At 35.6% G+C, this 72,089-nt stretch overlaps 2 protein-coding genes across 2 annotated transcripts; both read right to left on the reverse strand.

The window, feature by feature from the left end:
- Positions 1 to 3,971: 3,971 nt before the first annotated feature.
- LOC106075344 (FMRFamide peptide receptor frpr-18-like) lies at positions 3,972 to 33,934 on the reverse strand. The gene is made up of 5 exons (XM_056007785.1): positions 33,766 to 33,934; positions 19,790 to 20,137; positions 17,337 to 17,617; positions 15,877 to 16,023; positions 3,972 to 5,288 (listed from the first exon to the last, which is right to left on the reverse strand). Exons 2-5 carry the CDS (start codon positions 20,101 to 20,103, stop codon positions 4,894 to 4,896), a joined length of 1,137 nt encoding a protein of 378 aa, XP_055863760.1. The 5' UTR covers positions 20,104 to 20,137; positions 33,766 to 33,934; the 3' UTR covers positions 3,972 to 4,893.
- Positions 33,935 to 56,330: 22,396 nt separating this feature from the next.
- Positions 56,331 to 57,717, reverse strand: LOC106056042 (uncharacterized). The gene has a single exon (XM_013212608.2). The coding sequence runs from the start codon at positions 57,713 to 57,715 to the stop codon at positions 56,414 to 56,416; it is 1,302 nt and encodes a 433-aa protein (XP_013068062.2). The 5' UTR covers positions 57,716 to 57,717; the 3' UTR covers positions 56,331 to 56,413.
- Between the last annotated feature and the right edge of the window lie 14,372 nt (positions 57,718 to 72,089).

A 72,089-nucleotide genomic window follows, 5' to 3' on the forward strand; every position in this document is an offset into this window, starting at 1 on the left:
GGTCAAGAGACATGAAAGCCGGGGAAATAGGCTGATATTGCACATTAAAGATCCAACTGCGCTGTGTCGTGGTTGTAATTTTGGCCATGGCTCGTCTGCACGGACACCCAGGCAGTCTTTCAGTTAATATATTAAGTAATTATCAAGAGAACAAGTAATGACAATATGTTAACTTATACTAGTTAACAACGAGAGTTTAGGTAACACAGTTTTAATGATTCAATGACAGAATGTGGCATAAATGCTGGTTTAGACATAATAATAAATACTAAATCAGCGCGCCTAAGTTAGGTAAAATTATATAACATAGAACTAGTGAACAGGCAAGCACACCATAGTCACATGCAACAGTCCAAGCTGGGCTCACGATGCCCACAACCCAATGCCATGGAAAATGGCCAAATAGGGTTCATGCAACTACAGATCAGGCTTGACTTCACCAGAGTCCCAAGCCTGCGTCCCTAAACAAGATAAATATGCATTCCTTGTGACCGCTATTCACGTGATTATTATGACATCATTGACAACGAGGTTAGAGCTACGAGATAACGAAGAAATTATAATAACCTAATGTCGTACTTCAACAATAACAAAACCATGTTACATTCAAAGCTTTATTACACTAAATGACAAACATCTACACAAACAGTAGAGATCACAACACGAAATATGATCAGTACACAGTCTAACAAATGTAAACAAACACTAGGGGCGACAATCGAATAAAAAAAAAATTCACGACATTCACCGCACGTTTAAATTGTAAACATATAACACAACCACAGGGAGTCAAAACAAAATACAAAGATGAATAAAACATAAACATCTAAACACATCTGTAATACTGGTTAATAGCAAACTGTTTATCGAACACATTAGTCTGTTAAACCCTGTAGTTGGATTTTGATTTTCTTCCTCTTAGGTTGTATCGGCAGGTTGGATTGGTACTATCAGTACTATCAGTATCAGCACCAACAACGTTACTTGGTGACTCGATGGTCGGGGCTTCAACCGAGTCCACTTTCCCCGATAAGAATGACTTGGTTGATTGGTTAGCAGGTGGATTCAGAGAATAGTTCTCTGCGTTGTTTTCTGTTTCGCTCTGCAGTGAGGGTGTCGCATTCCCGAAAGAACTGTCTCTCAGCACAGGAGGTCTCACATTCTCAGTGAAACAGTCTTTTTCTTTGGGCGCCAACAATCTTAAAGAAACTGTTTTTTCTCGGCCCGTAGGTATTCTGATAAGATCGTTTTGAGGGTTGCTGCTCACAAGCTCTACTTCTTCTGTTAATGGGTCATACTTAGAGGATCTATTTTTTCTTTTTAACAACACGGGGCCAGGATATGTTAACCACGTTGGTAGGGATGTTCCAGACGTACTTCTGCGATAGAATCCAAAGGCTCTCTCGTGTGGAGTTTTATTCGTCGCCGTGCACAGAAGTGACCGAATAGAGTGCAACGCGTCTTGTAATACTAGTTCCCGATGAGACGTACTCAAGAAATCTTAAGAGCCGTTTTTGAGTTCTGACTTGAAGAGAGGTATTGTAAAAAAAAAAAATTCGCAATTTTCATATTCTAATCTTCAAGTTGAAACTTTTTTTTCCTTTCCTTTTTGTTACACATAAAATGTTGTTTCCCCTTTCAGACCTTGCGATCTATGGGGCAGATGATGTTAAGGTCATCAGTTTCTTTGGCTAACGTTTAAAATGCGGGGTGTCATGTGACCAGCATAGAGACCAACCGCCTTTACTTTCCCCTATTCAAGTAAGGTACCCAATTAGAGTTGGGTGGACATATCATTGTATAGTGCTTTGTATAATTACATTAGACCAGTGATGGGTGCGCGGTGGCCGAGGGGGTTAAGCGTGAAGACTGTGACTTTGAATTTCCGGATTTTTAAGGCGTCCTTGAGTCCACCCAACTCTATTGGGTACCTGACTTAAGTTGATCTGAAAGGGAAACTTAGCTTTACTATTGTAACACATAGGATGATGCTATGGCGTGAGTGATTACTTTTTCTTGAATGTCTCACTATCTCGATACACATATGTCAGCACCGTGACAACAGAGATGCACTCCCGTGTTGACAATGTTAACGAAAGAACTCTTCAGGTTGCGACAAGTGATATGTAGTAACGTTGTAAGCAATAACTATTCGTTGAACAATACAATATTTTATTCTATTCAATTTCAGTTTTATATATTAACATATAAATAAACAATACCTAAAATTTTAATTTAAAAAAAACATACATTTGTATATTGTAATTTCACAAATCATTAAAATATCGTCACAAAAAATCTTCATTTTTAACATAGTACAGCTACAAAAGTACAGCTACTTTGTAGCTGATAGGCAAGGCGGAATAAGGAATGTTTGGTTCGTGTGGCTGGCTCAATGCGACTTAAAGACATCTTAATGATTAATACTCTTCAAGGATGACCAATACCATGGGGTCAGTCTTAATTACATGAGATCTCGACGAAAAGGCCTCTGAGGTGCTATTTTAAATATTGCAGCTAGTTCGCGAACGAGATGAGAAAAATAAAAAGCAAAAATGAAACTTAAGAAACAAAACAACAACTCACATACACCGCAGTCTACACATTTTCAATGTCTTCCAACAAAAAATCCAACTTATCCAACCAGCTATAAGCTTTACTCTTGCATGGTAGTTCTAACAAGAGAAGTTATCCATTTCTCAGGTCAGTAATATAAGGGAACGTTTGGATATTACGTAACAACTAAGAGAGGAGGGATGATAGGGGTGTAACAAATTATTTGTTACCTGGGGGGGGGGGAATATTTGTTAGTAACAAAACAAAAGAGAAAAAAAAATGAAATAGCAGTGACAGAGATTCTTGACTTTCGCAGGTTCCACTTTCGAGGAAGGGCTATACCAGTAGCGGCCTTAGGAGGTGGCAAGTGGGGCACACGCCCTAGACCCCTGACCTGAGGGGGGGGGCCGTGATCGGAGATTCCATTGTCATCGTCAGCTTCAAAAACCAGATCAGTTCTCACAAACTAGGATATTACTTCGGGCTTAGAATTCAAAACGAGCTTATGGACCTGATGGGATCAGAAGTAAATGGGAAAGTTATTAATAAAATCAATCAAAGAGCAGCTGTCCCTTCTATTTGCGTTTTGTGGACGTATCAGATAGAGACGTTAAGGTGGAGAACACTTCATCGAATTTCTAGATGTTGAAAACGCAGCAGGAAATGTTGTGTCAGAGGCTCTTCTCGTCGTGCAGGAGAACCTTGGTCTGGACGTGGCCGATTGTTGTAGCCAGGGATATGGTGCGAACATGAAGGGAAAACACCATGGAGTTAAAGTCGCACATTAGTCACATTAACAGTCAAGCATTTTACACTCCGTGCGGCTGCCATAATCTGAAATGTATTTTAGGAGACATGGCTAAATTCAACTCTCAAGCAGTGATCACCACAAAGATAATTGTTTCTGACCCTATTGGCAATATGAACTTCAAGAAACAGAGAGTCTGACAAGAGTCAGACATAGAGTGAGACAGAGAGTCAAAGAATCAGATAAAGATTCAGACAAAGAATCAGGCACAAGAAATAAAAAAAAAAATTGATTGAGAGAGTAAAAACGAATCGACATTTTCACCAACAGCGTTAGAGGCGCGCGAGCCCCGTTAGCGTGATGAGGTACGATATATATAGGGCCTCGCATATGACACTCGCTCAGGGTCCATCACACTGTTAAGGCCGCCTCTGGGCTATACCACGGGTTTTCAAAAGTACTATTGCAAAAAATAAAAATACTCCGTTATTGTTTTTAACATCATGGGTATTCCACCGGTCTTCCGGCGGCTGTCTGATGTATATGTACAGTATTGAAGGGGGAGGGAAAGGGGGCTGTATACGTCATCAGAGCGCCGAAAAAGAGAAATAAAGAAGTCTTATGTAGAATTCAAAATTTCTTGTTATGTTACTGTACTGGTGGGGGGGGGGGTAATTGAAGTTTGTTCCAATTTGTTGCAAGAAAGAGGCGGGGGTTATTATTACTGACGTTACGCAATATCTAGACGTTTCCTAAGTAAGTAATTGTACAGACACCATCCATAAGGCTCTGCCAAGAGATGTGAACTGAGAATGCACTCCTTAACAGCTGGTCATTACAGCTTCATTCCGTCTGAGCGAGGGCGTGGTTATAGAATTCCCATTTCATTACAGCGTTTGATTGAATGGGAACAAATCAACTGAAAACTGCACCTCAAGAAGTTTTTTTCCAGGTGCTGCTATTGACCCAATATTTGATGGAAACTCTAGATGCCATTATTTTGTATCTCTTTGTTTCTCTGTGGTTCTATTTTGTTGCATGCTACACTTACAGTAGTAGAAAGCAAACTAATATTAGGAAGGCTTTTTTTTTATACTTTATCGGGTACTAAATATTATCTAACTACGAGGCTACGTTGTCAGTCAAGCGATATGTATATCATATAGATACCACATAGTACTTTAACAATGTGTACATACAAACTTTCTGTGGAAATTAAACTTTTAGTCACAAATGTTGTAAACAAAATCAAGTTAAATGTCTTTAGGAATATCAATGTTAATGTCTCAAGAAACATCAGGTTGTATCTGACAACAAGTCTAATTTCTCAAACATCAAGTTGCATTTCTCAAACATCAAGTTGAAATTTCTCAAACATCAAGATGACATTTCTCAAACATCAAGTTGAAATTTCTCAAACATCAAGATGAAATTTCTCAAACATCAAGATGAAATTTCTCAAACATCAAGTTGAAATTTCTCAAACATCAAGATGAAATTTCTCAAACATCAAGTTGAAATTTCTCAAACATCAAGTTGAATTTCTCAAATACCAAATTAAATGTCACAAACACCAAATTCGAAGGTCTCTAGATCAGCTCCTCTTGCTGCTGCTCTTGGCTCGTAGTTTTGCAAACACACTCTTCAAACTGACTGTCGAACGGAGCGCTGCTTACCTGACGCCCGCAGACACAAAAGCATTGGTAGCGTTGACAGATAAGCCTGAACGCCTTGCTGAACACAAAGAAGACGAAGAAGTTGACGGCGTAGTTCAGGTAATAAAGCATCTCAGAGCGGCGCTGCAGATCCAAGGAATACAGGAACGCCTGCAGGTCATCGCTGAAAAACCGGATGAAGATGGCGTACAGCCTACACACGTGACTCGGCGTGTGGATAAGCAGGAAAACTATGGATACTGCAAGGAGCATGATGCTTATGGGACCGTAAGGCGTCTGGCAGAAGAAGTGAATGTTACGATGCTGGCCTGAAATGGTAACAATAATGATCATTACGTTTTTATAGTTAGAGATCATAAGTCTAGAAAATTATTTAAGTCATTAAAAAAGTGTCTAATTCACAAGTTATTTTCTTAGGTTAAAAAAAAAAGAAAACTACGATCGAATCATTTTCTGCAATGCAGTGGCGTAGTTAGGGTGGGGGGAGGAGGGGGAAAATTTGAAAATCCCCCAGGACCACACTTGAGGGGGGCCCCAAATGAGTGCTTTTTTTTACATTAAAAATTAAATATTACGCAAAATGCAGTGGCCCCCAAAGAGGTCAAGCCCCCCCCCCCCAGGGCCCCCAAACGATTGAATATTTCTGGCTACACCCCTGCTGCAATGCAAGTTTAAGAGGAATCAAAATAAAGGGAGTTTGGAATTTCATTACAGCGAGTGGCTCCTTAGTTTTATAAGCAATTAGCTGATTTTGATATATATTTGTTTAAAGCACTATGAACGATAGAGCGAAATAACATTACACTAACATTTTTCTTTATTGACAGGTGTGTCACTAGTGACCCATCATAATAGTGATTGGTAATATGAAAAAATAAACCAATCTTTTGAAAATTTCTGAACTTTTAAAGAACATTCACAATCACACACACACACAAGCACACGCACACAGTCTCAGAAATAACGCAACTAGGGATACGATTTATATAATGGAAATAGAGTGGCGCTCTAACAACATGAGTTTTTTTTTTTTTAAGAATGATACAAACAGGGCCGGATTTAAGGGAAAGCAGGGGCGGTTAGAGCCCAGGGGGACTCAACAAGAAAGGGGTCGCCACAAAAGAGAAAAAAAAAATCCGAATTTCGACGGTTCAGAAACTTTCAAGGTTGTTTTTTTTTTAAGTGTACGATTGTAGCATGCTCGGAGTACGTAAATACATCTCCGGTCTTACGACAGGGCGTCTACCAAGAGCCTTACCCTCCTTAAACTCAAAAAAAATTATAATAGGAAAACTAAACATATGTATATTAAATATTTTTTAAGGAAAGTAAGATTAAATTTACAAGGATCAAACGTCGCCCCCCCCCTCCCCCAAATATAGCATGCTTTAATTTAAAAGTATTTTCATTCATAGGTGGATCTTTATTAAAGCTTTTCAAAGAATTGTAGGGGCCTCCACGTACTCCACATCGGCCCTGGATACAAAATCTGATTATGTATTTAAAACAGCCACAAATTTGTTCATAATTTTATGTGGTATGATTTGGAAAATCTGCAGAGAAACAAATAAAAAAAGAGAGAACATTATTGAAATAATTTGCTGGGTTTGAAAAAATAATAATCCTTAAATCTCCCAGACATTTTTAAGAAGATTTTATTTTGCATTAATAATCTCCCTTTGGCCCGTGCGGCAGAAGTGTTTATCAGGAGAAAAAAACACAACTCTCGCAGCTCATGAATGAAATTTTTAGGTCGGTGTTGTTGTGTTTGTTTATTTTCTTTTTCATTCTCCGACTGCATTCTAAGATTTCAAACGTCTTCCAGAAAACTCGTCTGGCTAAATCTCCCCCACACTTGTGCTCTTATCGAACTGATGGGACACGAACACACACACACGATCACACACACAGGCAATAGAATACAAGTCTATGACGAAGGAAGACCCGAGAAAGCGGTAAAAAAAAACACTTAAAAAATCTATCCATACGTGAATCTTTTGTTCGTGTTAAAAAGAAAAACGCTAGCAACGGAAATGATAATACAAAGGATTGAACAGAGCAGACGTGGTCGTTGATTATGGTTAGGTAACAAATCAATAGTGTTTTTTTTTTTTAAATTTATATTGTACTGAAACAAAACAAATGATAATAATGTAGCGAGCAGACGGTGGCGCGCGTGTATGTCAGTGAGCTTGTGTATATGTGTGTGTGTGTGACTGTTAGAAGTAACATATTGAATAATTGTGAGAGTTTGTGTGAATGTATATGATTGTGATATTGATTGGACCGTTGGGACAACCACACATGATCTGTCGAAAGTGTTTCTCCATTTTGTTTTGGTCTTTTCAATAGATATGCCTGTTCATTCATATATATATATATATATATATATATATATATATATATATATATATATATATATATATATATATATATATATAAATATATGCGGGCCCCCATTCGCAAAAATTTTTGTAATGCGGCCCTCGATAGGAAATGGTTGCCCACCCCTGATCTATCTGATTTGACTGTTCGCAAATATGCAAGCGTGTAGGTTTAAAACTTTCTTAGAAACGCCCACACAATATAAAAGTTAATGGTTATGTGTCAGGTACTAGAGAGAGAGATAAGCACTGGGGCGCTGCAGGGGTGCGTTCTTTCACCAGTTGGCCTAAGATGGACCATCGAAACCACTGAACAACAATCCTTAGCGCTAACCAAACGAACAGGCAGACATCGACACAAATGACATACAAATCCCAGGAACTGATATCCCCATCCACTTTGCACAACGATCATAGGCCTTTTCGCAGATAGCGAGAGACAGTACCATTTGACTACATCAGATCATAGGCGCTTGGCTTCCGAACCGGAAGGGAGGGTCCTGGGTTCGAATCTCGGTGAAGACTGGTATTTTAAATATCGGGATATTTAGGGCGCCTCTCAGTCCAATCCAGCTCTAATGGGTACCTGACATTAGTAGGGGAAAAGTAAAAGCGGTTGGTCGTTGTGCTGGCCACATGACACCATCATTAACAGATGACCTTTACATCATCTGCCCTATATATCTCATGGTCTGAATTGGGAACTCTTTTTTACTTACATCAGATGTGGACAAAGTGGTCAGCTCCTCCCCATTAAAACCAAAACAGAAATATTTTAAAACTCCTTTATTCCAGTTTTAGTCGGGGTGTCTCAAGGTCTTTCGACGTCACTGAAAAGTACACAGGAGCCCAAATTCATCAGGCGCTGGTCGTGTATGTATTTTTGTATGTATGAGAATATTGTTTGTGTTTACATCTATATTGTTTTTGTTATAGCAGTAATGGTGAGGTGAAAACTGTAGTCATTTGTTGAAGCAATAAAATTATCTAAACTATCTACCCACTATAGATAATGTATTTCTCAAAAAGCTATGCGGAAAAAATCACAAAGGAAAAAAAAATTGTGCACACAGTTAATTGTAAAATATAACAGTACACATAACAGTTTTAGTACTTTTTTTTATTTCTCTTCTCTAGTTTCTAATTACTTGAATTGAAACGTTTGAATATAAATGAAGAAGATCTTGGCCTTTTGTATAGACCAAAAAATGTTTTTAAGTGCTAAGAAACGGGGTCCCGGGGGGGGGGGCCTCCTTCGTTTTGCGTAATATTTAATATAAAAAAACCAAACAGTTTCAAACACTCGTTTGGGGCCCCCTTCTAGTGGGGGGGGGGGGCCAAGGGGATTTTAAAAATTCTCCCCTGTTGATGGTCTATTTTGTTGATGAGTATATATATGTTACTGGTGCATGCGAGTCCATATGACACAACAACAGAATGAATCAAGAATATACTTAATAACGCAGGCTGATAACTTCAACAATTTAATAAACAATAAAAAGGGCACAGTCCTCTGTCGTCGCTAGCCTAGCGTCGTCCTCTTAGGCGTCTTGTCCGTTATTCTTTTTGTTCATAATCCTACTCTGTTCTTACTCGTCACATTACTTAGGAAAAACCCGATTCACATCAACTTCTACGCATCTTGTGTCATTACATATTTCCTCCCCCCTTTATCAAAAAAAAAAAATTTTGTCAATTTTTTTTTCAGTCTAAAACACTATCCCTACTGTCATGTCTGTACAATATATATGGCCAAAATTTTGGGGAAAGACAAAACAAACATATATCTTGATCTTGATGGACATCATAATGTTTCCCATCTTCATCAGTTCCCTGGTAAAATTGTCCATGTTCCTATGTCACAAAGTTCACACTGTAGTTGAATGTTGACACCAAGAAAACAATACAGTTCCAATACAGTTATTAGTAAGAAAATATCTGGTATGCGGTGTTCTAATCATCACTCATTGACGATAAAATAGTATAGTACAGTGTAATAGTTTCACCAACCAATAGTACTAAGTCCATCAAGACATGTATACAGTCCCCATATGACGATGCCTTTGTCGATTCCACAGACATAAAACAAGAGTTTTTCAGAGTAAATACACATGTATATAGTCCACATACGAAGATGCCTTTGCTGACTCCATAGGCATAAATCAGAGTTTTTCAGAGTAAATACTGTCATTGGCTATATGTTCACGGCTGGTCGCCTCACATCACACCAAACCTTTCCTGTCAGACAAAATGTAATATTTGTGTCAAAACAGCTTTCCAAATTATTCTACTTAACTTTTTTTTTGGGTACCAATAAGTATATTTTCTCTCCACTTACCATTTCCAAACTGACCTAGCCTTTTACTAATGGATGATAATGATTATATAAAAAAAATAATGACTGTAGATGATCATACTTACTTTAATTTACACCTTTGACTTCAATTATTGAAATTTTATAATTATCTCCCTTGATTTAATAAAATTCCCAATTTATATTTTACTGAGTTATCTTCCTTTAAAGGAAATAAAATATATATAGTCCATATATAAACAACTTATTCATACCCATTGACTAAAACATATACATATATATACATGCATAAACAAATCAAAATGAATAATCATTATTTACAACAGTTTATCTCACTGTAACTCTTCAAAGTATTTCCCTTTCTCATCAACATGGGCTTATGAGTGCCATACTATAGCATACAAATAAATATCATAACATATACAACTTATTTACAATCTAAAAGAACTCAACATGTTCATGCACTATACAATTAAACCATTGCTAGTATATATATCTATATATACTTATAAGTAAACCATCAAGAATTTACTTTCTCCAACTATATTCTGCTTCTCCATTTCTTCTCTGGTAAGGTCCATATGACCTACAATTGTCCCTTGTACCCTGGTACTCATCAGAGTTACATCTTCTCTGAGGGTTCCCTCTATGATACTGTCTATCATAGGTATTGCTATCAAAATTTCTGCCATACTCATAATGGTCAGATCTTCTATCTGAATAGTCACAACTTCTGCATTGCCTGGCAATATGTCCCTTTCTTTGACATTTAAAACAAATAATGTTTCTTCTTACTTTACCATAAGAATTTCTTTGTCTCATTTTGTATTCATGTCTTCTATTCCCGCTATCTATCTCTCTTTGAGTCAGTTCCTTTAGTCCATGTATATTGCCTAAAAGCAAATCATGAGACAATCCTGGTATTGCTAAACCTTTACAATAACCAGTATAAAATGGTGTTTCTAAGAAAACTTTACAGGCTTGATAGCGCTTGATACTGCCATCTATCAACCTTACTTTTTTCTCATAGCCTAATAAACAATCTGGTTTAACTAAGTTACTCCTAATTCCAACTGTACTGCATCCAGAATCTTTGATAAACCTCATAGGTTTCCCATTGATAAAACCAGAGTGTACTCTCACTCTGCTGGTTTCATCTTCTGCAAAATTTATTTCTTCTACACCCCAACAATAGTTCATCTCTTCTACTTCTTCATTATCACTACTTTCTCTACTATCCCTATCATTGGTGAAATACACTCTACTTTTGTTATTTCTGTTTCTGTTCTCTTTAAACTCAACTTTCCTGCTCTGCTTTCTGTAATTATTCCTATTTTCTGATCTATTGTACTTCACTTGTTTACAGTGTGCTGCAATATGTCCTCTACCTTGACAATTAAAACAGATTATCTCTCTATAGTCACTATTATCTCTATTTCTATCATTTCTGCTTTCATGTCTATCTTTACTCTTAGTTTCTTTACTATATCCTACAAAATCAATGTGTTTCTTGTCTTTATTTGAAAATGAATTATTAGGATAAGCACTGCTGTAAGTTCTCATAATAATAACTATGTCCTCTAAAGTTTTTGGTTTTCTCTCTTTTATAAATGACTGTAACTGAGATTCACATTTGTTTGTAAAGTTATCTATCAAAAAAAAGTTTTTAAGTCCCTCATAGCTTTGATCTATTTGCTCAAATGACATCCATTTACTGAAATAATCTTTTTCAAGATTTACTGTTGTTTGAGGATCTATCTGACTACTAGGAAAATTTTCAAAATATTTTTTCCTAAATGTACTGGCATTATGACCATAGGCATTAAGAAGCTCTTTCTTTAATATATCATAACTATTCTGAATGGTATGATCATGGTTCTGACAAATAGTTAATGCTTGACCTTGAACAAAATCAAGTAAGATTTGAGACCATTCATTTTCTCTTATGTTACAACTGCTCATTTTGATCTCAAAACGCTTTAAATAGTCTGAAATACTGTCTTTATCTTCTTGAAAGGGCTGCATTTTCTTTCTAAGCCAATGATTAGTACTTTGATTATCCCTATTTTCATTCATGTTATTACCATTACTTGTATTATTACTATTGTTTATGTTTTCACTCTGAACAGTAGGCCTATCATTTGTGTTTTGTTTTTTCAATTCAGCATCTAACCTCAATTTCTCTAAATCATATTGTAATTTCCTATCTGCTTCTTCTTTTATTAATTGTGCATCTAGTTTATTCTTTTCCATTTCTATCTTATCTATTCTATCTCTCTCTATTGTCACCATTTGCTGTACATAGCTAGTTAGGTCCTTTCCTTTAAGTTCTAGCTGTTTAGCCTCAGCAATAATTTGCTGGCGAAAAGTCTCCATATAATCAAAGTTTGGAGCTGTTGCCATTATGCTTATTTTATTTTAAACAATGTCTCAATATAGTTTTGATATGGCCTCCCTATTGGCCTAAATATCACAATTTAGTTTTCACAAAAACTCACTTTCAAATACTTCTTGTAATATATATATATATATTTATATATTTAAATACCTTTGCTCAATGTTATATCAAGAAATATTACCTCAGTGGACTTACTCACAGCCACAATACTTGAATACAACTCAAAATTTTATATCACCTTAATTCAGTGAACTTACTTTAGGCCACATAAACAAATATCATATACCTTTATCAATACCTCAATACTTAATTCAATGGACTTACTTCTTGCCAATAAATACCCCTAGGACTATTCTAGTCACTAGTCTAGATTCAATACAACTTCAATACAACTTCAAATAGATAAATCAATATTATACCTCCAACAGTAAATCACAATCCAGTGATACTGACAAAAAATTTTATTCTGACCAATTAGACTGTGTTTAAACACATCTATAAAATAATGTCAACCGATTAATCGGGACAAAAGATCTATTTATAAATAATTACTCCTTAGACTCAGTTGTCCTCAGGATAAAATAGATCTAAGGCTCTCATAGGTATAACAATTTAGTTAATACCTGGAAACAATCTAGAATTTATAATCTAGATTAAACGTGGCTTACCTTATCTACTTAAGATAAAATTACTAATATATAATTAGAATAATGTAAAATAAACATAATAAGACACAAAAAAAATAAATCTATTCTAATGAGATGAGACTTTTTAGAGGAAGTATACACTGAAAGAGACAAATAAAGATAACTTCACTTGACTTCTAAAAAAAAATAAAATGTACGTGGATACGAACAAAACAAGACAATCTAAACAATCATCGAGACTTTATTAAATGGAGCAGGTCCACTTTCTAATGTGTCCTATAATGACGCCCTTATCAGGCAACCTGCTCTTAACAAAGATCTACTGTCCCTAATAGACTTAATTTAATAATAATGGAGAGAAAAAATAAACTTATCTTTAGTTAGATCCCCTTTGTTCAGTCCACGGAGCTACAACGGTCAGTTCCACACAAGTTCCCCACTGTCTTAGTCTTAGGCAAGGCAAGGTGTGCTCCCACAATGGCTATTCGACAGGCAGTACTGAGTTAGGCCAATCTCTCCTGGTGCTGCCACAGTATGGTACGAATCTCAGATAAAGTCCTCTGGTCAGGTTCCAAGGTTCCGGTTCCACTTGATGATCTGTTGGTATGGTGCTGGCTTCTGTCTTCAGGTCAGGAACATAAGTCAATACTGAGACAAGCTGGTGGTGCTGTCTCAAGAGAGGTAAAAAAAATGACTAAGTCCAACTCTCTCTTTTGATGAATATAAATTAGTCAACTTTACAAGTTGAATAGATGGTCACGCAGTGTGGTAGTAGGGTATACCATCACTCGTGTGTAGATTAGATTCCAAGCTCAGCAACACTGCAACAGTCAATTAATAGCTTGAAAAACAAACCTGACAAGGTGACTCGATCCAACGGTCAGCTTGTAGATACTAGATATGTAGACTCAGGTGACTTTCCGTACTCACAATAAACAGATAAACCTGACAAAATGAGGTATCTTCACTCTTGAGTAGTCTTGAGGTATATATATTTAGATAGAGGTATACTGACGACGGACTGCCCTAGATCACTTACACGGACGAAATAGTTCTGGATTCAGACACAATAGATATAGTCAATATAGATCTATATATAGATCCAGGTTCAATCTAAAAATATCTAACCTGGCTGACAAAGCTAGACGCTGGTAACGGTTTCGAATTTTCTCTAATAGAAAGTCTAGATCCACTGGAACAAAGATGCCAAAATCCAGCTGCAGTCCAGATAATTAGCACAGACGTAGGGTAGATCTAGTAGAAATAAACGAATGTTAATCCAGTACTTCTCCAGTGTACTTCGCCAAGTGTAGAATTGTAGATAGATATATCCAGAACATGAAGTTAACTAGATTGTAGATCAAAATGACGCCCTGGCCGTCGGGGGTCGCCACATCTGTTGATGGTCTATTTTGTTGATGAGTATATATATGTTACTGGTGCATGCGAGTCCATATGACACAACAACAGAATGAATCAAGAATATACTTAATAACGCAGGCTGATAACTTCAACAATTTAATAAACAATAAAAAGGGCACAGTCCTCTGTCGTCGCTAGCCTAGCGTCGTCCTCTTAGGCGTCTTGTCCGTTATTCTTTTTGTTCATAATCCTACTCTGTTCTTACTCGTCACATTACTTAGGAAAAACCCGATTCACATCAACTTCTACGCATCTTGTGTCATTACACCCCCCCATCCCCCTCTCCTCCCACCCTAGCTACGCCATTGTACCCAGGCCTCAGTGGCCCTGGATATTCTATTTCTGACTCCAGATCTTGTTTATATAGTAACTGAGAACAAATAAATGAGCGACTTTGAAAATAGAACGTCTTTCATCAATTCCCTAATCGAATGGAAACAATATTCTGGGTCTTACAGCTACTCCTACAACATCAGAGAATTCTGTTGGCAAAAATGTTGTATCGCTTAATATCACTCCGTTGTAACATAAGCGTCGCTTTGTATACTTTTCAAGTAAAAAATTTACAAAATGACACGAAAAAAAAATATTTAAAAATTAAGTTACATGATTCAGAGTTAAAAAGAAACAAATTGGAAAAGTAATTGTATGATCAAAAGCTTGAACCAAAATAGAATATTGCAAATGTTTTCTTCACCTACAAAATAAAAACATTTGTTTTCCCAAGACTCTTCAATTATAAATAAAATATTAGAAGATGATTTAACACCAAAGTTATAAATAAAGATAAATAAGGAAACTGACACGTTTTGGATTGCCTGTTTTACTGAAGTACAGTGCCGGATAAAGATTGATTGATGCCTCTCACTTTCCGTGACACGTCCGGATATAATAAATCGTCTTTTGCCATGAAACTTTTGTTACAAAATAACGGTCCGGACATCCGGACACTAAAGTCACGAGATATTAAAACGGATGGTAAATAGACAGTTGGACTTCAAGTAAATTATCAGACTCTCAACGTCCGAAGCGTGCACAAGTGTTTGGACACACGGAACTAACTTAAGGCCTTCCACTACCCTCCTCACCCCACCACACACACACACACAAACTATTTAAAACCCTAACGAAAAGAAAATGGCTTTCTCAACAAAGAATATGGACTATACAAAAAAAATGCAATGAAAAAAAAAGGGGGGAGGGTGCATCGAGACAGCGTCTATTTTATTCAATGCGTGAATTTAAAATGAGCAGGATTCGGATAAATGGACATCTTACAACCAAGTTAGATCATGCCCTGGTGCCAGGGAAGTGTCACTACGACGTTGGCACAAGGACATTGGCATAATCACACTGACACAGGGCAACTGGCGTAAAGATACTGAAACATTGACACTAGCAACACACCAATAGCAACACGCCACTAGCAACATCCCACTAGCAACTCGCCACTGGCTACATGCCACTAGCAAAAGATACTTGCAAGACAATGACACAAGAGTATTGAAACAAACATGATGACACACGTATAGTGGCACAAACACCCTGACCGAGTGACAGAAAGACGAAAGCAAGGAGGTACTGACACAAAAAGGTAGCTCAAAGATTCTAACACAGACAAGAGAACAAATATACTGACAAAGGCAAGAAAACAAACATACTGACAAAGAAAAGAGAACAAAGCTACTGACACAGACAACCCAAACCAGAACACTACAATTTCAACCTGACCTAAACTTCGGCGTCTTCGAATCTTGATAAATGTTTGTACAATCGTCTGCATGATCCTGAACATGAAAAGGAAGACCAGGACAGATGGGAGAACCAAGGTTAAGGCCGTGTCAAAGTAGGTCAATCCCTCTGTGATTTGAGAGTATTCTGAAAGTTAAAATAACAACAAAAGTTACAACCTCAATTATTAAACTTAAATGTTAACACTATTTGAACAAGCATTTTGATCTTTCGTTTCGTTGCTTGTATCGCCAAAACCATTTTTTCTATTTGTTATCCGTCAATGAAACGGCACTCAATGTAATTCCGCCTACGTCAAATAGAAACTTATAGCAAGTGAATTCATGTACTTCTTTACCTTGCTTCAACCATGTAATAGACCCATAGGGGACACCACTTACTACCTTCACCTTTATAGTTTCCAGACAGTAGCTGACCTTTCTATCTTTCAATGAAACGGCACTCCCTTACACAAAAAACCACTAACTTCTTTGGCCCTTGAATTCCAAAAGCGCTTAAAGATAACGCACTTCTGGTTAGTTGTCCTGGACTGTTTAAAAATCTGTATTTATATTATTCATTGGAACAGCCAGCATTACAATGACATCCCAACATTTTTAACATCCTTCCATAGAAAACCCTTCTCCCCAACCATGGATTTGTGGGCTTTGAACTGGCCTAACAAATGGCGAATTATTTGTTAGTTTGACCAACCCTTTCTTTTTCTTTTTAGCATCCCTTAAGTGAAAGACCAGTAGTGCACAGCTCTAAACATGGCACATACTTCTATGGATCATCAGGTGAAAGCCTAAATGACATACGAAGTGTAGTTGTATCAATTAGTTTGGATCAGTCATGTAATTACGTTTGTAATAGATATAGATTAATAATAATAAATCTATGCGATTAGAAATATTTTTACCGAATTGTTTTTATTTAGCGTAATTTCATTCATTTAGCTTTCTCAATACGCTATGATCCTATCACTTGTCTGGACCAGTTGGGAAGTGGTAGGAGGGAGAAAGAAAGGGGTATCTGGGTGGCCGCTTTTTAAATGTATTTATATAAAATAAAGTCAGCGTCCTGAAGTGGAGCTGGAGGGCTAAGGCCTCCTCAGGCCAACACGCTAACCACTGAGCCAGGGAACTGCTTATGAAATTAGTTTTTATAGTTGTTGTTTTTTGGTCTACAAACAATAAGGGAAACTAATTCAACTTATACCACTTTATCATTCAAGGAAAATTTCTTTCCCTTGTTCGAGATACAAAACAAAATAATTGATTACCAATAGTTAATTAACGAATTGGTTGTTTTAGTTTTATTCTTGTGTTGGCATGTTAAAAAAATAAGTGTGCACAATTTCAGCTTGATCCGAGGAGAAATAACGTGTACAAACATTTTACCAGACAGACAAACAGTGAATTGATATAAGCTTTGTAAAAAAGAATCTCATTGGTTACCTCCGACCTCAGTGCAGACCGAGACGTTAGATATGAGTACCACGTGACTCGTCCACACCGGAAAGTGGTAACAGAGCGTAGAGAGCACGAGAAGCAGCAGGATGACGAGCTGGGCTCTTCTGGCGGTGCAGAACTTGGTCACTAGCTGAGGGTGGCAGATGCAGACGTAGTTTTCAAACGTCACCATGACGACCATCCAGACGGACATGAAGGCAGACACGTAGGTGACGAGAACTAGAATCTGGCAGACGCCGTGATAGTTGAACCACTTGACGCCTACCCTAAGGAAAAAAACACAGAAGTAGACCTACATTATAAACTGTTAAAACACACACACACACACACACACACCGAGTTCTGCTCGAGATTCATAAACTCAGTATAATGATGATTTTTACAGTATAATGATGATTTTTAAAACTAGCAAAATAAAAAATCTTAAAAAAAAAAAAAAAAGCTTATTTGAGGGAAAGAACTCCGCCCTTACAGCTATATCTCTCAATAATATAGTAGTTACTTTCCTTATTCGATATCAAACAAACTAACTAATTGTAAAATGTTTTACATGTTTCGGATGTTCCTTCAGAGTTGAAGATAATTACTTCCTAGTCCAAACCTCCCGCAGGACGACGGGGGATGGGAGCGGGCAGGGTTTGAACCCTGGACCATCGATAAATCTGAACGACAGTCCAGCGCGCAAACCGCACGACCAGGCAGCCATCCTTAATACTTACCAATACTTAATTGACTAATGTTTTACTTTTTAAATTGATTCATGTTTTATTAGTTCCAAAAAATAAATTTTTAAAGTTTCACCTTGATCCGAAAACGGGTGTGGGAGAAATCGCGTGTTCAGTTATCTACTGGGACGAAAACCTACATATTTAGCGTATCTATGAATACTGAATGATTAATTTCAAAAGATGGTATAAAACAAAATAAGTAATTACCAACTATGAATAGATTAGTTGTTTTTTTTTTTAATTGATCTTTGATCCTGTTTATGCCAATGGATAATTAAGCAAAGTTTCCACTTGATCCCAGAATGAGTATGGAAGAAATAACATGGACACACTTTTTACCAGACAGACAGAAAGACAGAGTGAGTTGATAGAAGCTTTGTAAAAAAAAGGTCAGCACTTATCCTAACAGAGTAAGACGTTGTTTTTTTTTTTTTTTTGAAATATCCGAGAACCTTAAAGCTTTTAAAGCTCTTTAATGGCATGACCGGAGGAAACGGTACGATGTAAGAGGGGGGGGGGGAGGGAGAGGGAGGGGGCCGAAACCAGTCAGCCTGTTTCGGAGTTTTGTTTTTGCCTGTTTCGGAGTTTTGTTTTTCCTTTGTTTTTTTTCTTATCATTATGTTCTTTGACAAATTAAAATGATGCTATGTATGTTTCCTCGTCTTGAGTATTTTCGTGAGAAATTTTAAACATTTAACGTTCTGTTATCGATTCTTATATCCGGTTTATATTAGTTAAGAACAAAAAATACAGTAACGTAAACAAAGAAAAAAAACAATATTAAGAAATGTGAAGGTCATGTAAGTTATCATAAAAAAAAGTAAAAAAAAAAAAGAAATTGATTAAGATTGGCAGAAATTTTTGAATAAATAGGAAAACTAAATAATATCAAGGACGCTATTTTGAAAGATGTCTGTCGCCAGCACTATATTTCTTTTATTTACTACAATATTAGAGAAATAGATTGTAGAGAACACTTAAAATTATCTCATACCTTTTAAAATGTGTGGCTTTTAAACACTTTCTGTAATAATATCTACAATAAACTCACCTGGTTCCGTCTTCGCACCTCTTTACCTCTTCCATTCACACGAATCAATCCTCAGCACCGGATTTAGATTTGATAAGGCCCTAAGCCACCTAACCCTAATACTAACCTAAGCTATTTGAAATAGTGGGACCTTGTAATAAACATAAGGCAAGATTTCCTTTGCTATTTCTTTCAAAGGATTGACAATATCCCTTGAACTAGTTTTGAGAGGATCCCAAGCAAGGGACCTAAGCTATAGCTTATTTTGCCTATAGGTAAATCCAGCACTGGAGACGCAGTGGCTGAGTGGCAAAGCGCTTCGCTTCCGAATCCAGGGTTCCGGGTTGGAATCCTGGCGAAGACTTGGATTTCGAATTTCGGGATTTTAGGGCGCCTCTGAGTCCAACCAGCTCTAATGGGTACATGACATTAGTTGGGAAAAAGTAAAGGCGGTTGGTCGTTGTGCTGGCCACATGACACCCTGCTCGTTAAGCGTGGGCCACAGAAACAGATGACTTTTACATCATCTGCCCCATAGATCGCAAAGTCTGAAAGATGTACTTTACTCTTACTTTAAATCCTGCACAACCAAATCCTACCCAAAATTTCACCAGACACTCGACACACAAGCAAACACAGTACATACCAAGTAATACCATAAAAACTATTACCACACTTACCTGTCCAGCCAGACGACAAACAGAGAGGTCAAGAAAAAAGCATCAGTCACACTTTTGAACAGCAGGTAGTTGACGCAAGACTTCTGCTTCATTGATTTGATCATGAATATCCCAAAGGAAGAGACATTTCCCAGAAATCCAAGAACACACAGAGAGGGAATAAAATATTTTTGTACTCGTGCCAGAGTCTCAAACATAGACTCTCTCAGAGAGTACAAATCCTGATACCCAGAGTATGATGTCTCGTTTCCATCTGCATTGGATAAGTTCAAATAGTCAATGCTCTCGTAGATCTTGATTTCTTCAATCTGCATTGTAATTAGTGGATATTTGTTACAAGTTTCAGATCTGAAAGAAAAATTGGAAAATACTCATTAATGTTATGCTGGGCTAGGCTTGGTTACCTTGGCTACCTGTCAGCAAGGGGTAAAGTAAACGAGTAAAATTCCCCTTTCAGAACTTGTGATCTATAGGGAAGATGAATGTTAAGATCATCTATTTCTTTGGCCAACGTTTAACGAACAGGGTGTCATGTGACCAGCACAACAACCAACCGTTTTACTTCCCCAACTAAAGTCAGGTACCCATTAGAGTTGTGTGGACTCAGGGGCGCCCTAAAAATCCAGAAACTCAAAAACCCAGTCAGAGACGGCCTTATCAGAGCACAGGGTCTTGGTCGAGTATCATATGCGGGCCCCTAACCACAACACGCTAACGGGCTCGTCCGCCTCTAACGCCGTAGGCCTTATTTTTTGCTACTGAACATAGTTTCTTAAGTAGGGACCGTACTAGTGGTCTTTTATTAATTACACAATGTGTTGTAATTGTTCTGCTTGAAAGATTTCTCCTTTTAAGGTTAATAAACGTAACTATGATTCAGAAACATTTTGCATGAAAAATGAACAAACTAGATAACAATAGTTTCTGCTAAGCTGGAGTCGGAAAGTAATTAATAATTACGGAGAACAAGAATTCTTGCAATACCAAATAATTGTTTAGACCGTCACAGACTTATTCAGTTACGGAACTTTTCTGGCATGTCGCTTTGAACTAATAATAATTTTATGTATCTTTTACCCAATGAGCGGTCCGAACCCAAATTGATATTTTTTGAACAGCAAGGTGAGTGTCACGAATGATTGTGTGTATGTATGCATAATCTATTTTTACATTTGCGCGAATGACCGGAAGTGTGTTAGTTAGTTGTCAGAGAGAGTCCAGCGTGTGATATGCCGTAAAGATGATTCAAGTTTCTGTGTTTTATCGAGTGTGACTTGTTTATTTGGAACCAGGGACACCTAAACGTATCGAGACCTAACGTAGTTTCTAGCGAATTATCAGTAGATATAATAGAGTAGCTGTAAGACATTTGCGATAGGAGCTACAGTTGTCCTTTGGCGTTCGCAGATCTGTCTTCGCGGAAGGGCTATACCACTGGTACCACTCCCGAGTTTTTGTTTGTTTGTTTGTTTCTTTGTACCTCTTCTTGTTTGTTTGTTTTTAACACGGATTTTCCCACGGCCCAACGATGTATATGCACAGTAGCCTGATGGGAAAAAATACGTCATCGCCAATCTCTCTGGATGCTGATTAGCCGAAATAACCGTATAGCACATTAACTGGTAAAAACAATACCAATCGTTATAATAAGGTCTCAAGTCACATCAAAAACATTTATCATGTAAAGGTTATTAAGATAATAAAAAAATGTCATTTAGGAGATTAAAGTGTTCTTAGATGTCTTGTGATAGTGTACATATATGGAATTAAATACAGCGGAAATTTTAATTTGGCGGCAGGTCTTGGAACGTATCCCCCCCCCCTCGAAAGTCAAGAAAAACTTTATTTCTTTATTAATGTTCATTTTAAAAAAATCAATTTTTCAAAAGTTTTATTTATGTTGGAACACTATAAATGACAGCGTAGCCACAGGAAATATTGCATTCCTCACTAATCGTTAGACTAGAAAACTAGCCTTATTATTATTATTATTATTATAAATGACCTATGGCTCTTTCTTGTAAAAATAACCATAGCCATGTAACTGGTTCAAACTTTTTCACTACGCGTTTTCCTATTCAAATCCGATTGAGTGTTATTAATTTACGAAAAAAAAAGATATTAATCGGTGGCTTCCGGCTACTTATTTTTATTGATGCCAAGATGAGCTGTTAAACAATATGAAAGTTCGTAGAGTCGACAGATCATAAGATGCTGTCTGTACCGAAACTGAACGGTATTTGAAACCAAAAATGTCATGCTTCAAGCTTGAATTGAAATTTTGTATCATATAGATGCCGAGAAGGTTTCAAAATATTAAGTCTTAGTTAATGAGAACTGTTCGTGATTGCGAAGCTGAAAGTGACAAGGAAATCTACGAACGCGGGGCCCCCCATCACGCGGGAGGACTGGAGCGGTGGCCCCACTTGCCACGCCCTAGGGTCGCTACTGATACCAGCCTTCACCAAGATTCGAACCCAGGACCTCTAGATTCGGAATCCAAGCGCCTAACCACACAGCAACCGCGCAACCAGGTCCGCCGCTACCTATTGCGCAATGTGAGCATTGCACGCAGGCGGCCGACTTGAGGGGGCGGCCAAATCATGAGTCCAAGGTGACTTTAAAAAAAAAAAAAAGTTAAATTAAAAAAAAATTACTAAAATATTTTAAATAAATTTTAATTATTCCATTATCCTTTAAAAATATAAACGATATTCGTACACGAAAAATTGTTTTGGAAACTAGAACAAAAAATAAAGCAATGTGCGAGGGATTGCCATGTTTTTTTTTTCATAGGCGCCTACTCATTTCTGGTCTTGAATTTTCGCGGGTTGTTTGAAATATTTGTTTTGAGTCGATCCGCCCTCCCTGTAAGTAAATCTATTACTGGTAATTAAAAAGACAATTTTAAAAACATTTTCACTGGGGGGGGGGCGCTATTTCCTTTCATGTGGAGGGGGGCTGAGGGCGCAACGTCCTGACAAAAAGGGGTGTTATGGAGTTTGTTTTTCCTAAGCGGCGGCGAGAAGAGGTTAAGCGATTGATCGGTGGTTCTGCAGTAACAATGATGAACTTAACATACTTATTGCAAAAGTGAGACTTAAGAAATGGACTTTATATTCAGTTTTTGTTCACCAAGAAGTTTGTTCAAGTTATTTAAAGTTTATTTATTTATTAAAAAAAATTAAAAAAACGCCTACATCGGTTTAGTTCTACTAGCTGTCTGGAGCTACAAGCCAACATTTGACAAAAAATGTAAAGAATGTTCAGACCTCTTGCGGACTTGAACGGAAACCTACCGCATCTTCAATTCTATCTCAAGGAAGAACTTTTTTTAACGCTTAAAATTGATGTAGACAAAACAATTTCCGAAAAAAAAAAAAACAAAGTTGTAGTGAACTGTCATGACGGCACTTTGGTTTCTATTCAAAGTGTTTAATTAAATGAAAAATAAAACCTAAAAATTGTGACTAATTCTTTTTTGTTACATTCTTAAAACTTACGGACCTCACTGTGGAAGCCAACGTCGCTCCTCTGGGTTTCAGCTTCTATAGGGGGCTCGAACGAAAATGTTGTTATCTAGGGAGTCGCCACCCGGGAATGTGAGAAACACTGCCTTACTATGGTATTGTTTAATTGGCTTGTACTTTGGATCATTTACTTTGTATTAAACTCAAGAAAAATATTCAGCGCTGAGTTGCTTCATTTGTTCGATAAATTAGTAGGCAACTCTGAATCCGTGAATATCAGATGATTGTGGATACAATGCACATCTCTCCAAATTACAAACGTGATAATTTTTATAAAAGTGTATGGAACGTTGAAAAAACTCCACTGTCCGTGGCTTTTGCATGTCGAGCTTTTTTTTTCGGATTATGCTTTAACTTTAACAAGCAAGTTAACATCCACGTTCATAGAACACTGTTGAGCAGTCAAGGTTATTGAGAAATTGTATATAGATCATGATCATTTACACCGTTCATTGTTATATACCCGCCGCAGCTCATTAATTATAAATTCACCGTCACAAATATAGAAGCACAAGCGAGTAGTCGGAACGAGATCAGTTTTGAATGTTGATCACAAAGAACCGAGAGATTTCAGAACGAGATCAGTTTTGAATGTTGATCACAAAGAACCGAGAGATTTCAGAACGAGATCAGTTTTGAATGTTGATCACAAAGAACCGAGAGATTTCAGAACGAGATCAGTTTTGAATGTTGATCACAAAGAACCGAGAGATTTCAGAACGAGATCAGTTTTGAATGTTGATCACAAAGAACCGAGAGATTTCAGAACGAGATCAGTTTTGAATGTTGATCACAAAGAACCAAGAGATTTCAGAACGAGATCAGTTTTGAATGTTGATTACAAAGAACCAAGAGATTTCAGAACGAGATCAGTTTTGAATGTTGATCACAAAGAACCGAGAGATTTCAGAACGAGATCAGTTTTGAATGTTGATCACAAAGAACCAAGAGATTTCAGAACGAGATCAGTTTTGAATGTTGATCACAAAGAACCGAGAGATTTCAGAACGAGATCAGTTTTGAATGTTGATCACAAAGAACCGAGAGATTTCAGAACGAGATCAGTTTTGAATGTTGATCACAAAGAACCGAGAGATTTCAGAACGAGATCAGTTTTGAATGTTGATCACAAAGAACCGAGAGATTTCAGAACGAGATCAGTTTTGAATGTTGATCACAAAGAACCGAGAGATTTCAGAACGAGATCAGTTTTGAATGTTGATCACAAAGAACCGAGAGATTTCAGAACGAGATCAGTTTTGAATGTTGATCACAAAGAACCGAGAGATTTCAGAACGAGATCAGTTTTGAATGTTGATCACAAAGAACCGAGAGATTTCAGAACGAGATCAGTTTTGAATGTTGATCACAAAGAACCGAGAGATTTCAGAACGAGATCAGTTTTGAATGTTGATCACAAAGAACCGAGAGATTTCAGAACGAGATCAGTTTTGAATGTTGATTACAAAGAACCAAGAGATCTCAGAACGAGATCAGTTTTGAATGTTGATCACAAAGAACCGAGAGATCTCAGAACGAGATCAGTTTTGAATGTTGATCACAAAGAACCAAGAGATCTCAGAACGAGATCAGTTTTGAATGTTGATCACAAAGAACCAAGAGATCTCAGACGTCTAAAAACACGTAAATGTGAAATGGTTCCTAGTCAATCATTCATTGTTGTACTTGAGGCCTTGAAGAATACAACAACTGTGCGAATATGAAAGAAAAAAAATTTAATGATCTACAAAAAAAATGAATTTAAATCAAAAGGAACATTTGGAACAGTGTCCAGCTCAGTCTTAAAATAATTTTTTATTTTTTTTTATATCTAGAAAAAAAAGAAAAAGGGGGGGGGGGCGGCATTTTTTCATTTCGCACGCAGGCGGCCACATCCCTCGCGGCGGCCCTGCGGCGCACCCACAAGAAAGAGGTATCGAGTTCAAACACCGATGTAGACTATATCTGGTTAATTCGATACTTGTATTTCATGAGCATCTAAAGGAGAAACTTCCCAGATCCAGATACCCCCTCCCCCACCCACATGTCCTCTGGATTAATCATGAACTTCTGTATTACTCATGTTTGTAATCGTGCTAGTACCTGTAATCGTGCTAGTACTTGTAATCGTGCTAGTACTTGTAATCGTGTTTGTATTCATATTGCACTCTATTGTTTGTGACCCATCTGGTACTGTGCTAGTGTGTGTGTGTGTATTACATACCAGTCGTGTTGTATTGGACTAAAGGCTTGTGTATACGGTTATGAGTTGATTCAGTGTAGTTCCTCCACAAAAGAATTAGATTAAAGCGCACTGGGATGTTGGAGGAGTATTGAAGACGTGTTATAGTCACGAAATAACAGGGCCGGATTTAGGCTTTAAAAGGCCCTAAGCTATTTGAGATAGGAGAGACCTTTATATGTTCAGATATTATGTATCAGTACTAAATATGAATTTCGGATAATCAGAGGGTTAAAGTAATATGCTATTAACAAGTGATATATTTCTTGAACAACTCATTAAAAGTTTTCTGCAGTCAATCGCTTCACTACCACCAAGATTTAGAGAATTTTTTTAGTTTACTAAAAATCTATTTTGCACACATTTGTAGTTTAGGTGTCTAAAATCTTAGCCAGACTTTACCCATCTTTAGAAATATTAGAAAACGTTCAATATAGATCGGCGGTTCTCATTCTTTTTAGCTCCGCGACCCCCTAATACTATTTTTACTAGGCGACCCCCAAACATAATTTTTTTTCACTCATAGACCTAGGTAAATGTGATTTCGCTAATTTTATAAAATTGTTAACAAAATGTATATTTCTCTGATATCCATGATGTTCATTCCATTGTTAGGAACGGAACATAGCAAAAAGCTATATTTAGTGTTAAAATAAATTTGTGCTTAATTGTAAAAAAATAAAAGTGTATATAGTGTATATTTTATGACTTTCATTTATTTACTTTTCTATTGCGTGTTTTTTTTTCATATTGCACACATAATTGACATTTTTAAAAGTCTTGCTAAGCAAAAACGTACAGTCTTCGATACAGTCAACTATATCGCTACAAAAAATGTTGCAACAGTATTTTTAAGCACGCCAAAGTTAGTGCGAAGGTTAAACTTGTTTTTATTTCATTACTAGACTTAATTTACCCGCGGCCCGCGGGTCTTAATTTGCGTATCACTTTCGATATAGTCACTGAGAGTGCTTTGTAAACAATTAAACGAAATAATAATTTTATAAGTAAAGAGAATGCGTGAATGTAAAAATAGTATGAATGGAGCTATCTAAGAGAAGTTCTTATCATCTTAAAGTTGAATTCGAGTTTTAGACCTAGGAGAGATGTGTATCATTTCGCGTAATGTCTAATGAAAGAATGTTCTTCAGGAATTCTAAATTCGCAGATATAAGGAACGAATTTATGTAAAAATGCATTTAAAACACAAATTTGAAGGTTAATTTTATTAAAAAATGAAATCAATAGACTATATTTTGTATTTTCATGTGTCAAAGTAAAAAACTATCTGCGCAAAGTGCAGTTTTTAAAATTAGATATAGTTCTAGATCCTTTCTATCTTTTCATGTAAATATGGTAAACATAGCCTCATCATCATCATCATTAAACTCCATTACAGTGAGGGCTTGAGAGGCTCAAATCCTCTCTTGCAAACGCCCTGGACAGAAACCCTGCTGTCTTGCGTAGTAAACATAGCCTAGATCGATGTAGTTATAATGCTTTCATAGAGTTGGTCAACTTTTTTTTTTGAGGGTCTTAAGTTTGTTTTAGGGCTACACTACATACACTACGATCCAAGTTAATACCCAAGGAACCTTTCTGCCTAGTTGTATCAAGATTGGTCAAACGGTTTTGATTTCTTTTCGGCACATACATACATACATACATACATACATACATACATACATACATACATACATACATACATACATACATACATACATACATACATACATACATACATACATATATACATACATACATACATACATACATACATACATACATACATACATACATACATACATACATACATACATACATACAAACATACAAACATACATATATACACATACCTACATACATACATACAAACATACACATACATACATACATACATACATACAAACATACAAACATACATATATACACATACCTACATACATACATACAAACATACAAACATACACATACATACATACATGCATACATCCATATATGCATACATACGCCTTACTTTCTACTTTATAATATAGATATTAGGAGTTCACAAATGTATGCATCAAGTTTGCTTCTGTATTTATGCTTGATAACAAACAGGCAGGAAAACGTTTCGCAAAGACGGTGTTGGAAGTAGAAGTGGAAGTCACGAGAAATCTCAAAATAGAACAGAAGCAATGCCAACAATTGATCCAGAATTGTGTAACTGATATTGAAGAGAAATTACATTTAGTCGAATGGCTGTTAAAGTAATGATCGTGGCAGTGTCTTTATTGCTAATCTATGTCGATGAATCAAGCATTGAGTTACAATGAATTCTTATGGTGACTCATTCTGTACCAAAACATTGAAATCCAGACCGATATCCAAGCATACTTAGAGCAGCACCATAAATATTTTTCCAAGAGGTGTTTTAAACTAACCAGCTTTGTGAATTACACCACTTGCAGTAGAGGTCGTTTCAAGAGGTTTGCATAGAAAGTCATCTTTAAAATCGCTATTGTGTGTGTAAATATTTATATCCCAAGCAAACCATTAATTGCGAAGAATTTACAAGTCTCTGGAATCATCAAGCTGGAAGCTAAATATTGGAAAAGGAGAAGACATTTCCCTGAGTTACCTGTTTGCTAATATCAGAAGACTTGTCAACTATTTTCCTGTGAACAGTCTCATTAGATATGGAAATTGCACTAAATGTATCAACTATTTTCCTGTGAACAGTCTCATTAGATATGGAAATTGCACTAAATTTATCAACGAATTCGGCTCCAATCATAACTCGAGCAATGTCTTTAGCCGCAGACAACTCCGGGTGTGAGGTTTCATAGCTCTGGCAATTTTAAGAGCCACAAATAGAAAGTTTCAAGGATTGCTGTTTTAATTATGGTACTTGCCACCCGAGTCAAATTAGAAATAGGCCCTACACGAATCCGTCAACCTTGAAAATTAAAACACTGAATGTCTTTATCGTCAAAGCTCGGACATTTGTTACAAATTAAATTTCGGAGTATTTAAATTCCTGCTATTGAGCTTTTGAAGTAAAGCCATACATACAAAATCGCCATTTTATTTTATTTATTAATGCTTTATTTTTCGACGTATCTGTGTTCATGAGTTGTTCATAATGAATTCATTCCTTCACTAACTATAATACGATGGCGAATTGAAATTTGCTTCACAGCGCGTTTAAATCTTCACCATTGAAACTTTTGATCCCGCAATGGTTATTATTATAGCTTTTATATAGCGCTACTTTCATGCTTATCTTATCTTATATAATACAGACGTTACTTCAAAAAAGAAAATGATTACGTCCTACGCGTCATGCATTTAGTCATGCATATTAACCAATGACTTAAATTCTGCCAAGTCACTGGTTTTCCTGGCTAGCTCAGGCAACCCATTCCATGCTCTAATAGCACTAGGGAAGAAGGAGTATTAGTACAAATTAGTCCTAGCATATGGGACGAGGAATGTGCCTTTATCTTTGTGTCTTTCAGAGTATTTTATTAAATTTTGTTTTTGTATTTGAAGATTATGGTTCAGTGTTTTATGTATGATTGCTACTTTACTTTTGAGCCTTCTGTCCTGAAGGCTTTCTAAATTTAGTGATTTTACTAAAGGTGTTACTCTAGTCAAATGTCAATATTCGTTTGTTATGAATCTCACTGCTCTATTTTGTGTCTGTTCCAGTTTCTTAATGTTTTCTTGAGTTGAGGGGTCCCAAACGGAGGATGCATATTCTATTATTGGCCTAAATAACATTTTAGTTTTATGTTCTTATTTGATTTATAGAAATTTCTTTTAATAAATCCTAATGCTTTGTTTGATTTTTTTGTAGTTTCATCAATATGTGGATTCCATGATAGTTTTTCATTTATTATAACACCTAGGTATTTTGCGTTTTTAGTCTGTGTTAATGGTTTGCCATGAATAAGATAAGTGGAATTAATTTGTTTTAGTTTTTTTTTGTTACTCTTAACAACTGACATTTTTCTGGGTGGAAAGACATGCTCCAATTTGATTTCCATTTCTGTAATTCATCTAATTCTCTTTGTAAAATATCTGTGTCTTGTGTTGTTTTTATTGTTCTATATATTATGCAATCGTCTGCAAATAATCTGACTTTTGTTCCTGAACTAATGCAATTTGGTAAATCATTTATGTAAATTATAGCCTGCTCAGAGCGCTTTTGGTCCAATCTCTTTTGTGGACCAGTGGGGGGGAGGGGGTATCTAGGAGTTGGTTTTCCGTGCTGCCTTTAGGCGCTCAGTATGGTTTACGACGCATTTGATGGACAGTAATATCAATAAAATCTATGGCCATATTACAAGATCTTCGGGGCTCGCAAAGACTTCCTTCAGGGAACAGTACCAGGAAAAAGGAGAAGAGGCAGACAGAGAAAGTGATGGGAGGACAACATAAGAGAATGGACGGGCCTGCCATTGAAAGAGGTTCTAAACAAGGCAAAAGACAGGGAGGAATGGAAAAAGACGGTCGACGAGTCTTGCTTGGTGCCCCAACGGTCCAACAGACTAAGAGATAGATAAAGGTAAAACTATCAATAGCCGAAACAATTACTCCGTAACAACGGAGATGTCGTCTTTAATGGCAATTATAAAAATAAAGTAAAAAAAACAGAGCGAAGACAAAATATAAAGATTCTTGAATCTGGCAATATGCCCGTGTTTTTAGATCTATATTTGTCACCTCCACTTTTATTGTATTGATGATTGACGATAATTGTATAATTTGTTTGATAATAATATAAATCGAGTAATGTTTCCAAACTGTTACAAATGTAAACGTATATCAACCATGGTCATTAAAAGTCAACATCCAGTGGTCACCATAGGTCAAAGCTATGTAGGTCTCTAGGCCAATTATTCTAAGTTTCAATTTTCCTATTTCAAACTTCAAGATTTTGTGGTAGTCAAACACATTAGATGTGTACGAGTACATTATAAAAGTATGTTTGGCCTTTCTCAATAATAACAATTAAACAAGATGAAGAAGGGAGTTCGTGTAACAAGAACTTGTAGGCTGACCTAGCGAGTCCGATTAAATCACTTATTGCGTAATACTCAATATTTTAGACAACCAAGTTCTTTATAGCATGAAAATGTCGTCTGAGTCAGTCTAGTAGTAAGATGTTATTACTACACGAGAAGGAAGAGAGAGTAGAATAGAGAACATCTGTTAATATCCAACGAACAACAACAAAAAAACAACTTTAGATAAAACAACAACAACGAAAGTCTGCTCTGGTGGCATTGGAGTTGGCTCGACTAGAGGTGGACATAGCTGCCTCTCAGTGAGGATCATTGACAGTGATTGAGGGGGGGGGGAGTCTGGTTAAGAAATCTACTGGTCATGAAAGTGCTCCAAGAAGCACACGGAAACAGTGATGGTTTTTATAGTCAAACAATCTATTACCAAGAATTTACAAAATACTGGTCGCAACTGGGTTTGAGCGATAAAAGTAAACGCCCTCAACGGAATTCTGCTCTGGTGGCATTGGAGTTTGACAGACTAGAGATGGACATACCTGCCCCATAGTGAGGGTCATTGACAGTGAGGGTGGGGGACGAGTTACAAAGTGTACTGGTCATGCCTGGTTATGCCTGCGCTAGATGATGCAAAATATGTAGGTTGATGCTGTATTCCTCATTAATCTCTGGACACGAAGACAAGCCTTATTAATTTTTAGTAAAAGAATAATTGTGCAAAATTTCAGCTTGATCCGAGATTAGGTGTGCGAGAATTAACGTGTACATTCTTTTTACCAGACAGACAAACAGACAGGCTGATAGATTGACAGACAGAGAGACAGAGTGAGTTGATATAAGCTTTGTAAAAATAAAACAAAAGAGAATAGCCAAAAATATATACTTTGTTTATGGCTTTTATACTAGTTGTCCAAAAATCTCGAGAATTATTATTTGTAAGGTAGCGTTTTTACAGCTTCAAACTATATTATCTATTTTATCCCTTGAGAATAAAAGTATCAGTATATTATTATGTTTTGGATAAATTAAAGACACACAGACAGAAATGACTCACGGTATCAAGAAATAATTAGCCTGGGAAGTCACGTGTTTTGTTTGTGTGTACTCACTTTAAAAGGAAATGATCTCTTGTGGGCAGACGATAATGGATGAAAAATACAAGTTGAATTGCATCTCATATTTCCAATTATTTTCTCTTCTTTGTTTCTTTTCTTTCTCTACCACTCTTTCTTTCTTTCCTTTTCTTTCTCTATCACTCTTTCTTTCTTTCCTTTTCTTTCTCTATCACTCTTTCTTTCTTTCCTTTTCTTTCTCTATCACTCTTTCGCACTCTATCACTATTTCTCTCTCTCCTCTTCTCTCTCTATCACTCTTTTTCTCTCTCCTTTTCATTCTTTCTCACTCTTTCTCTCTCTCTCTCTCTCTCAATCTTTCTCTCTCTACTTCAACAAGGTCCAGTGTTCGAATTCTGGTGAAGACAGTAATTTTTAATTTCTGGATCTTCAGGGCGCCTATAAATGCACTCAGCTCTAGTGGGTACCTGACATTTGATGGGGAAAAGTAAAGTCGATTGGTCGTTGTGCTGGCCACTTGACACCCTCGTTAACCGTGGTCCACAGAAACAGATGACCTTTACATAAAACAGTTGACCTTTACATCAAATAGATGACCTTTACATCATCTGCACCATAAAATCGCAGTCTAAAAGGGGAACTTTACTTTTTTTTTGCTCAGGGATAAGCATATGTATCAACAACAACGAATCGCAAACATCTCTCTGAAATACCTAACATTATACATTACTATTTATTTATAAAACAGCTTGAGTCAACGACAATGCAGAATTTGCAGTTTTTTTTTTTTTTTAAAGTATACAACAATATGTTTAAAAAATGAGATGCAAACATGAACTTTCCTTTTTAAAAAATTGTATAGTGGCATATGCCATTGATTCAAATGTATACAAGATTTTATTTCGGCACGTAACGAAGTGTAACAAATTTATCTAGCTCACCAAGTCAAAAAGGTTTCCGACCCCTGTCGTAGTACATTGATTTTAAGCTGTGCTGCTTTTTTTATTTCAAGTGAATTATTACCCAAGCCCCTCGGGTCATTAAAAGTCAACATAGGCCAATTATTCTAAGTTTCAATTTTCCTATTTCAAACTTCAAGATTGTGTGGTAGTTAAACAAATTAAATGTGTACGAGCACATTATAAGAGTATGTTTGGCCTTTCGCAATATTAACAATTAAACAAGATGAAGAAGGGAGTTCGTGTAACATGAACTTGTAGGCTGACCTAGCGAGTCCGATTAAATCACTTATTGCGTAATACTCAATATTTTAGACAACCAAGTTCTTTATAACATGGAAATGTCGTCCGAGTCAGTCTAGTAATAAGATGTTATTACTACACGAGAAGGAAGAGACAGAATAGAGAACATCTGTTTTCCATCAATCTAGTTCAAGAATATTCACCGTTACATTTTTCCAGTTGGTTTATAGAAAAATTGTAAAGATGTGAGACGGATGTAGCCTAAAAGGAAAATTGTAAAGATGTGAGACGGATGTAGCCTATAAGGAAAATTGGAAAATTAAAGATGAAATCATTGAAAAGATGTAAGAATATCAAAAAAATGAGAAAAGATTTTAAAATATGAGACGATTAGGAAAAGAAGATGAAAAAAATTAAAAACTGCTATTTTGCTCGGTTTAACCGTGCAAAGTCGTTTGAACTGTACAAATAACAAAATGCTTTTAGAGACTTACGTTTACTATTAAAAAATATGCCGACATGATTTGTTGGTAATAAATAAATGGATTATCTGCTGTACTTTTCCAGATCTCGTAACAACTAGTCCCCTTAGCTTCGCTTTATTCTGACAAAGAAATGTGAAGACTTCATTAATAATGAAAAGTCACTCTCCTTTAAGGCATTTTTGTTTCGTTTCTTGTCATCGCTGTAGATCTATAGATCCATCCATACTTTAGAATTTATAGAAAAATCCATACTTTAGAATTTCTGTCTGTAATATAATTGGAACATTCTGACAAACCCTAGCCAAGACACGTGACATATACTATAGATAATACTCAATATTTCACAGTTATTTTTTTAAATTTTATGTTGCTTGTAACAAATTACGTTCTTATAAAATACTAAAAATAACTCACTATAGTGTAGATGTGACTTACTTGAGTTACACTATAATATTCACAGATCAACAGAGATTGTACAAAGCCAGTTTGTTTAGAACAAAATAGTTCACTAGAAAGAATTTCACTGATTCACAAAATCAATACGAAGTTATTCGGTCTTCCTATTTCTGCTTGACACAAAACATTGTTCCGTATTTTTACCTGCTCCGAGCTTTTAAAGGATTCCAAACTTCACAGCTAATGATAGAAAGTTGTAGATGTCAGTGCGATGCGTTTTTAATCCTGAGATTAAGGGCGATCAGTAAGGCACTGGTTAGAAGGGAGATTTGGTCTGGCGGTCAATATGGCGGAGGATTTGGCATGGTGGTCAGTATGACACTTGCTCATGAGATTTTGTAGGGCGGTCTGATAAGCGTGGGTTGGCTAGACATGAACTGAAGGAGAAGATAATCACTTAATTAAGATGCTGTTCAGAATAAGACTATCAAAGAAAGAGAGAGGGAGAGTGGGGATTTCTAACAAGAAAATAAATTATGGTAATCAACAGAAGCTATTCTAGTAATGGTGTCTTCTAAATAAATCAGTAGAAACATATCCAATGCCGTTTACATATTCACACCATAATGTAGATCAAGGGTTCTCAATTGACCATTTGCCAGGGGTCGCCTAAGACCATCGAAAATATGGATTGCTATTGCCTACTCTTCTATTGCTGTGTGTGTGTGTGTGGAGAGGGGGGTCACGGCAGATTGGGGGATTGTAAAAAGGGGTCGCCGAGCTTAAAAGGTTGAGAACCGCTGATGTAGATGCTTAAATGTGAATTGATTTTTTATGGTTGCTACATTTCACGGTGAGAAATAGTAACATTTTAAAAGGCGAAAAACAGAAAGAAGAAAGTCTTGGATCGACGAGTCTTGCTTTTTAAAATCCGTCTAATTACAACAACAACAAAAATATGAATGGTAAGTGTGCATCATAGACATAAATAAATATAGACTGGCCAATTAAAGAGTTTTATGAAACGAAATTTTGTGACTTGCAATTTTGTGTACTTTATTATACAGCATTTATGAGCAGTATAAAAGTTAAGTATTCGTATCTATTTCAGCCACACACCTATATATATATATATTGTAAATAAGGAGGCAGTGTAGTTTTATTTAATCTCTAAGAATGAAGATCATGCAACTTTTCATAATTCGGAAATCCGAATACAATAGATATACATGTTTTCAAGTTACATGAAGTTACTTCCTTCGGCCAGTCTATATTTATTTATGTCTATGGTTTGCATATAAACATATATAACATTTAAGAAACAATATTTTAAATTATTACCTAAATAATATTATTCATACGAGACATGTGACATGGGGCATGTGACATGGGGCACGGGGCTCACCAAGTGCACATCGTGCACACCAGGGCTGAAACTTGTTGTCGTGAAACGTAAACATATCGTCTGCCGCCCAGCAGCATGGACTAGAGGGAGCTCCTAGAAGAAAAAATCAAGAACAAACTATCACCAGTGGACATGCCAGTAGATTAATCGCTGATAGATGATTCTCAGGTAACGCGTTGGCGTTCTCAGGTAGTTGTGCGCTGTCGTGGAAGGTCGTTCCTGGGAAGTGGAACACATTCCTGGATTTTTTTTTATAAACCGTTCCCTGAATAGCGACTAAGTAACAAAGGACCTGACACCCGTGGCGATACCTGTATGAAGGGAGACCTTAAACCCGTGTTATGCAATAATTGTATGGACTACAGATTCTAAGCAATTGACATTGTGATTTAGAGTTTTGTGTAACAAAATAATGTGTGTGAGCCATGGATCTATAGAAATTTCTTTAGTTTATTAATACTTATGTGTGTGTCCGTGTGCGCGTGTGTGTATGAGGGAAATAAGTATGTTACGACACAAGACTCTTCGAAATAATAATAGACTCTCAGGTTATTACTCCATAAATACTTTAATATTACAAACAAGTTATGTAAATACGAACATTTCATTTCTCTTCCTGTCAATTACTCCCGGCTTCCCCTTTTTAACATCACTTCCATTCATTACACAAATTCGCACCCTTATTCATGCACACCGTGCTGCGCTACGACCGTAACACCCCCCTTGTTTGCTAAGTTCGATGTACATCGAACGTCTTTTAAATATCAAATAAAATTATAAATCACTGTTCAATATAATTATATTATCTTCATTAATTCTCATTCTTTTAAACCAGGTAAAAACCAACGACAACAAAACCCTCCAACAGCAAAATTAAATATTATCATTCTCTATATTATTATTTTAGGTTCAAAATTACTTACATCCATCCCAATGTATAATGTCCAGACTTCCACAACGAACCAATCAGAGTAAATCTCATAATTCACAATTATAAACTATAATTAACTTGGTAACTGTAATACTATATTTTACATTTCTAACAATGGTTTCATCAAATTCTCAATACAACACCATATATTAATATCTCGACACCTCACACATGTAACAAAGCTTCGTCAGTCCATACAGTCTTCGATTACATATACATGTAGTATGTGTATATTTACAAAATGTTCCAATCTGTTATAGATGTCTATTCATTACACTGCTATTCATTGTGTTCTCACCAAAATGATTTTACTGACATTATTCTTTTGACCAACCAACAGAAATAAAATTGACGTGGTCAAGCTCCTTTCCTTACTTCCATTTCTTTTCCGTCTTAGGTACACCGTGATAATGTGTCAGCTATCACATTGTCTTTCCCTGGTATTGTCCTGACCTCAAAGTTATAATCCATAAGTTGCAATGCCCATCTGGCTATTCTGTTGTTCCCTAGTTTATTTGTATTAATGAAGGCCAGGGGAGCGTGATCCGTCCATAGTTCAAATTTAGCTCCCATTAGGTAGAACCCTAATTTTGTTATACCCCATACAATGGCTAGTCCTTCTTTTTCAATGGTAGCATATTTCAACTCAGATGCTGTCAGTTTTCTACTCACATATAAAACAGGATGTGGGACACCATTCCATTTTTGCATTAGACAGCCTCCTATTGCAATGGCTGATGCATCTGTAGCCAAAATAAATTCCTTAGTATTGTCAGGTAATTTCAAAATCGGTGCCCCAGAAAAGAAAGTTTTAATTATGTCCAGTGCTTCTTGACATTCCTCCGTCCACACTATAGTGTTAGGTTTTCCTTTCTTTGTTAGATTTGTTAGTGGTTCAATTATTTCTGAAAAATTTGAGATAAATTTTCTATAAAAGTTGCATAACCCCAAAAGGCTTCTAATTTGCTTCTTTGTCTTTGGTACCTTAATGTCCAATATTTTTGATACTGTTTCTTCCAATGGTGTAATGTACTCATTTTTAATCTTATACCCCAAAAATGAAATTTCACTTAGGCCAATTTTTATCTTTGTTGGTTTCAATGTTAAATTGTTTTCTTTGATAATTTTAAAAACCTCTCCAAGGCTTTGTATATGCTCATCCCATTGCTCACTAAAAATGCATATATCATCTAAATAACAAATTGTGTCTCTTCTATGGCTGAATAATTTGGCCATCATTCTGTTAAACGTGGCTGGAGCATTTACCAAGCCAAAGCTCATCACATTCCATTGATATATGCCCGAAGGTGTCTTAAATGCCGATAATGGTTTAGCTTCTTGTTTTAGAGGTACTTGCCAGTATCCTCTTGACAGATCCAACGTGCTGAAAATCTTTGCATTTTTTAGCTTAGTAAACATTTCTTCTGCTTGTGGCATTGGAAATGGATCAAACTGTGACTTTATTCAACTGTCGATAATCCACACACAATCTTAAGTTGCCACACTTTTTTTTAACAAGCACGACTGGTGCAGCCCATGGTGAACTAGATGGTTCTATCACTCCAAGTGTTAGTAGCTCATCAATTTCCTTCTGTAATGTTTCTCTATGGTGTAATGGGATCGTATATTGTGGCAGTTTATTCGGTACTTTGCCAGTTAACTTGATATCATGTTCTATAATACTTGTTTTCCCAGGTAAATCCGTAAAAATATTCTTATACTCCTCAATTAGTGCCTTGATTTCTTTAGCTCTATCAAGAGAAACTCCATCCACCATGACATCCTTCCATGTTTGCCTACTTTCTGTTGCTACTGTCTCTATTGGTCTAAACCTTTCCTCTGTCTCCATTTCTTCCGTCACACAGGCACTCATTGTCATTGACTCCTCTTTACTCCTTTCTTCACTTCTTTGTCTTGGTGTAAATTCTTTTAACAAATCCACATGAAATATTTTTAACATCGAATCAATGTCTATTTCATAATCCATATCGCTAATTTTCCTTGCTACTTTGTATGGTCCCAGCCAATTTGTGCCCGAAGCATTATTGTTATCCTTATGTAAGACCAAAACATCTTGTCCTGCCTCTAATTCCGTCATTTTTCTATGTTCATTCACTCTGGAATGTGTTAATTCATTTCTCTCTAGCACCTGTCTATCCGCTTCTTCACATGCTTTTATTCTCTGATTTCTAGTTTCTGTCACAATATCATAACTGTCATTGGTTACTACATGATCATGTGGGATTATCAAATCTTTCAATATTGTCATTGGACCTCGTGGATTTCCTCCATAAATCATTTGAAATGGTGAAAACCCTGTTATTTCATTACGACTCTCCCTGTATGCAAATAGTATTGACGGTATTGCCATATCCCACTCTTTGGGTTTATCATCCATTACTTTATATAATGATTTCTTTAGATTGACATTAAAACGTTCACAGGTGCTCTGTGGATAATACGAGGTTGTAAACCTTTGCTGGATCCCAAACATGTTCAAGAATGTTGTAGCCAATTGACAGTTGAATTGAGTGTCCCTATCTGACAATATTTCTCTAGGAAATCCAAATCTTGTAAATAACGTATATAATGCTTGTACTATATCTCTGGCTTCAATTCGTTTGAGTGGGATAGCTTCCGGCCATCTGGAGCACACGTCTATCACAGTTAGGATATAACGGTGACCCCTATTTGATACCACTGGCATTGGACCGATTAAATCAATTGCTATTTTACTAAATGGTCTATCTGGTACATCCACCCTTTGTAATGGTGCTTTTATGTTTCTTGCTCCTTTTCTAGAACATAATTGGCACGAAGTCACATAACTTTTTATGTCCTTATTAATTGATGGCCAATAACAATTCTGAAATATTCTTTGTTTCGTTTTGTGTAGTCCCAGATGTCCTGTGTGTGCTATATCGTGTCCATTTTCCATTACAAGCTGCCTGAATTCTCTGGGTACCACAAACTGGATTACTTTTTTTCCATGCCATTCAATCTCTCTAACAAGAGTTCCTCTTTCTACATAGAATCTTCCTCCTCTACCTCCTTTCTTTGCTAATTGGCGTAACTCTGGATCATTTTTTTGTTTTGTGATAAATTTTTCTTTGTTAAATCCTATGTCTTTGATTTCAATTGTTTCTGTGTTTTCATGTTGTTCTTCATCTTGCTCTTTTTCCTTAGTTGATAACTCGAACAACTTTGCCAAATCTCCTTCCTCTACATCTTTACTACAGGATCGAGTAGTGGCCATTCCACAACAATTTTTCCAAACTGCTATCTCATTTTCCGTGCACTTCTTTGTGTTTGGTATATTGCCAATAATCAAATCAATTTGATCATGGTCTATAACACATGCCTCTACGATCCCGGTATAATACGGTGTTTTAATGTTCACTCGGGCTACGGGTAATCGAACTGTTTTACCATCAAACATAACACATGCTTTGTTTTTTCCAGTATATTCATGATCTTCAACCAATTTTCGGTTTATTCCAACAATAGTGCTCCCAGTGTCCCTTATCGTTCTTGCAGCCTTATTTCCTACCAATGTTTGAAAACAATCTAGACTTCCCGAACTCGACAATAACGACAAACTTTGATCTCTTCCATTTCTTCTTCCATCATATCTTCCCTGTCTGTTTCCTTGATATCTCCCTCTGTAGCTATTATACTGGCCTTGTCTACTATCTATTTGGCTCCTTCCTTGTCCTCTAAACCTATTCTGTCCTTCATATCTAAATCTTCTATTGTTGCTATAACTGTCTTGTATTTCTCTAGCTCTATTAAATGCTACTATTTCTTCAATATCGCTACCTCTGTTTAACTTTTTTTCAGGATGTGCCACTTTGTAAGCCCTTATTAATTTTACAATCTCATCTACAGATTTTGGCTTTCTCTCCAGCAGGAATATTTTTAGTTCGTCCTGACTCTCATAAATGACTTTATCCAGCATAAGAAATACCTTTAGTCCATCAAACGTCTTCTCTATTTTTGATGACTCTGTCCAATTGTCAAAGTAGCTATTCATCTTGTCTAAAAATGTTTGGGGATCCTCGTTGGTTTCAATGGTGCAATGAACATATTGTTGACGATAAAATGCCTCAGTTTTTCCAAATGTTCGTAGTAATTGCTCCTTTACTATTTGGTAATTATTCTGATTCATGCAAATCTTTGACGGTACCTCCGCTGCAAATGACTTCGATAACAAAAATGTCCATTTATCTTCAGGAAAAGCCAATTCTTTCATTTCAATTTCAAACTTCTTTAAGAAAATATCTATGTCTATTTTATTCTCATCAAACATTGTACCTTTATATTTTGCCAATTTATTTCCAGACACGTCATTTTTCTTTCCAGTACCTTCATCTTTAGCTTTTCCTTTTTTTATTTCCAACTTTTCTTTCTCTATGGCTAACCTTTCTTTCTCCATAGCTAGCTTCTCTTTCTCAATTTCTTTATCCGTAAATAATTTCTCTTTACTGATAGCCAACTTCTCTTTCTCTATTTCCTTTTCCATGACTAACTTCTCTTTCTCTCTTTCTTTTTCCATGGCTAACTTCTCTTTCTCTATTTCCTTTTCCATGGCTAACTTCTCTTTCTCTATTTCCTTTTCCTTGACTAGTTTCTCTCTTTCTATTAATCTTTCTTGTACATATTTTCTCAGCTCTGCTCCTTCTAATTCCAATAGTCTCCCTTCTTTCAAAGCAACTATTTCAGCTTTATCCGCCATTTGTAATTTTTCTTTATCGAGTTATCTGGCCATATCCATTAAATATATTTGATTCTCCTATACTTAATGCCTGGAAACAATGTTCATATCTAAATGTAATGTAATGAACCAAACGTTTAATGTTATTCGAATACAAATATGTATCTACTTCCCGGAATACTCTTCTTCCTGCTGGTATAACTTCCAATGCTAGTGTATATTCTCCGCCGGTGATATGAATCTTTCGTTGTTTGTCTATATGCCGTGGTCAGTGTATATCCGTTGGTCCTAAATGGGCACTGTTCTTCACCGTAGTCAAAATTCACTAGTGTTGCCCACAGCATTGCTAATAATCGTACAAATTTCCATTAATATTCAATGTTAAAGGTTATTGTTGAGAACTATGACCCGCCAGACCAATGAAGATGTACGTTTTCACATTGGTGAATGTAGAGAATGGGCCGTCATAATAATTATAATGATATAAATCTAGATTTAAATGTTAATCTAGTTGATTAATTCAGCAATAATGTTTTTAGTTAAGTTTCAACTAAAGGTTTATGTTTACCAATGAGTCTAGTACATAGCTTTAGAGATTTAGATGACGCTAACTCTCTCAATCCTAATAGATCTAGAGATCTAGAGATTTTGTTACACTTTGTAGTACTAGTAATACCTCCGTAGACAGGAATTAGATACCGTTATAACGCAGGTCTTGCCTTTTCCGTTGGGCGCCACTTGTTACGACACAAGACTCTTCGAAATAATAATAGACTCTCAGGTTATTACTCCATAAATACTTTAATATTACAAACAAGTTATGTAAATACGAACATTTCATTTCTCTTCCTGTCAATTACTCCCAGCTTCCCCTTTTTAACATCACTTCCATTCATTACACAAATTCGCACCCTTATTCATGCACACCGTGCTGCGCTACGACCGTAACAAAGTATATGGACTGCAATTGCGTAGAATGGGAAGAATTTACTCTCTATCTTTCTCTCACTGCTGAAAAAGTATTCGATTTTTTAAAATTGTGTTTTTTGTTTACAGAGCTATGAATAAGAAGAAGAAGTGATATAGTTATTGTGCCTGCTGTTTTCAGATTGATAAATAATGCAAAATATAAAAGAGCAGCAAGGCATCTCACCCGTTAAAACTTGTAGAATTAAAGGCTTTAAGGTTGGTTGTTTAACAAAGAGGAGGATTACAGTCATTGAAATGAAAGGCCAAAGAAGATTGCTTGAAATACGATGCTTGAGATACGATACTAGAGATACGATGATACGATTGCGAAACTAATGAAAATGATGGTCTACTTTTGAAGTTGTTGGCATGCAGAATGTTGGATAAGTTATTTCCCTGTCCTTCTTACTCATGTTCTTACTTTCTTTTAAGACCTCAGCCCACACTTTCATCTATATCTATATTTAAGGTTAGAAGTGGCGATAACTAGATTTAGATCTAGTATGTAGCACATTATTTGTGTTCTGTCTTTATGTAAAGTTGGAAGTTCAAGAGTTTAAACTAATAAATTAAATTGAACATTCCTACATGCACTTTGTTTTGCTATTAACTAATTTCATAACATCCACCTAAACCGGAACTTTAGATTTGACCGAACCCAAAACACACTTGTTATTGAACCGAACCGGACTTTAGCTTAAATCTAACCGAACCGAACCCGAACTTTATTAGATGGGCTTGATTGCCATCTCCGGGGCGCGGTGGCTGAGAGGTTAAGTGCCTGGCTTCCGAACCTGGGATCCTGGGCTCGAATCTCGGTGAAGACTGGTATTTTGAATCTCGGAATTTGTAGGGCACCCACCAACCTCTAATGGGTACTTGTGTTGACTTGGGGGAAAGTAAAGGCGGTTGGTCGTTGTCCTGGTCACATGACACTCTGCTCATTAACCGTTGGGCAAAGAAGAAACAGATGACCTTAACATCATCTGCCCTATAGGTCGCAAGGTCTGTAGGGGGAACTTTTTTTTTTTTACTCTTTCCCATCTCTACTTAAATCTTGTCAAACTTACCGCTCTGGGCTATGATGAGACCTTGTCATCCAAGACGTCTTTCGAGACGTCCATTACCCAGGTGTAAAAGTCGCACATCGCGAAACTGGGATTATGGAGGCCATGCATGTGTTCGAGAGCTAATCTGGGCGGGAAAAGCTCGCTGATGTATTTATTAACCGAGTGGTGAAATGCATTCGCTGCTAATTCCAATTAAAGGCTTAGAAGTTAGGATATCATCCTCCTCTTGTCTTTGCCTTCATAGGGCCTCAGGAAAAACACGTCCCACTGTCTCCTGTTAGTTTTAAATGGCTTCCCAGCTCTTTCCTGTCTTCTCGGCTTCATCTAGAAGTTAGGACATAACAAAACATATTAACTAAAATACCGCACACACCCCCACAACGTTGTTGTTACAAGTAAAAGCAGACTAAAATCAACTTACACCCTTTCAACAAAGTAGAATATATTTTCTATAATAAGAGATTTAAAAATGTGGATGATATTTTATTTCGTTGCGGTGCTACATTTTTTTTACTGCCAAGACAGAAATGCAATTTGGATGATAATTCGCTGCTCGAGGGAGTTCTTTAAAAACTATGAGAGTAATGGACTGGATGATATTTTGTTAACAATACTGCTAAGGTAGATTTCTTTTAGCATATTACTACCCATCGCATATGTAACATTTGGTATCATTTGTAGATTTGCACACTAGTGCGTCAGTGCAACACCGCTTGTGTTTACGTAATAAATGGAGTTCCTACTATGTCTTCCCTCTTAAACACTAGTTTGTCTTATCTTATATTATGCAGACGTTATTTCAAAAAAGAAGATGATTACGTCCTACGCGTCATGCATCTAGTCATGCATGTTAACCAACGACTTAAATTCTGCTAAGTCAAAGGTTTTCCTGGCTGGCTTAGAAACGAAGCAGGACGTTTCGGCGCAGCCGTTTTGGCGCAGCCCTTTTGGCGCATGGGACGTTTTGGCGCGAAATGTCTTGGTCACATTGTTTACGTTCATTGTATTGTTTCTTTAAAAATGATCATATCCATGTTTTGTATTTGTGTTTGTATCGAAAGTATTTTTCATGTACACAACAAGAGATATTTGTGTCCGTTATTTTTGGTATTTAAGTTTGTTATTGAATTATTTTTAAATCACTAATATTACACAGGACCAGGCAGCCATCCATACTTCACAGTACGCGTGCATGAAATAGTCAAAGTTATTAAGACTTTTTTTCGTGGGCGAAGGGAGGTAAAACGTATACTATTTTACCTTGGCTAAATATGGTAAAAAATCTGTTTATTATACATTTTTAAACACATTTTTAAGCGAAAAACATTAGTAGTTTTTATACATTATATATATACATTATTTGAGCAATTATGTTTTATATCGGCTAACAAAACTTAGATTATGTGAATTATTATGTCAATTAATCAATGTGACATCATTTACTGCAGGTAAATTTGTGTTTGTGTTTCACATCATTTTCTTGTATAAACATTTTGGCTTGTTTATGTTTGTATATTAAAAGGCACATTTTTATTTGAAACAAATATTTGTTGAAGGTAGGACACTAATTTACAAACAAACACAAAATGATGTCTAGTGAAGTGCTAGACACACAGATTCTCGTCTTACCCGCGAGAGAGGGAAGGGGTGGAGGAAAGAGTACATACAAGGAGTGAAATGTGCCCAGAAGAGAGGGGGCTGTGTGGGTGTCATAGGTAATGATCAGTCCGAAGGATACGATCGCCAGACGCATGTCACCAACGACCAGTGCTCGGTGCTGGTTTTGTCTTCATTTGTTCGACTTTACCTGCGTCAAGGGGAGATGTGTCACCCAAATCACCGAACAAGCTAAGATACTCTTAAAAGATATATTTTGAGAAATTTAAGGTTAGGGGTGATTTGGGTGACACATATCCCCTAACCCTAACCCTATTTCTCACACTATATCTTTTAAGAGTATCTTAGCTTGTTCGGATATTACTCTAATGTCAATTCTTTTTTTAACAAATTGAAGAATGTCATGCAGTGAGCTTAGCAGAACTCACATATATTTTAAAGGGAGAATGTCACAACCATTCAGGAATCTGACTTATTATATATTCATGAAATAAGCAAAACCTTTATAAAACAAAAAAATTCCCTGGACGGTGTTGAAATTCATACTATACATAAAATATTATAATAGAGTGAAATAAACATTGTTATAAACACTACGTGCTTATTTAATTATCATCAAATTATATCTCGCGCCAAAACGTCCCCTGCGCCAAAACGGCTCGCGCCAAAACGTCACGTATCGCTCAAGCAACTCATTCCATGCTCTAATAGGGAAGAAGGAGACTTTGTACAAATTTGTCCTAGCATATGGGACGAGGAATGTGCCTTTATCATTGTGTCTTTCTGAGTATTTTATTAGATTTTGTTTTTGTAATTGGAGATTATGGTTCAGTGTTTTATGTTTAATTGCTACTTTACTTTAGTTTGTCATTTGTATAAACACAAGTATTCTATAATCTCATGCTATTCCGTTTCAAGCCAAAGTCAGTTTGACCATTTCGAGTCTTTTGTGGATTCGCCAAAAAAAAATATAGAGAAGAAGAATTTACAAAAATTGAAACAAACTCGTAGAGTTACAAGACAGGTCTACATTGTCCATCACAGTTTGACATTTCTGTATGTCTTATTTTCTAAGTCGTTTCGATTAGCCCAGTTCATGTTTTTAAGTAAATCTTTCCGAGAAAAATATTTGGTTTATAATTTGAATTCAGACTTTTTTTTAAATATCTAAAATAGTACCATCTGTTATAACATATTTTGTTGATAAAAAATTATATCACAAAGAGTTTTGAGACTCTCATGTCTGATGTTAATCACTGTAATGTTCTCTTTCATACAGCCGTCTATACAGTGACCACAGAAAAATAAAAGAAAGCGATCAAAAGAAATGTTGGGGTGATTTACATAAACCTTAAGAAAAACATAAGACAAATAAAGAAAAAGAGGAAGATTAGGAAACATTCTGAAATGAGGAGATCAAGCAATGTCATGGACGCTGAAGTGGGAATGATCAATGTTGCCAATTAAATATCTCAAGAGTAGAAGGTGAGTAACTTTATTAGCGGCGGAGAGGGATAACTGCTCATTTTTTTAAAAATACGTTTTTAGATACGCCACTGTCAAATGGTGAACCTCATATACTTCCTCCATAGTGATAGGGATTATCCTAGAAATTTAGAAATTTGCTTCTAAAGTGCTAGCAAGCAAAATATTGTTCAAAAACAAAGCTTATCTAATGGAAAAAAACGCAACCATATATCTCAATACTGCAGGAATAAAGTCCCTTTCTCTGTATAAAACAAAATAAACTAATTTCCACTAAGTGGTTAACTAATTGGTTAATTCGACTACGGCTATTTATGCATAATTTCACATTGATCCGATAATGGGAAGGGGAGAAAAATGTTTACAAAACATAATAAGGAGAATAAGTCCACATATACAGCCACATCTTTCAATAATAATAATAATAATAATTTTTATTGTCCGTAAGGAAATTTGTCTTACAATTTGTGCATTACACCAAACAAAATATAATAAGTATAAAAAAATGTACATTCACTCAAGACTCATTCATAATTTACATGTAAAAAGTATATTTATATCAGATTGTTTCTATTTACTCATTGTGGTGCCATCATTGAAAGACAGAAGTCATCTAAATAACTAATAGCACATGAACATCCAAAATACACCCAACAATAATGTATAAACTAATAATGTCTTGTTAGGTATAAAAAATAATTTTAACTTGATCCGAGTGTGATCTGGGTGTGGATGAAATAAGATCTACAAAGATTGTACCAGACAGACAGGCAGAGTGAGTTGATATAAGCATTAGAAATACGTAGCTAATTAGCACTTCACTATATTACTTACACCGAATACACCAAAAAGCTAGCTACTTGTAGTTTACTACCATAGATGAAAATTGGGCTCCTTTTTATTGTTCACTGTTCAAATACAATTAAACATAGTTAAGTCCTCTCTAGTTGACACGTAATCATCAGTTATTAAAATCAAGAATGCTATCACTTTTAGACACGCTTTTCTTTTAGACAGAGCTTAAGGTTATACAGTTAAAAAAAATAAATAATTCCATAGCAATTAAAACAGTAGAGAAAAACAAACATAGCGGCTTATACAATTTAAAAAAAATAGATAACTCAAACTAGGTCAGGCGTCCCCCTAGCCAAAGTAATCAAAGATATCGTTACTGGGACAGAAAACATCGTATTTAGATGATAAATTATACAACAAGTAATAAATAGACTCAGATGTGACAACTTAAGAAACAGCTCACTTGCCTTGAAGACAATGGGAGAGAAAATGGGATATCTTGTCTCTACATTAGTCACGTCAAAGATTTCTTTAGAGTCAGACAAAATTATTTTTAGATCTGCCTAAGGGAGTTATTTTGGGGGGGGGGGCGATGGGAAAAAGGGGGGGGGGGTGTTATATGATTGTACTTTCCACTTCTTTTCCTTACTCCGAGGTACTGCGTGGGACTTGTTTGTGGAAAGCATTTGTTAAACTGGTCCATTGGTTTTTGTTGTTTTCTTGTTTTGCAATTCTTTTCCTTTTTTTAACATATATATATTTTAAAGGAATTCTTAGATCTAAAATAGATGCACAGTATTAACATGTTTACAACTTACAAAGACAATTGGGAAGCAGGAATAATGCAGGGATGAAGTGATCGGTTTAACAAGAACTTCCACGAACGTAGGGACATTTTATCCTATTTCATCACATGTCATGACACTTCATCACATGTCATGACACTTCTCCACATGTCATGACACTCCACCACATGTCATGATACTTCACCACATGTCATGACACTTCACCACATGTCATGACACTTCACCACATGTCATGACACTCCACCACATGTCATAACACTTCATCACACGTCATGACACTTCACCACATGTCATGACACTCCATCACATGTCATGACACTTCATCACATGTCATAACACTTCACCACATGTCATAACACTTCACCACATGTCATAACACTTCACCACATGTCTTAACACTCCATCACATGTCATGACACTTGACCACATGTCATAACACTTCACCACATGTCATGACACTCCATCACATGTCATAACACTCCATCACATGTCATGACACTTCACCACATGTCATGACACTCCATCACATGTCATGACACTCCATCACATGTCATAACACTTCACCACATGTCCTGTACAGTAAGAGTCCAGTCCAGTAAGAGTCCAGAACGAGACAGAGAGAGACAGGGAGTAGTGTTTACTACAGCAGTGAGGCATTTCTACAGTTAACGTTTTGTGCTGCCAACTGTACGTATTCTCTGTTTGTTAATTATTATACAATAAAGAATCTTATTACTTGGAGCCAAAGTTGTCAACTTCTTGGGTTGGTTGTGTCAAATTTTGCAATGTTTGCAGAAAGCCAGAAACAAGGTTGTAGCAGTATTTTACATTCCACCAAAATATATCACAATTTATACGGCAATGTCTTCGATTTTTAGGATTTAAAAATGAGTGTAGACCCAGTTGCGACCTGAATTCTTTGCATCATCTTAAGGTGACAAAGAATTTGTCTGCCGGGATTCTATTTAAGTAGTCTTGTTGTATTTGCACCTCCCTTCGGCAAGGACTTTTTCTATGGGCCTTAAATGGGTGTCCCTCTACGTACGTTAGACTCTCCAGCTGTCTTCTTTGGAGGCCATTTGCTGACAGCTTCTATCCTCAATGCAATCTGAGGGCAAATGGCACCTGATTTGACCTTTAGAGCACTTCCGGAGGGCACTTCTGTTACGCCGTCCTTCTTTAAGCGCGCCTGTTCAGCAAGCGTCAATAGATCTTTAATTATACATAATGATAGAAAACAGTCCAGATCTACTGGTGACTAGTGATTGATAGACTTAGAAGTGAAGATTGAAGACAATGTGAAAGAAAGGGATGCATTGCTATTTTTGTTTTAATATTACATCCGATTTCAATATGTATCTTTCATCGAGTTCAATTTAATCACATTTCATCTACTTAAATCAGATCACCTTCATAAAGCTTCATAAGGTTTCAGCAAACTTATTCATATTTTCGTTAAAAAATATTAAATATAGTATTCCACCGACAAATCAATAATAGAAAATGTATAAACCTGCCCGAGTTTCAGTAGAGTACACAAAACAATAGATCACGTTTGAACAAACCAAAAAAAAAATTAAAATAAAATAAGAAACTCGTTATCAATTTTGTTTTTACATAAATCTGCTTGAACCTTTATTTTAATTGTGTCACGTGATACAGAAATCTATTTAAAATCAAACAAAAGATGTACAGCGCTAAGAACAGACATCTCATGAGCAAAGCTTATGTGCATGTGTGTGTGTGTGTGTGTGTGTTTGTTTGTGTCATCTCTCTTCCAGTTCTATCTATCAGAAGACAAATGTACTGTTAGTAATTGGACGAACAAGATTGTTGAATCAGCTTCTCTCTAAGGGGCTTCTGGGATATCAATGACAAGTTGGATACATGTCTTTACGTTCAATGTCCCTTAGTTGGCCTTTATGTTGTTTTTTTTTTTCATTTTGTTACAACAATGCCATCATGTAGACTTAGCTGACCCATTTTCCTTTACACAATTCTCATTTTCACTGTACGAGGCTGTCCCTGTGCATTGTACGTCAAATATAATCATTAAACACTTTATGGAAGATGGTCCCTAAATTGTGAAAATAAAAATACATTAAATTTGCCAAATTTGCTTCTGTATTTCCCCCTTGCTGTTGACGGTCGTTGACTTGTAGCACCAAACTGCTGGTAGACAATTAAACAGCTGTAGGCGTAACAAATCTGAACTAATAAAACGTGAAATAATTTGAGTAACTTCTTTTGTGATCAAAACTTAATAGAACTTTTATTATAATATAGACAAAGTGAAGTTAATATGAGATCAAATAAATGTACTAGGATTTAGTAATATTTTTTTTTACAAAATCTAACTCACTACAATAACACAACCTTTCAGTCTCACGCTCTGGATTCGTCTGTCTTAACTAAGACCAAATGACGACAGTGCCATCTTTGTTCCATCATTCGCAACCAATCGCTAACCTCTTCCCACAGTCGTCACACACACACACACACACACACACTCACTTCGTAACACCTCTTCAACCATATCACACTTTGTATACTGGTAGCGAACGTTTGGAAAAAAAATTATATAAAAAAAACTAGTAAAAGATTTTTTTATTTTTAGCGGCCCCCGAAAGCGGAAAAGACGCTATTAGTTTTGTGTGAAATGTCTGTCGTCCGTCCCCGTTTAGATCTCGTAAACTAGAGAAGAGAGTGAAAATCCGAAATCACAATATTTTAGACCATTCAAAGTTCTGATGCAACGGCTACTTTTTTCTTTTCTGAAAGCGAAAAATCTAAATTTTTAAATCCCTTAAGCAATTTTTTTTATAGAAATACATCACTTTTACAACTATTAACTACTAAACACTCAAACACTCGAGACTTTTTATTTTTACAACATCACCACATATATAACACATTTATGCAAAAGGTTGTAGATTTTTTGTAAAAAATTTTTGTGTTATGCAAGTTCTGTTATACTAAGTACTATTTTTACACACAAATGTTTACAATTTTTTTAAAGAGAAAAAATCTTATTTAGTATGCATGATAAGTTAGACATAATTTAAAACAAATAGTAATCTTGCAAACTGCATTTTCTTAACCCTTTTAATAATATATAGAGAGCTAGGATTTTTGAGGATTCGAAAATAAAAAAAATAAGATTGAGCCTTTTCAAAACAATGACATTTATTATAAGACATCAGTAAGGCCAGGTTCACATGTAACTCTACATTCGCTTTCACCTATCATTTGATCTGCTGACCACTGGGGCACTACACAAGATCTGTCAACCTTCTTTCTTCATTCTTATCTGTCATTTGACTTTGATATAATTTAATTCAGATGTTCTTTCTGAAAATATTAAAGCCTACCTGGGTGGACCACTTCGGGGGCCGATTTTGAGTTTGTGTTTCCACACAAACTGTCTTTGTAACGTTGTTTATTTCGATTTCGTTTAAGAACATGTTTGTCTACATTTTGGCACTGCTGTTTGATTTTGACAGTTGCGTTTTATAATTTTATTGTGCTTAAAATTGACAACATTGTCAAAAATTCAAAAAAAAGAAACCAGTTCGGAAAATGTAAGTAATAACACATTTATATTAATTATTAATTATTAATTGCCTTAGGCTTAGGCTTAGTATTTTATCTGATTGCTTAGAATAATATTTGTTACATTAGCAAATTATAATCTCATTGATGTGTGGTTATGTGAAAAAATATAATAATAATTATAAATAGTTATATTATTTTTTAGGGTCGCAAGTAAATTTCAACAGTTCACAAAGTTATCATTAAGAATCAAGATGAGAACCTGATTTCTGATAGTAGGCCAACAAAAATATATTAGACAAAAACATGATTGAGCTTCAGTGACATTAGAATCATACAATTTGTCCTTGTGTTATATCATAGAATATTATGATTACCTCTAACATACCATTTTTTATTATGTATATTTTTTTTTAATGTATTCGCCCATATATAGCTAGTTATTTATAACAAGGGAATTAAGTCTATAGACTTTATCAAAGCAAACAAACTTGAAATATGCCAAATGATGATTGCGACCCAATGAAAATAATTAGAAAAAGTAGAATTTATGATTATTACATAACAGATAATCATATAAATATACCGTTGATGCTCAGTGTGTTTGGTTCAACTGCACTATAATTATTAAGAAAATTTGTTTATAGACACGATGTTTGAATATCTCACTACACTGTTATTATTTGTTGTTGAGAAAATATATCTGGGTAGTACTGTGTGTATCAGAGAATGTTATACATTTCATGCTTTTCTTTTACTATATTGTCATAATTTTATGTTAAAAAAACATTATAACATATACTATTTAACGTTAAAATGCTTAATTTTGTGTTACTAAATGTTAGAATTAATCTGTTATAACTTATAAATTGTAAGAATTTTTTTTTATATAGTTATCCTCACGGGGCTACTTCCTGCTAGCGTACACTGCCAGTGTACATCTCACAGAATCTTTACTATATGGAATTTTTCAAAAATTCTTTTTGCAATGTCTTAGTTGGACTAATAGAAATTGATATTTTATAGAGAAAAATATATTTAAGCAGGATAAAGTTTTGGGGGTTAATGGGTTAACAGTACGACTACCTTTACCTGGTCTTGTGGTATGTGCGTCTCGATGGTCTCAGGGCCAAACTGCCGGAGTCTTAGGATAGAATGTAAAAATCCTGAAGGAATATTTGAATATCAAACAAAACAAAAACAAACAATGAAATATTGACGACAATACACCCACCCGCAAAGATGTTCCACTCTGATGTCAGATATTCATCATGGATTGTTAAGCTCTGAGATTCCGTAAAATCCCAATTTAAAATTCTTAACCTACAAAAACAAATTAGCAAAACAAAAAATAAATAAAATAATAATTTTTAATAAAAAGGAAAATAATTGCTAATTAGTGCCATTTATCTCAAGATGTCAGGGTTTATCTCTTTTCTGCTTTATAAAACAACATTTATTAATTACTACTATTTGATTAACTAATTGATTTTATTTTGGATTGATTCGTTTCTTGTCATCGACTATGAATAATTAGGCAAAATGTCAACTTGTTTCAAGAATGGGAAGCAGGAGAAAAAAACTCGACACAACGTAATAAGGTAATAAATCGGTACATACATTCACATCTATCATTTAGTAGCAGTTATTTCCCCTATTTTGATGTCCAACAAAATAATTACTTACCAATAAAAAAAAAATTACCTAAGTGGTTAATTTTTGGATTGATTCGTGTTTTGTCAGGTATTATCGATAATTGTGCAAAGTTTAAACTTGATCCGAGAATGAGAAGTGACAGGAAAAAAAAACATTTTCACACTTTTCACACAAGACGGACAGAGTGTGCTGATATACGCTTTGCAAAAACAAAACAAAAAAAAAACGACCTTGAAAACTATCTTTTAGAAGCAGACGATTTACCACTCGGTGAGAACGCCATATTTACTATTTTAAGTAGCATCACTTTGATCTAAGCCAAACGAAGGTGATACATTGACATCCACTGCTCATTCCTTGTTTGTGTGTTCAGAAGCATGTAAAAAATATTTTCTACAATTTTATTCCCAAATATCACATCTCTTCACAGAATCAAAAGCTCATTAAAATTACCAGGTAGATTACTTTATTTTTTTCGTCTAAACTTTGGTACATCGTGTGTAACTACTTGTATGACTTATCTAGATATTAGTAGGATTTATTTAGATATTTATGAGAATTTGGCTATTTAGGTACTACAGGGGCTGGGTTTTTTTACTGGTAGAAATTTAGATAGCGGTAGACTGGTAGTAATAAAGATACTTGTGAAAATTTCCATATGTAATGGTTGAACTTATTTAGAAGCCAAATAGATTTAGACACTGTTTGGACTGGTTTTTTTTTTGTTTTTTTTTTACGATACTGATAGGAATAAAGATACTGGCAGGGCTTATCTTGATACTTATTTAGATACTGGTGGGACTTACCTAGATGCTGGTAGGACTTATTTTTATACTTATTTAGATATTGGTGGGACTTATTTAGATGCTGGTAGGACTTATTTAGATTAATATAGATGCTGCCGGCTATTTAGTTACTGGTTGGACTTACTTTGATACTACTAGAAATAATTTAGATACTGGCAAGACTAACATAAATACTGATATGAACTTTTAAGATACTAGTTGGTCTTACCTCGATGCTAATAGGACTTTTTAGGCACAGGTTAGAAACGGATTTTTAAAAAAATTACCCAGAAATAAACTTAAGCTGACATCTTTGTTTCCCCACTTTGTTCAATTGAGGTTATTTACTGTGATTTAAAAAGAAGATGACAAGACTGTTCAAACTAGTCGTATTCAGAACTACAGCCACACAAAAAAAAGGGACAAACGCGAGACATAGTTGTGATGGATTTTTAGTGAGAAAGTAGATCTAAAATGTCCGGAAGAAACACACGACAAAACACATCTACGTGGAAACTAAATTTTTTTAAACGAAAATATATTCCACGGCTCGAGAAATTTAAAATCTGTGGTCATTAACATGAGTCCCTCGGTTTGTAAGCCAAGTAGGCCCTAATACTGTGGACTGTGAGAATAATAACATTAATGTTCATAATAACCGGGTCATGGAAATGATTCGGGTTTATAGATAAGGATTTCATATTACATATATTACTTTATGCTATTTTTACTCATTATTTAAAAATTGAGTATTATTTTTACTTTTATTTAGCCAAACGTACAGAACAAGTGTTCAAAGGGAAAAAACAAAGTAAATTGCTTTATTGCATGACGTTGATTTAAGTAACTAAGAAATGTCTAAAGGTAGCTTCCCTTGTCCACATGGATCAGCAAGAAACAGAAAACATTGATATTTTTCTGCCTTCGGAAGTCGTAATTAAATGAATATCCTTGACATAATCCAATCCAAAAAACACAAAAGAAAATTGAATCACAACCAGTGGCGTAGCTAGGATAGGGAAGGGGATCCAAATGTGAAATTCCCCTTGGGCCCACACATGAGGGGACCCCCAAATGAGTGTCTGAAATTTGTTTTTACATTAAATATTACGCCATTTTCTCATGTCATGATATCGAATGACAAAATGCAGGGGCCCTTAAAGAGGTCAAGCCACCCCCCGCCCCCAAATCCTTAGCTACGCCCCTGATTGCAACCTAAACGAGTGATAACTCTATATTCCATCAATTTTGCAGGTAGCCAAGGCGAACTAGTGTAGCAAGACATTTTTATCACACATGTGTCTGGTGTGAATTTTAAATGTATTTATTTATTTACATTTCACACTATTATTATGGTTCCCATAGTTTTATACTTAAATACACACAGACAAAATGTTTGATGGTATAAATGTACAACCCAAACTGAAACGAACCAAAGAGAGAAGAATAATTTATAGAATCTAATGAATGACAAACCATGGGTAGGAGTCTATTGACACTCATCTCGTATTGATTGTGTGGAGGTGGCTACATGCAGTCCGCTGAGTCTCATTGAAAAACAGAAAAGCATTTCTTTCTATTTTTAAATTTTTTTTTTCAACAAAAATAGACCCTTCTGTTACAAGCTACATTGTTATAATAGTTCCTAACGAGAGAGTCTGAACAATATTATTAGGAAACATAAATAATTAGGCTATATACTTTTTATATTTCTTACTTAGAAATAAAATGTTACTTTCAGTTCTGAATAAAGATAATGTAAGATAAGATGTTATTGGTAAAAACGAATGGAAATTCAGTTTGAATACAGAAGTCCACTTCAGCATTATTACTGTAACAATAACATAATAGGAGCAAATACAAATACTAACAACAAATAACTAATTAAAAAATCATCCATTATATTTAAACAAAGCTACACACATTATATGGAGGACTTTAAAATGAATATTGGTGAAGATGTTTGCAGCACTCTAAAATATTTCCAATTACTAGCAAACATTTTCAATATTAAGCATTCGGAAGAATAGACTGTTCTCTAGGCTCAGTGATTATGTCAGTCAAATTCTCAGAAGTATTTAGTAGCTGACATTACCAACCTTGTAAATAAGTAAATAAAATAAACCTTCAGAAATCACACCTTCATTATAATCTGTAGCCTGTTTGTGAAACAATTTGTTCAATTTCGCTACACAAATATTTTGACTGCACTAAATAAGCTTAAATACATACTTGTCCTGCTTGTATAGCTAGTAGACTCATTATCGACAGTACAAACAAACAAATGCCATTTTATCCAAATTTGGTAGAAAATGTTGTGCGGCCTGAAGTGACAATTTGTGTTACCCACCAAGTCACTAATGTTGCTGTTTAGGACAATACCTCTTGAGGCACTAAGTCATCTCAGAATCGCTCACTCATTATGCATAATTTTAATGTCTCTCCATGGAGTTTGGTCTATGGTAAGGTCTTATCAGTGATTGATATATGTCCTGATCTTTCTAGTGATTGATTTCTGTGACCAGATCTTTTCAGTGATTGATTTCTGTGTCCTGATCTTTCTAGTGATTGATTTCTAGACCAGATCTTTCTATTGATTTATATCAGTGTCCAGATCTGTCCAGTTATGGATATCTGTGTCCAGATCTTTCCAGTTTTTGATGTTTGAGTCCAGGTCTTCATCCTACTATCCTATCCGTGGGCTTGCATTCTTTTTCAACGATAACATTCCACTGCGAGGGTAAAATACGTTTTAGGAAGAGTTTTCGGTGAACACACGCGCTTGTGTAATTTCACTTTGATCCTATTTATCAATATCTCAAATTACATTTAGCGAAATTTTGAAAGTTAGTCACCCCTGGAATTCATTTAGTGTTTAGATTCATTCAAATACTTCTAATATCTAACAGTTTCTCTTACAGTTGTACAAAACTCTCGCCCTTCGTCTTCCCATTCTGGAAGTAGCAATGAAGTACACGACAGATCCCACACCAAATTTTAAACAGTACAGGAACTGGACAACGCTCTGGATGGCGTAGAGTCCGTAGTCGGACATGGTGTCCATAAGGTCTTCGGAAAACTCCAACACCATGCCGTAAAGCCTAACAGCGTAGCTCGGAAGGTGGAGAATGATGAAGATTGTAGACACCAAAACCAGGATTTTTGTGGATTTGATTTGAGCTCTGTTTAATGTGTTGGTAGAATTGTGAAAACGAAGCCCGTGTTTCGAGCTGCGTCTTTTTCCGTGCGAAGCGGGATGTCTCCTTTCAGGGCTGGAAATGTGTCTCTGCGCATGTACCGACGTGCTTCTTTCCTCACTGTGACTTTGTACACATTCCAAGCTGCTTACCAGCTCATACTCCGAGCTGTCTCTTTCTCCATTCTGCGAGCTGCATCTCTGTAACTCGACAAATTCATCTTGACGGCTGCATTTGTTGAGATCACAATTCTGTAAAAGACTCGGCCTTCTAATAGCCATTTCCTGATTTCTGTTATAGACATTATGATGAAGCCTCATACCTCGAAGAACAAGTATGATCGTTGCGTTGAGAGCCACGACTCCTACAAAAGGAACCACAAAAACGATGCACGAATCCAAGTACGTAACAATGGTCAGAAAATTATACCAGTATGAACTGACCACACACTCCCCTTCGTAGTGACCAATGGTGAAAAAACTGTAAGAATACAGGATCATAGACAACGCGGAAGCGCTGATCATGACCAGAATGGACTTCTTACGAGTGCAGACCCTGGAAGCTCTCAGAGGCACGCAGACGACAATAGTCTTTTCCGCCATCATGAAGACGACGAACCAAGCCGACAGGAAACTGCTGTTATAAGACAAGTATATGATTAACTGGCAGCTTAGCCTTGACCTCAGCAACGTGAACCTGGTCATCGAAGACAGCAGGAGTTTGGTGATCAGAAACAAGGTGTCCACGCAAACCAGCGCCGTCCAGTACTGGCTGCAGGGCTGTAACCTGACCGAGGCGCGCAGGAAGTAGAGGAGCAGAAGTAGGTTACCAAGGACGCCAAACAAACATGTCGCAGGTACAATGTAATGATTAAATAAGTGTACCACTGCAGGGATCTCCGTGTACACGTAATATTGGTTCAAATGTTCACGAAGATTATGGAGGACTGAGCTGCTGTTCTGGGAGAAGTTCAGAAAGTCCATTTTATTCCAGGAGTTTATGATCATTGGCAGCACTGACCTAAAACGAAGCGAAATATTTAAAAAATATCTTTCTGTATTTTCTTTGTTTTATTTTTTTTAAATATTTAAAATAGAATAATCTTAAGTATTTGTACGATACGATAACATTTTTACATTTTATAAAATAACAATTAATACACATAAATCTCTTTGTGTGTTTTGTTTTTGGTTTCTAGCGGCTCCCTTTAGAAAAAGCCAATATAACACAATTGGCCACATCAAATTCAAATGCTTTCTTGTACAATAAAACTGTCTACTAAACACTACAAGTCTTTCTCTGTCTACTTCTAGACTCGTACAGCTACAATTTCAAGGACTCACTTCGTAGCACAGAGTCCTTACTGCTTGCTGTCCTGGACTCTACTGTCTATTGTTAAACACTGTCGCTAGTCCGTGAAGGCTCTCACTTGACCACAACATGGGTAATATTTGCGTGAACTAGCAGTAATGTCCCTTGTTCAACAGCCCTTGACCTGTGTGATTGGCCCGAATCATGTGTGTCAGTAGGCCGCACACACATTAACCCTTTCAGTCCGCCACTAGGATTATAACAATACTTAGAATATGCGAAGTGTTCCGTTAAAGAAAACGTTTGGGAAACACTGAATTGTCACTTTATCTTCCTCCGAACAAATAAAAAAAAGAGGATGCACAATGTAAGCACATACAAAAACAATTTAAAAAAAAAAGATTTACCATGCATCCCATTTCTCCTAAAATGCAGAAATTGTTAAATATTATTTGAATATATTTTCCAAAATGGTTATCCGACAATGGAATCACCACAGGAGGGTAAAGGGGGAGGACAAGGTCTTACAAAAGGAGGATTCACAAAAAGACAAAGTAAACTTTACAAATCTAGGCTTACACTGGGGGGGGGGGGAAGAGTCGTTGGGCGCTCGGCTTCCGTACGGGGGGTCCTTGGATCGAATCTCGGTGAAGACTTGGAGTTTGAATTTCTGGATCTTAAGGGCGTCCCTGAGTCCACCCAGCTCTAATGGGTGCCTGACTTTAGTTGGGGAAGGTCGTCGTGCTGGCCACATGATACTCTGTTCGTACATCATCTGCCCTATGGATCTCAAGATTAGAAAAGGAAACTTTACTTTTAAGAAGGCGCGGTGGCTGAGGGGTTCAGCGCTTGGGACGTTTCAAGTTGAAACTGTGTGTTGGGGGGGGGGGGGGAGTCCATAAGCAATATATATCCTGGAACAAAATAAACGGGCGTAGCCGGTGGGTAATGTTACTTTAGACCCAGTGGTCTTCAACCTATTTTGGCCTACCGCCCCCTTTTTCGATTTTTTTCTTTAAAAAAAATCCGCCAGCGCCCCCCTCTAAGAAAAACACTTAGAAAGAAGCATGAGAAGGCAAATTTGAACAAAATATCATCTATCTATTAATGTTGTCAATATCCCGCTTGAGAGACGACCGCGTGCCAAAAGCGATTGTTGTGAACTCCTTGGTCTATGACTGACGAGCTTTAAGAAGAACTGAGTTACAGAAGTGCCCCCTCCCTCGTGAGCGCTATAAAGATTTATTCAGGCGCCATTTTGCTCTCACTGGCATAGAGAAAAGTACCTGGCAGCAGATAGCCTCTAAAAGAAACAGTTCGAGAGCTCTTACAAAAACTGCTGGACAAACATTTGATACTCAAAGAAACGCCATTATTGAAGACAGGCGCAAAAGACGGAAAGAAAACTTAAATAGAACACCAGCATACAACGGCTTTGTCTGCATAAAATTCGGGAAAATATGTAGGTCGCAGTTGGGTTTGCATAGTTATGTGAAACACTGGACTCAGTCGTAATCTTCGGAATTAAAGGCAAAAACAGCCAATATTATCATTATACAAAAAATTATGTCAAATAATTTTCAGTGATTACACACAAAAATTAATTGTAAAGACTTTCTTTCAAATCCTAAGAATAGTCTCCGTTTAAATTTTTGAATATTAGGGCCTACTGTTTTTTGGTTTAATTGTAAATTTAGTTTCATTTTTTAATATAAATATTATTATTGCTGAATTCACTACAAAATGAAATTAAGCTAATGGGAACCTTGTGCCCCATGCAGTCTGACAATATTAGAAATTTCAAGCTTTAAATTAGCCAAAACAAGGCGAAGGTCTCCTCTAACATCTCTGTTGTGCCTCCAGGTACGTAGCTAGAAATATCCCTCGTTTGGGGGCCAGGGGGCTTGACATCTTTGGGGGCCGCTGCATTTTGCGTTATATTTTATTTAATTAATTAAAAAAGCACTAATTTGCCCCCCCCTTGAATGGGGACCCGGGGGATATTCAAATCCCCCCTCCCCCCACCCTTGCTACGCCACTGTGTGCCTCCTATGTTTACATTCTTTTTACCGAGGACATAGCTTTGTAAATCTATTTTTTCATGCAACTAAATTTAAACATCAGTAACAGATGTTTAATAATTGTCATTTAAATATACATATTTTAAATTTTAGAAGCGAATCTTAATTTCTTCATAGAGCATTGTTATGTGAATTGCATAGATATCGGTGTCCTTGGGCAGTAATTCATTTGTCAACAAACAAGTTATGTGAGATTCTAAAACTCTGTAAAATAGATTTAATATCTCGATAAAAGAGAAAATGATATTATCAATAAAAGTTAATCTCTTTCCTAGCAGTCGGAGGTTCGTTTCATTCATTTGTGTTAGATGCCTTCCATGTAAAACATTTTTTTTAGCCTTCTTTAAGTCATCGCCAACCGTTGAATCTTCCCGTTTCTCAAAAACAAAAATTCTTTAAGAGTTAAAAAAAACGAGCCATTAACAAATAACAAACCCCTTTCGAAATCTAGCGAACTTCAGTTTACAACAAGAGTCTAACACCTTTTTCATCATTTGTTTCACAAAACTGTTGAAAGATGCGCTTATTTTAGGCATGGGTTTGTATTTTATTTAAAGTTTTATAATGATTCAAATAGAAATGAAATTGCGGGCTAAACTTTTCTTGAGTATCATAGCTCACAAAGTGAATAGTGAATAGATTTGTTCTTTATTCTATATTACATATGAAGTCATTGTAGCATCCAACCACTGATGGTTTCCTATATGTCTTCATAAGCTAAATAATAAGACAATTTTGAAATAATATTTCATCTCTAACAGAAAAAAGTCTTTTTGTGTTATATATGTTTTAAAATAAATTTAGTTTTAATCAATTTTTCAACAATATCACAAGTATTTTAAAAAAAGCTATGCATTTTTCTAAGAAACCATTAAAAAATAACCTGCTTTGCCTTTTTTTGTTTTTAATATTGTTTTAATTGTAGATTTTTATAATTGTTCATGAATATTCTTAAATTATTTTTGGAAATCGCTATATGTTCGTGTAGCGGACTTGGTTTCATAACCTCATCTTAAAATGCCATTAAATTAGAACTTACTTTTTTTCTAGTAGCAATTCAATAAATCTCAAGGAAATATTACATGACATACCAGTGAGTTTTCGTAACAACATTTTAGCAATGTTTTTTTGTTTTTAAAAAGTTAAAATATTCTTTGAACTGTTACCTTTAATGTTTTTTGCAATTAATTATTTACATATCAATATATTAACATATCTAGATAAAATAAACTAGAATCAAAAAGGCGTATTACCTACTTTATCAAATCTTAAACATTTATACGCGCGAGATCCAAGGACAATAGATACTCTCTGATCATAGCAAAAGAGTAAGAATTTAAAAATAGAAAATGGGATTCCCGAACTCAATTTCTAACGCTGTTTCTGTTCTTAAATTAGAAGCAAGTTAACTATAATTTGTCTATATTTAGTTTCCCAGCTTTAATGTTGAAGAACTTTAAAATTTGTTTTGTTTCAGAGCACCTTTAGTTTCTTCTTTCCGCCTTTATGCCCAGCGCCCCCTTACCGCCCCATTTTGTGCCCAGCGCCCCCCTACCGCCCCTTTGGCTCTCAGCGCCCCCCAAAATCTCGAAAACGCCCCCTAGGGGGCGATATCGCCCCCGTTGAAGACCACTGGTTAGAGTATATCAAGCTTACCAACATAACGCATTTGAGAAAAAAATAGTGGAACTGTGCTCAATATTCACTTATTGCCGTGCTATTCAATCATAGTGTGACTATGAATTTGCATTTATATTGTTATTGCTATAGTAACTAAGCTGAGGTGGACAATTGTAGCGCAACGAAATTTCAATTTGTTTGCCCCAACAAAACTATTTTATCTATTTTATTAGCAATAAGGCCTGTAAACAAAACAAGAACTTACCTGACTTAAGCACATATAGTCTCTTATAAAGTCTAATGTAAATGAAAAAGTATTTGAAATGAATTGTGAAGTAATCATTACAAACAGAGTACAGTCCCCTTCAGTCCGCCTGCTCTTGATCTAGTCTCGACCAAACTTTTGGAATGTAATCTTGTTCCTTCAGTTGTCTCCCTCTTCACACCCTCACTCTCCCTCAATTCCATCAAACTCTAATTTCAACTGGGAATAGTTTTTTTTTGGTTTTTTTACTTTCTCAGTTTCTTTTGTTGTTTTATCTTTGTTCTTAAACCAATTCACATTTCTACGTGACAACTCAGACTTGGGTTTTTATGTAACAAATGGATGTCATTGAAACAGTTTTAACTAAACCCTAGAAGTGAATTGTTTTGCCTTTTATCTCCACTGCGATAAATGTGTTTTAAGGATCTAAAGTTAAATGCATGAAGCATTAAATAGATTTTGTGAATTTCTCTTCCATATAAATATTATTCACATGTGAAGGTCAGAGTTGGTCAGGTTGTTAGAGGCTATTTGAGACGAATGCCACTGGGAAGCATTTTATAGGTGGTGGAGTACTTGCATCCATTGCCACTTCCGGCAATGACAACCTTGAGGAACTGGCGCCTAAACCAGTAAGGTTAGGGCAGGAGGGGCTTGTTAGCCATGGCTGGCTACCCACCTAGGAGAAGGAAAACTCTGAATTCAAACCTCTGTTGTCTTGCAGCTATACCCAATCATGGAAAGGCTTCAGGAGTCAACCCTGAGGAAAAATTAGGAGCTGGCGACCCTAAGTTGGCAGCATTTAGTGCTACACCCTGGCAGAAGCGTGTGATTGTCAAAAGAGTTGAGCCGAAGGCTCTTCGAACTCTAGGCGTGTAAGCCTGCCTGAACAAACAGTTCTGTCTGGAAGAAGTCCAAGTCAATGCATTGCTATTTCCGATGAATCTGGCACTCCGGGCGCATGGACTAGAATACATGGCCGAAGGCCGAGCACTATATAGAAAAACTATATAAAGTTGGAAAAAAATGTAACTCGGCGTTTAAAAGTTATGGTACTTCATGACGATTCCATTTCTAAGGAATTTGTTATTCGAAATTTATATTTTGTGCAAATATATTTATAGTATTGTTTGTTTTTATTTATTATTTAATTTAGAGTTAAAAAATTAAAATAATTAATTTCTTAAAGTGGACATGTGTTTGTAAATAACCCTTAAAAGTATCAAGGGCTACGCTTGGCTGTATCACTAGACTTTACATTAGGAAACAATACACACAGGCTGCCAGCAGTAGCGTCCCATCGACAGGCATACAAATGTGCCACCTTTATCAGAGATGGCCACTTTTTAGTAACTGCACAACATTACCAGGTATTTTAAACAGTTTGCTATTAAATCTTTTGTAGTATACGAAACTGAGATTGTCTTTAATAAGTTTTTTAAATTTTGTACAAAGCTTATACCAACTCACTCTGTCTCTCTGTCTGTCTCTCTGTCTGTCTCTCTGTCTGGCCAAAAGTTTGTAAACGTCATTTCTCCGACACCCAATCTCGGATCAAGATGAAATTTTGCTGTTTTTTTTTTTATAAAGTAGTTTTTTTTCTTTTTCGCTTGCAGAAAAGCTATTACATGGATACAGGATTTTCTTTATTTAAAATGTTATATGGGTCAAACCTGAGAGTATATATGAAATTACACTAAATGAGCGTACAACAAATTAGGAGACAGCAAAACCAAAGACCCATCACCCTGAAACATTGAATTTATTCAAATTTTAAACTCAAGATTTTCAAATTTAACTAAAAAAAAATGTCAATGATGCTAAATTGGCCCTCAATGTTGCCAATTCAAAAAGAAACAAAAAATGTTAAAATTGTGAATGTAATTTTTAATGAATGTACTAGCGTATAGTTTAAAAAAAATACACAATTATATCCAGATGCTTTTTAAAATGTCAACTCCCTTAAAGAACATTTGCAGTGCTGAATGACATCAATAAGATCTACCTATTACCGGATCAAGATAAGATCTACTTTTTTTTTTAATGCTATGCAATTTTTTTCAGATGTATAAAGTAAAAAAAAAAGCTAATATTTGTAGCTAAACATCATCAATTGTTGATCATCATTTTTTTTAATTTTTGTAAATGATGGACAAGATCTAGATCTAATTATCTATAATTTATTGACAACAATAATAAACCAAACTTTACATACCTGAGAAGCTTTCGTTTGAAATCACATTGGAACTGGATTCTTTTCTTGGTAACAATACCTCAAGCGTAGCTATTGACCTTCGTATCAACACTTCTCTACCACGGCCTATTTGTTCGGAACTAAGTTTTGAGTTGTTTCCCCTGTCATAGCGCGACAGCCTAAGTTCGTGTGCTACAAACAGAAGAGGAAAGGAAATGTTGATTCTGTGATGCCAAAAAAAAGTACGAAACTAACGTAGCATATCAGCACTTCCTTTTTTTTTGTACACCGGATACACCAAAATGATTTGCTATTTTTAGTATCCGTCATGTATGATAATCTCCATTGTTATTTTATTGTTATTTTATTGTTATTTTATTGTTATTTTATTGTTATTTTATGGTTATATTTATTAATTGAATAAAGCATCGAACAAATATTAAGTTAAAGATTCATATACAAAAAAACAAAGCTGTACAAATACGAAAACTATTAGCCAGACAGTTAAATTATTTGAGCATTTCGGTATTTTAAAATAATGGGAAGCAATTTTCAACATTTGTCTAAAGTCGCTGCCTATTGAGTTTAGGGGAGCTTGGTCACTTTCCTCAGTTCCGTCCGAACTATAACTCCCGATGCCGTCACTGTGCAGAGAGCGTCGAAACAGTGTCGTATATCTTGCACGAGTGTCCCCAGCTCCGGAAGCTAAGGGGGGACGTGTCTGAGCAGTCACTCGACATGTAGGGTAGCTACTAGGCATTACGCCGTACGACTCAGTTTCTTGCCAGTGCACTACGGGGGGACTAGTCTTTCCAGCTGTTTCCAATCGGAATTCATCTCAGGTCACTGTGATGGCCACTTGACACTGTAATGACACAAGATGCGTAGAAGTTGATGTGAATCGGGTTTTTCCTAAGTAATGTGACGAGTAAGAACAGAGTAGGTTGATGAACAAGAAGAATAACGGACAAGACGCCTAAGAGGACGACGCTAGGCTAGCGACGACAGAGGACTGTGCCCTTTTTATTGTTTATTAAATTGTTGAAGTTATCAGCCTGCGTTATTAAGTATATTCTTGATTCATTCTGTTGTTGTGTCATATGGACTCGCATGCACCAGTAACATATATATACTCATCAACAAAATAGACCATCAACAGATGTGGCGACCCACGACGGCCAGGGCGTCATTTTGATCTACAATCTAGTTAACTTCGTGTTCTGGATATATCTATCTACAATTCTACACTTGGCGAAGTACACTGGAGAAGTACTGGATTAACATTCGTTTATTTCTACTAGATCTACCCTACGTCTGTGCTAATTATCTGGACTGCAGCTGGATTTTGGCATCTTTGTTCCAGTGGATCTAGACTTTCTATTAGAGAAAATTCGAAACCGTTACCAGCGTCTAGCTTTGTCAGCCATGTTGGATATTTTTAGATTGAACCTGGATCTATATATAGATCTATATTGAGTATATCTATTGTGTCTGAATCCAGAACTATTTCGTCCGTTGAAGTGATCTAGGGCAGTCCGTCGTCAGTATACCTCTATCTATAGGCTATACCTCAAGAGTGAAGATACCTCATTTTGTCAGGTTTATTTGTTTATTGTGAGTACGGGAAGTCATCGGAGTCTACATATCTAGTATCTACAAGCTGACCGTTGGATCGAGTCACCTTGTCAGGTTTGTTTTTCAAGCTATTAATTGACTGTTGCAGTGTTGCTGAGCTTACAATCTAATCTACACACGAGTGATGGTATACCCTACTACCACACTGCGTGACCATCTAATCAACTTGTAAAGTTGACTAATTTATATTCATCAAAAGAGAGAGTTGGACTTAGTCATTTTTTTTACCTCTCTTGAGACAGCACCACCAGCTTGTCTCAGTATTGACTTATGTTCCTGACCTGAAGACAGAAGCCAGCACCAACAGATCATCAAGTGGAACCGGAACCTTGGAACCTGACCAGAGGACTTTATCTGAGATTCGTACCATACTGTGGCAGCACCAGGAGAGATTGGCCTAACTCAGTACTGCCTGTCGAATAGCCTTCGTGGGAGCACACCTTGCCTTGCCTAAGACTAAGACAGTGGGGAACTTGTGTGGAACTGACCGTTGTAGCTCCGTGGACTGAACAAAGGGGATCTAACTAAAGATAAGTTTATTTTTTCTCTCCATTATTATTAAATTAAGTCTATTAGGGACAGTAGATCTTTGTTAAGAGCAGGTTGCCTGATAAGGGCGTCATTATAGGACACATTAGAAAGTGGACCTGCTCCATTTAATAAAGTCTCGATGATTGTTTAGATTGTCTTGTTTTGTTCGTATCCACGTACATTTTATTTTTTTTAGAAGTCAAGTGAAGTTATCTTTATTTGTCTCTTTCAGTGTATACTTCCTCTAAAAAGTCTCATCTCATTAGAATAGATTTATTTTTTTTGTGTCTTATTACGTTTATTTTACATTATTCTTATTATATATTAGTAATTTTATCTTAAGTAGATAAGGTAAGCCACGTTTAATCTAGATTATAAATTCTAGATTGTTTCCAGGTATTAACTAAATTGTTATACCTATGAGAGCCTTAGATCTATTTTATCCTGAGGACAACTGAGTCTAAGGAGTAATTATTTATATATAGATCTTTTGTCCCGATTAATCGGTTGACATTATTTTATAGATGTGTTTAAACACAGTCTAATTGGTCAGAATAAAATTTTTTGTCAGTATCACTGGATTGTGATTTACTGTTGGAGGTATAATATTGATTTATCTATTTGAAGTTGTATTGAATCTAGACTAGTGACTAGAATAGTCCTAGGGGTATTTATTGGCAAGAAGTAAGTCCATTGAATTAAGTATTGAGGTATTGATATTTGTTTATGTGGTCTAAAGTAAGTCCACTGAATTAAGGTGATATAAAATTTTGAGTTGTATTCAAGTATTGTGGCTGTGAGTAAGTCCACTGAGGTAATATTTCTTGATATAACATTGAGCAAAGGTATTTAAATATATAAATATATATATATATATTACAAGAAGTATTTGAAAGTGAGTTTTTGTGAAAACTAAATTGTGATATTTAGGCCAATAGGGAGGCCATATCAAAACTATATCGAGACATTGTTTAAAATAAAATAAGCATAATGGCAACAGCTCCAAACTTTGATTATATGGAGACTTTTCGCCAGCAAATTATTGCTGAGGCTAAACAGCTAGAACTTAAAGGGAAGGACCTAACTAGCTATGTGCAGCAAATGGTGACAATAGAGAGAGATAGAATAGATAAAGAAAGAAGAGAAGAAACAGAGCGTAGAGAGAAAGAAAAGGATAGGGAAGCACAATTAATAAAAGAAGAAGCAGATAGGAAATTACAATATGATCTTGAGAAATTGAGAATTGAAGCTGAACAAAATAAACAAAAAGTTAATAGCAATAATACTAATGATAGATCTAATACTAATACTACCAATGCCCCAGACAATCACATTGAAACCAATAATTGTAATAATCACACAAACAACACTAATATTTCAAGTGATAACAACCATTGGTTGAGGAAAAAACTACAACCCTTTCAGGAGGCTAGAGATTGCATTTCAGATTACCTAAAGAGATATGAAATTAAAATGGTTAATTGCAATATAAGGGAGGAAGAGTGGTCTCAAATTTTGTTAGACTTTGTACAAGGGCAAGCTCTTACAATTTGTCAAAACCATAATCATACTGTACAAAATAGCTACCAAATTTTAAAAAAGGAATTGCTGAATGCATATGGACACAATGCCAGCACATTCAGAAAAAAATATTTTGAAAACACACCTTCCAATCAGATAGAACCACAAACCACTATAAATTTGGAAAAAGACTATTTTAATAAATGGCTGGGATTTGAGAAGATTGACAGTACCTTTGAGGGATTAAAAAATTTTATATTACTTGATAATTTTGTAGCTAAGTGTGACCCGCAATTACAATCATTTATCAAAGAAAGGAATCCCAAAGTTTTGGATGATGTTACTGAGATAATAAGAACATATAAAAATGCCTATCCCAACAACTTTTTTTCATGTAAAGATAAAAAGAATATTGATCTAGTGGGATATACACAGGAAAACAATGAAAGAAGTAGAAATAGAAGTAGGGATAGCCAACATTTCAGATATAGCAACAGTAGAGATAGGTCAAACAACAGGGAGGTTACATGTTATAGATGTGGGAAAAAAGGACATATGGCTATGAGATGCAGGGGAACACAAAACAGGTCAAACAGTAGGAATAATTATAATAGATCAAGTAGTACACATAATTACAATAGGACAGATAGTAGAAATAATTACAGAGCAGACAGTAGGAATAGGTACAGCAATTACAACAACAATTACAATAATAACACATACAATAGGAGTAAAAGCAGGGAATATAAAAATAGAGATTCTGACAGAGTGCTTTTTGTTAGGGAAAATAAAAACAATTTTGCTTTCTACCCAGCTTTTATTAACAATGTTCCAATAAAGGCAATCCGAGATAGTGGCTGTAACACACTCGTGGTTCGGGCTGATCTCATTGAGGCGCAATATTATAGGGGATATACAAGGAAAGTGGAGTTGGCAGATGGCAGTATAAAGGAATTTAAAGTATTTAAAGTGTTTATTGAGACACCTTTTTACACTGGCCATTGTGAGGGAGTAGCCATGCCTAACATGAGACATGATATGTTAATTGGAAACTTAACAGGTTTGAAGGAATGTTCAAGACAGGAAATTGAAGCATGGGAAAAGAAATATGAAAGGTTACAGCAGAATAGGAATACTGAAACAGATAATTACATTAGTAATATGGTAATAACCAGATCTAAGAACAAGCCAAAACAAGAAACTCAGGAACTTATTGATATGAATGATGAAATAGTTAATGGTGAAGAAGATAAAGAGAAAGAGGTTGAAATACAAGGTCAAAAACAAGACGAAACGCAAGCAGAAAAACAGAAAGATGGAACTGAAGAAATGAAAACAGAAGAATTGAAAGGAATAAACAAATTGGCTCAAGAACAAAAACAAGATAACATCATTGGGAAAACATATGACAGAATTAGTGACAGGAGAAATAATAACCCAATGGAGAAATATGTCATAGAAGAAGGAATACTATTTAGAAAAACAAAAATAAATGATAGAGAAATAAAACAATTAGTCTTACCACAAAAGTATTGGAAGGATGTCATGATTTTGTCACATGACAGTAATTTAAGTGGACATAGGGGTATAAAGAAATGTTTTAGAACTTTAGCAACTCAAGTATTTTGGCCTAAAATGAAAGGAACCATATCAAAATACATAAGATCATGTGATATGTGTCAAAGAAGGGGACTTAAGGGTAAATTAGGTAAAGCTCCATTACAGTCAATGGATGAACCAAATAAACCATTTCAAAAAATAGCAATAGACATCATAGGACCTTTAACTAAAACAGAACATAATAATAAGTACATATTGACAATAGTAGACATGTTCAGTAGATATCCTGAAGCAGTGGTATTATCCAATATAGACACAGAAAATATTATTAATGCTTTAGATCAAAAGTTCATAGTCAGACATGGGATACCAAAAACATTACTATCAGACAATGCTTCTATGTTTACATCTGAGTTATTTAAAAGATGGATATTAAAATATGGTATAGAACACATTAAATCATCGCCATTCCACCCGGAAGCCAACGGGCTTTGTGAACGCCTAAACGGTGTTATAAAAAGATCCTTAGCTAAAATTGTAGAAAATAATCAGAAAAACTGGGATCAATATATTAATTTTGTTCTATTTTCTATTAGAAATAATATTCATGAGGCAACTCAATTTTCACCATATGAGTTAGTACATGGAAGGAAACCTAGGGATGAAATACAAATTTTTAAAGAAAGTTTGATCTTAAATAAAATAGAAAAGGAAAATGACAATGAAACAGCTTTAGATTTAAAACAAATATGGGCGGAAGCTTTTGAGAATAACATGAAATATAAAGAAACAGTACATGAGAACTTAAATGAAAAAAGAAAATTAAGAACATTGGAGGTAGGAGACAAGGTATTACTTTTGGTAATTGACTTAAAAAACAAATTAGGAAAACAGTGGAAGGGTCCATTTGTTGTTACAAATAAAACAAGTGAAGTAAACTATAAGATTAATATGAATGGAAAAATAAAAACATATCATATAAATAATTTGAAGTTATACAATGAGAGAAATGAAAATCAATTTCAAAATTTGGATACAGAAGTAAACAATGAAAATCAAACTCAAAAGTTAGATACAGAAACTGTGGAAAATGAAAATCAAGTAGATGAATGTTTAATTGTTTTAATCAATGAGGAAACTAATGAAAATGATATTAAAAATATTCCTATACTAGAAACTAAAGATAACCAAACATGGGAAAAACTGAATTTAGAAAATTTATCTCCAGAAAAAACAAAAGACATAATAAATGTAATCAGTGATTTTAAAGAAATTTTTTCCAGTTTGCCAGGAAAAACAAATATCATAAAGCATGACATAAAGTTAACTAGTGACAAACCTATTTTCATGAAGCCTTATAGGATTCCATTACACTTACAGGGAAAAGTTAAAGATGAAATAGACAACTTATTAAAACTAGGAATAATAGAACCATCCAATTCAGCTTATGCTTCACCAATAGTTATAGCAAAGAAAAAGAATGGGGATATAAGGTTATGCATAGATTATAGACAGTTAAATAAAATAACTGAATTTGATCCTTACCCTATGCCTAACATTGATGACATATTACACAAATTGTCCAATGCTAAAGTATTTACAAAATTGGATCTGACAAAAGGATATTGGCAAATTCCTTTAACCAATAGAGCTAAATCTTATACTGCATTTATCACTCCTTATGGAATATTCCAATGGAACTTTATGAGCTTTGGGCTTATAAATGCTCCAGCTACCTTTAATAGGATGATGATGTCAGTTATAGGTCATAGAAAAAATGTAATCTGTTACTTAGATGATATATGCATTTTTCATGAGGATTGGAAAGAACATTTAAAAGGAATTAGGGAGATTTTTGAGTTAATTAAACAAAATGGTCTAACAGTTCAAGCAGAAAAGGTAGAGATAGGCTTAGAAGAAATCACATTTTTAGGACATAGAGTTAAAAATAATACTATCAGTCCCATTGAAGATAATGTAAAGAAGATATTAGAAATAGAAATACCAACAACACAAAAACAGATTAAATCAATACTAGGGATGATAAACTATTATAGAAAATACATACCAAATTTAGCAGAGATAGTTGATCCATTAAACCAGTTATTAAAGAAAGGACAGCCTAGAAAAGTGACTTGTAATAGAAAGTGTATAGAATCTATAGAGAAAGTTAAGCATATTTTTTCTACAAATTTGATATTGAGATTACCAGATGTTTCTAAAATATTCTATGTCACTACTGATGCTTCTGGTAGTGCTATAGGAGGTTGTTTGATGCAACAGTATGATAAATTACACCCAATAATTTATGTAAGTAGGAAATTATCTGATACTGAGAAGAGATACAGTGTCATAGAGAAGGAGGCTTTAGCTGTTGTTTGGGTTGTAACTAAGTTGGAAAGCTATTTACTGGGAAACAAATTCATATTGTTATCTGATCACAGGCCTCTTAAGTTTATGCAAGAAAAAAGTATTAAAAATGGTAGATTATACAGGTGGTTTCTAATTTTACAAGAATATAATTTTCAATTGGAGGCTATTAGGGGAGAAATTAATATTGTAGCTGACATGTTGTCAAGAGTTACAGTGAGATAAACTGTTGTAAATAATGATTATTCATTTTGATTTGTTTATGCATGTATATATATGTATATGTTCTAGTC

The sequence above is a fragment of the Biomphalaria glabrata genome, chromosome 13, assembly GCF_947242115.1.
Source record: "Biomphalaria glabrata chromosome 13, xgBioGlab47.1, whole genome shotgun sequence".
NCBI classification, from domain to species: domain Eukaryota; kingdom Metazoa; phylum Mollusca; class Gastropoda; family Planorbidae; genus Biomphalaria; species Biomphalaria glabrata.

What these genes read in the sequence shown, in the direction of transcription:
- LOC106075344 (XM_056007785.1), bottom strand. Translation starts at nt 20,103, where the DNA reads ATGCAGATTGAAGAAATCAAGATCTACGAGAGCATTGACTATTTGAAC. An exon ending in GGTCTGCACTGAGGTCGGAG is followed by an intron (nt 16,024 to 17,336) that starts GTAACCAATGAG and finishes TTTAACTTTCAG; the next exon opens with AATACTCTCAAATCACAGAG. An exon ending in TCGAAGACGCCGAAGTTTAG is followed by an intron (nt 5,289 to 15,876) that starts GTCAGGTTGAAA and finishes TTACCATTTCAG; the next exon opens with GCCAGCATCGTAACATTCAC.
- LOC106056042 (XM_013212608.2), bottom strand. Translation starts at nt 57,715, where the DNA reads ATGATCATAAACTCCTGGAATAAAATGGACTTTCTGAACTTCTCCCAG.